The sequence below is a fragment of the Falco peregrinus genome, chromosome 7 (assembly GCF_023634155.1).
Source record: "Falco peregrinus isolate bFalPer1 chromosome 7, bFalPer1.pri, whole genome shotgun sequence".
In the NCBI taxonomy this organism is placed as follows: domain Eukaryota; kingdom Metazoa; phylum Chordata; class Aves; order Falconiformes; family Falconidae; genus Falco; species Falco peregrinus.
In genome coordinates, this window is record NC_073727.1 from 12,164,771 (window position 1) to 12,235,009 (window position 70,239).

Consider the following 70,239-nt stretch of genomic DNA (forward strand, 5'->3'; position numbering starts at 1 on the left):
CATTTCCAAATCTCCCACCTGTTAGAGCATGATTTTAGGTGTTTCTTTCACTAGACTGCTGAGCTGTAAACTGCAGCTCAGAGCTCAGTGTGTGAGTGATGCTTAGGATGTGCATCACTGTGTGCCTGGCAGAGGAATCTGGTGGAACTGAAGGACACCACTGCAGGAGAGTGAAGAGTACAAAATGTCAGAAGAATTTTAGTTGTAAAATTGATGTCGGAAACAAGTCTCAAGAGACTATACGTTGTTGGGGAAGTGGAGAGATTCAGTGTGTGTGTGTGATGTTTGTTTAGTTTTTGGTTGGTTTGGGTTTTTTACCATTTGAATATCCAGGTGCGTGGGTACAAGTACAGATAGCTTAACTTTTGGGTACTGTAGTGCTTGCTCCAGCACGTCTCTTCCCAGGCCTTGCTCTGACCAGTGTACTTCTAGTTCCTTGTCTCTGCCCTTTCTTCCTCCCTTTTCTTCTCCAGGGTGTCAGTGGAGAGGTGAGAGGTGCTTTCTTTTCTTTTCTGAAATGTGTTTGGTTTTGTGGATGCTAGATTTTGCTTGTTTGTTTTTCTGCCTGTATACCACTGGACAGTGTATGGAGTCCTCCAACAGCATGCAGCCCCCACCAGCGAATAATAGCATTTTGTCCCAGAACTCGCTGGCAGCATGGCTGGGGCTTCCTTTCATTGTCCTCCATCAACATAGAAATGGAACATTTTGTGGTCAGAAATTTTATTTGTGGCTGATGCTACCTTCTGCCTTTAATGAATAAATGGGTAACTTTAAAATTGGTACAAACACTTGGGAGCTGCCAGGCTTCATGCTTACAGCTATACCATTGGCTGTCTTGCATGAAAATTTGCAATTCACGGACTTAAAAAAAACATAAATCTGACTTGGAGCAAATTTCAGAAGCCAGAACAAGGGAGGCACTAATGGACGTAAACCCAACTGAACTGTGGCAAAGCAACTTGGAAGTGGGTTTATTTGCATTTTTCCATCTCTGCATATTTATAGTTAATTGCTTCTATGTATGAATACAGTATTTAGATGTTAGCTGGAATACATACAGTGTAATCGGATAAATACATGGATGCTATATCATGGCACTTGAAATCCTAGCGTTATCTAGTTGTGTTACTAGTCTTTTCCAACACCCCAGAAGGATCTGTCACGTTATCTACATCACCGATAGCAAGCCACTGGCATTAGTGGGTTTGGATTAGACATTTGGGCCACTCTGGATGACAATGAGCTACCGTGCTTTGTAGGATACATCTGGCATCATATACCAAAGAGGTCTGCAGATATTTTCTAAATGCCATCAGTGTTAAAGGCAAATCTGGAGGTTAGAAGTGGAAATCCTTGTTCCATTGAGAGGCTTTCCTTAGTACCAAGATTTCATTTCCAATTCCTCGCTTCCTAATTCAAGAGCCATCTAATAATCTCTCGTTCCAGTTCAATGTTTCAAACCTTTATGACTCTGTGAACAGTTGGATTGGACCACTGAAACCTTTTTATTCATGCGTACCAGCACATCCACCATTTATACTAGTACAGATTATTGCCATTAATACTAGTTTTTAAGAACATATGGTTTTGATATGTTAAAGTTTATATATCTGGGCTCTAACCGGTAATGTTCTTTTTCGATGTAAGGCTGTAATAGATGCCTCTCAGGTTAGAAAGTAACCCAAGGAACGGGTTTGTATTGAAATAGTTGGGCTTTTTTTTCCTAAAAAGTCAGAGATAATTCTGTCAAGCTATGAGAATTATCCATCACTGTTCATTAATGCTACCAAACTCTATTTTTAGCTTTTCCATAGAGTTAAGAAATGAATGTATCCATCTGGACTGCGGAAAGAAGAAACTTCCTCTAAATGTGTTTTTGCTTCCAAGGCAGAAAATCTTGTCTCAGTGGGACAAGTGAAGCTTGCCTGCGCTGTTGGCAGCGTTTTAAAGGAAAATGTTGCTGATGAAGACAGAAATCTCTGTGGATAGCTGAAACTTTCACTGTAGCATAAAAGGGAGTCTCTGTTGCAAGACTCTCCAAACTAAAAATTATAAAGTGACCTCTTAAAGAAGGAAGAGGCCCTTTGCTACACCTTTCTCTAGTAAATGCTGCTTGGGCTTATAAAACTATTTTTTTTAAGTCAGTGCCCTGCTGGCTACTACTTTGTCCCCACTGGATCAAAAAAGGGAGCTGGGGACAGAAAGGAGACAAAGTGGTGGGAATAAGGAAGAGAAGCTGGAGGAACAGTTTGAGTCGCCTCGTATGAAATAGATGAACAAGGATGAAACGTTGCAATGTTTTAAAAGCTTTCAGAAAGCTGTATTTCAGACACTACCTGCTTCATGTCCAGGCTAAACAGAGCACTCAACAAGATAGTAAAATTAGCTGATGAAGAAGAAGAAGGTGATGGGAAATGCATGTCGTTCCCCTCCCTCCCTATTCCCTGTGCTTGCACTAAGCCCTGTTCAGAGGGTTTGTCACTCTGCCAAGGAAAAGCATTGCCCTTGATTTCTCTTCAAAAACAGCTAAAAGGAAGGGCTTGTTCAGTGTTACATCCAGGACCGCCACATCTTCCTTCTGTGCTGTGGGGTCTTCTGGCTGATCTGTTCCATCACCGGTCAGTTTGAAAAAGGCTTTATTTATTACCTGTAAAGCAAAACATATAAGTAACTCTGATGGTTCCAGAGCATGATAGCAAAGAGACAAATGAGAGTTTGAGTAAACGATAAAGCACATGAAGTAATCAATAACTTAGATCAGCTGTAAGCAGCACGGGGTAGACTCCATGGATGTTTAAAAAGATGGAGTACTTGTTCCATAACAGGAAAAAGCTCTACAGCTGCTTGTACACTTGGGCTGTAGGAAATCCTGGTACCCTTGCAGCCTCTGACAGAACTTCCTAGTCCCTCGGTGATGGAGGGTTATCCTCAGCAGCCCAGTACCTGCAGCCTCTACTATACACTCCTGCTGTGGTGCCTGGAGGTGGTAACAAATGCAGCCTGATTTGTATGTGCAGCACACTCGGATCTCAAACCTCATCTCTGTGCACATGTTGTATTGGCTGCAGCGATGAAATTTGAAGAGTTTAAGGCAAACCTGTTGCTGCTGAAGGGTTAATCGAAGGAATATTTGCATCGTTCAGTCACCTTGGAAGTTCCCTACTGAGCATGTGTCCCACATGGCTCTGATGGGTTTGTTCTGGGTGAATTTGTACAGTTAAAGAGGCTGAAATTGAGCAGGAGGCATATTTTTAAATGCCAGTGATGTGTACTGTACCTTTCCAACTGTTAGATTGGCATCGCTTATTTTACTGAGATCTGCCCCCTTTCCCAGCAGTGTAGGCAGTTCCATATCTGCAAGAAGCTCCTGTAGATCAGAGCTGCCTTCTGTTGTTAACTCCGGCAGTGTTAATTTAATTTCTCTGCAGAAAAGAGAGAGAGAGAGAGGCAAGTGCATGCTCCCCGCTATGAAAGCATGGTATCTGGGCACTCCTGGGAAACGGGCATGTGAAAACAGCCACAAGAAGTGCTCAGTATGTGGGGCCAGACAGCTACCAAGGGCTGATGGGTGTCACGTTGTTGTTTCCAAGTGGGAAGTTGCCTTAAATCTGCCCTGGGCACACTTAAACCCCAGCTCATCCCAATTCATGGGTCCTGTGTTGTCAACTATGGAAAAGCACTTGCTCGTTTCCTTGAAACACCCCAGATAAAAAGCCAATCCCACTGAAGTCGAGCTCCCTCGCAGTGAGACCCCTAGGTTTGCAGGTGTTCCCCTTGGTGCTGGGTGTTAAACCCTCCCTGGCAGGATCCGACCCCGGTCAGTGAGCAGTCAGGCCTGTGTGGGGTACCTGTCTTGTTCATCCCTACCTTGGGGCCAGCTGCTGAAGCCAAGCTGAGGACTGCAACAGCTGCTCAGACTCCAGGTGTTCCAGCTCGCTGCCATTGATGGGCTGCAGCAGCACCAGCAGCGCAGTCTTGCTGATGGGGACTTCCACCACAGAAAAAGTCCCACTAGCATCAGTGTTGTACTTGAATGTCCCCGTCACTGACAACATAGGAACCAAGACCTTCGTGTTTGAATCCACCCAGAACTCCTGAGGCTCTTTGAGCTGGCAGGCTTGCTTAACGTTCACTGAAAAACAGGTTGAGAAAGAAGAAATTTATTCTTCACTTTCTTCACTCCTCCCCCCTGCCCCTTAGCCAGTATATACGTTCATTTAAAACCAACACACTGTGCATTAGACAAGGGTTGCAAGTATAAAATCATGTTTTGCTACTACAAGCATATGTATTTTGCCTTTACTACGCTTTCTGGTAGCGTCAGGCAGAGGCTGGTGCAGGCTGGCTGCACAGGGACGGCGACCATCAGGACTGCAGCCAAAGCCACAAGATTTCTACTGGCTTTGTGGCCTTTTCTGGGCACAGTAGTTCTGCTTGCTTGGTTGCCTGTTTCCTTGTTGGCCGATGGATTTCCTCTCCATCCCTTGAGTGGTGGTGGTGGTTTGGGAGCGCACCCATCAGAGCCAGCCCTTGGCTGCAGGAGCACCCGCAGGCAGCCAGGCGGATTCGGGATCGGGAAGGCAGCACAAGCTCTGGCTGAGGTCTCACCCTTGGCCATTGCATGAACCAAAGCAATGGGGAAGGTAGTAAGCGTAGCACCAAGTGTTGATTGAGCCAAGGAGGTTAAAAAGGACGTACCTGAATGCTTGCTAAACCTTAATATAGATTTCTTACCCAGTTCACAAGTATGGAAAGCCTTGCTCTCACCTCCCGCTGCTTCTGTGCAGCTTTGCATTTCAACAGGTTATCTGCTCACTGCCATAGATCAGTGCTGCTGCCCAGTTAGGCAGATAATCCTGTTGGCATTAAAGAAACTACTGCCATCAGCAAGAAGGGCAAAGATCAGAAATCTCAAAATTGCTGTTTGGGGGAATTAGGAAAACAGATGTACACGTTGGGGTAAAGAAAGGAGCTCCTTACATTTAAATAATTAATATGGTATAAAATAGGAGCTGGTCTGGCTGTACTGTTGATTAGTCTATTCTCCAATTAATCCAGATACATGCTGGACCCTAATATATTTAATATGTAGTAAGCGGCTTTGCATAGGAACACTTGCCTCTTAAATAAGTTGGATGAGTTTGTGTAAGAAGAGCATTTAGGCACTTTCACCTACTATAACTTCACCGAAAAAGAAGCGGCAGGTAGGAGATGTGAAAGGTGTAAGCAAAACAAAGAATAGGGAAGTAGAGTTGTTCACCTTTTTTTCTTATGAGATGCAAGCAGAAAGGAGCCACTTTCACGGGGTCTGTATAACCTGCAGAATTTATTCTCACAGGATAGCAAAAGTCAAGACTGCAACAGAGTTAAATAAAAAGGGAGAAAGAAGAATTGAGCATTCAGATAGCTAAATGTATGAAGGTGGGAGAGTAATTGGTTTAAAATAGTCTTGGGAAAGATACTGCAAAATTTCAAAGCTCTGCTACTGACTTTGGGGCTGTGTCCATTAATATTGTGCCAGTTGTGAACTGACAAACCAGCACCACTGTGTGAAACGACTCCCTGTGGCCTTCTGCTAGGTGAGGGTCTGGACGTCTGTGTCCTCAAATGTGTAACTAGCTGCTCCCCTGAAAGTGCTCCAAAAGATGTTCGTAGTCTTAATACGAGTATTTGTTTCTCACAGCATTTTTTCAGGACATGGGAGAGATGCATTTACTACAGAAACCCTGCTTTTTGCCTCACACACCCAGAACGTAATATAAGGAAAACTGAAGATGAACATCCTTGCTATAGGAAGTGATAGCTGACACATTGGAAGAAATGGTTTCTTACAGTGAGATCTTTTATCGGAACACTAAAGCTGTGGGATTGGGCAGCCTTCTGGCAGCCACATCAGAGCAGGGAAGAAACCTGTGTCTACAATACAGGCAAGATAGCTAAAATGAAAAAGGCTGTCAGTCATGAGTGAAGATTTAGCCCGCAAGAGTAAGAGTATGCTGCAGTACTGGCTTGGGAGTGCAGGAAAGAAATGTTGGACCTCTCTGCTTCAGGTGATGATCTCCATGTTCTGTGATACAGGCTTTACGCCAGCCTGGCAAGCTTAATGAGAGGATGACTTCCTGTGGAAAGCTATGACTTTTTACTTTTTTAAAAAATATGGCAAAAAGCATCCTGCCACATTTCAAGTTAACACTAAGTTGTTGGGGGTTGTCTGTTCAGAAGAGCGTTTAAAAGAGAGAAGGTAAGGGCGCTTAAGATTGTGCAATCCCATGATGCTATTTTCATTCCATAGTTTGTAATTATTTTGCAACTTCAAAAAAACCAAAAGAAGTCTCATGTCAGCAAAATTTGCACCTGATGTTATGTATTGGGTTCTAAATGGCAGCCTCTGCTCAGCAGCGAGTCTATAAATGTAAAAACAACTGTGTGCAAGCAAACAACAGTTGAGACCACTGGAAGATTTAGCTGTTGTTTGGTCTGGATTTCTGTCATGTAATCAATCCTATGGCTGTTGATAGGATCTCAGGAGCATATATAATGTGTTTCAGATCAAAAAAATATACTTTTTCCTTTCTGCAGCTATAGGGACAGACATGGAACATGACAGCATTAGCTGTCGTGGTTGCTCTCCACAACCAAATGGCAAAGCAACTGCTGAAGTCATCTCCTGTGTTTATTAGAAGAGACTTGCTTATCCAACTCGTTTGTTCTTGAGCCAATTTTCTCCATCCCACACGTGGAGACTACATCTCAAGTTCACCCTTCTGAGAGAGAGAAGGTAGTAGAGCTGACCCAGTGACTCAGACCCTCAAACGTGTTCCTAAGCTAATACAATTATATGTTTCCAATACAGAAGAAGAGGAAAAAACTGTTCTGCTAAAGGAAAACTCTTGTGACCATGCTGAAGTCTGTAACACGAGAATTATTTTTGCAGTATCATCTCTAGACCTTACACTGAAGAGAAGGCTGATGCTCTCAGCTGCCTGAAGAGCTGAGATCCATTATGACAGCACCCATGAAAGGCAAAGACAACCTGACATCCAGTTTTCAGGTGGGAAGGTGAAGGCACAAAAGCATTCCATGGGCACCAGAGCTCTGCCTTTAGCAGCAGAGGCCTGCTTAGAAACTTATGGCTCACTGCAAATTTTCTGAAATACTTGCCTGGTAGGCAAGCAACCCAAAAGTGTGCGGTCTCTGATACTGCATTCAGTCACGGGGATGTTGAAAAGCAGCTACGCTTGGAAGAGGAGGCTTAGCTACGGTGCAGGGGGAGTTCTGGGACAGCAGCATGGAACAACCCTAGGTAATTAAGACATCGCTTTAATTCTTCTAATTTTGTATATGCTCCCCACTTCCATAACTGGTAGCTTGTTTGATTCCTTCCTAGCCCAGAAGTTGCCTCCAGACTTCTGTGTTTAATAGCCACTGGAGGAGTCATGGCCATTACGTGTTTCAGCCTTTCTTGAATCTGTACCTCCAGCCTGTTACACCCAGCTCCCTGTGTTTCCACAGGTTCTGGGGACAGGTATTTCTTTGGCTTGCTTTAAAGCTACTCTCTGATCGTTTCTGCTGGAGGCCCCTCATGACTTGGTTCCTTTGCAGTCAGAAATGCTGCGCATACCTCTCTTATTCATCTTCCCACACCTTTCCTAATTCTTCACTTCCTAGACAAGGGAAATTTCTAGGAGGCCATCTCCCTCCACCTCCTCCCCGTTGCCCTTGCTGGCTCATGGCAGAGTGTAGGCAGGACCCCCAGCACAGCGGTGGGGAGCAGGGCACTGCACAGGGAGCAGTGGTCCAGCCTTTCATCATCTTTCCCAGGAGCAGAGGCACTGCCTGTCCGCCACCCAGCCTGCCCCTGAAACAAGCAGTGCTGCCTCATACCTGCCAAGTGGACGTCCACCACAAACAGCAGATCAGCAGATGGGTCGATGTCTGTCAGTAAGCACTTGCTTTGGCCCTTGCTTTTGGCCTCCACAAAGGCATTTATTTGCTTTGCTGCCTCGCTTGGTTTTGTAAAGTCAACAGCTCGGGCGTAGAGAGCATCAGCAGAAGGGAGCAAGTCCTGCACGAACAGCTGGGATAGAGGCACGCTGGGGGCGGAGAACAGGCAGAGCATCTTGGAAAATTGCAACTCCTCATCCCTGCTCTTGACAAGGCTTTCAATCATCCTCAGGCTGGAAAGGACTTTGTGTCCATCCACCTTGAAGGTGCAGTCAGGATCTCCGGAGCGGGGAACAAATCCCAGCAAACGCTGCAAATCAGCCGCTGTCTGGTTTGAGGCGCCCAGGTAGAGAGACACCAAGGAGCCATAAAGACTGGTTGGGGACAGGAGCACGTTTTGGCCCTGCCGCCGTTCCTGCAGCACACTGTAAAACCGTGCACCCAGGACATAGATTAAGTCCTTCAGGTACCTCATCTTCTGCCTCCTCCGGCCACTCGGGCTCAGGACTTCCAGCTTGTCCTGGTTCAGGTCGTCTTCATAGGCAGGTGTGGTTTGGGACTTGATGGAGACAGGGACAAAAGTTTTCTTTCCCTCCTGTACCAAGTTTTCCAGCTCCTCACAAGTACTCTTGTTGAAAGAAAACAAATTGAAAGGGTGGACGTAGACACGGTCACAAGTCAGTGTGGTGAGGCACGCCAACAAACAGAGAAGTTCTGCTATCAGGTTCATGTTGGGAAACTGCTTCCACGGCGTCTGCTGAAAGAAAAAGTGAGGAGGAAAGAAGACTGATTAGCCTGTTGTAAATACAATTCCTCTTACTCACAGGGTGAGGTGCTAGTGCTGCATTGGAATTAAAAAGGCAGGAATTTCAGTATTTAGTGCTAGCTGGTCTGAGTGTGCCCCCTGAAAAGTCCAGCATGAGATGGCCACTGGTTTCAATGGTGGCAGGTGGGGAAATGCTAAGCACAGATGTGACTCCGTTACCCACTGCAGCACCCTAATGATTTAGCATGGGAAGCAGTGCGGTTGTGCGCGCCAACCAGCTGGGCTTGCCAGCTAGAGCGTGCTAGTTCTGGCAGGGCATTGTAATAGTGCGACGATATTGCTTGTGGGACCTGGTCAGTTGTCTCTGCAAACTGCTGCATGAATCTGGCTGGTACACAGACAGGCTAAGCGAAGTGGGGTCGGGAACCAGGTCTCTTAAGGTCCCACCACTGAATGATTTCACTTTATATGTCCAGTCAGCATAATACTTGGCACTAGCAGAGCATTTTGTGTTTTCATAGCCCAGTGCAAACATTCATTCCAGCTTCTAGGCAAACACGCTGACGGCTTCCTTATACAAATGTGCTGACACTGAAACCGCTTTCATAGAACCTTCTTTATCTGAATACAGAGTTAGAGGGGGTAAGCTGAGTTTTACTCCAAAGTACAGGTAGTCTTCTCCTGTGGTAAAAGACTACCTGCTGCTCTTGTTTTTCCTGATAAGAAGTAGAGAGTTTGACTGGATATGGATGTCACTGATGTTTTGGCACAAAGGTTCTGCTGCATATTGGGAATGAGAAAGCCATTGGCACACATACACACGCATGCATACATACACACGTATGTGCAAATACACTGAAAATGTTTGCATTTTTGTAATTCTCACTTCTACTGTATCTGATTTTTTGTTAACTAATAGCTCTGCTGTACCTTCCCTGGATTTCTAGTATATAGCCTTGAATTTGTGTATTTGAGATCCAAATGCATTGGAAATTATGCAGCTATAACACTTACCATTGGCCAAAATGCTGTTATTTAGAGCTGTATTTTCATTCTACTAGTCATTTCTTATTTATTTTAGCTCTGTTCACTCTCTTTTCCCCTTTCCAAGCTCTGCAGACTCATTGGATGGGCAAACTGCTAACAGCCTCAGCAGTGACCAAACTCCACTCCCTGCCTTCTTTCTCTAAGATTTTTTGAGTCACACCAGCCTCTCAGGTACTGCAATTCCAGTAGCCTGAGCCTTTTGAGAGGACACAGTGCAATATCTGTCTCACCAACATTTTAATTTACACAGGGTAAAAGTGTTTGGGTTTAAATCCAGCCATTCAAGACCTGGCTCCTTTCCATCCTGATTTATTGTGTGTAATCATATTCATTTCATTGAGGGACCCCCAAGTGTTTCATGCCTAATAATACTCCTGTTTGCAGTATCGCCACTCTCTTGCAAATGCAAAAAACTGAGATGTGCAGATGCTTGGTAATTAGACATACCTTGTTAAGTAGATGTGCTTGCTAACATACACATCTAAATTCCCAGGCTGTAGGCTCCTGTCTAACAGCTTGGTTTGCAAATGGCATTTCTGCTGTTGGTGATGGTCCCTTGGAATTTCTGAACATCTTCCTAGTGAGTCAGGCCTGAAAATATTTGCTCCCCAGAAGCACGCAAGGGAGGGCCTGCTGCATATCTCCAGCGCTGTGCCTTCATCCAAGGATTGCTATTGCCTGTTAACTCCCATCCCATCCTCTAAATTATCGTGCAGGCAGCGCAGCCAGCGCTGCTGTCCTCTCTGCTCCCTGCCCTGTCTTTGCCTCCCCAGCCCCGCCGGCAGCAGGTGACGCGCATCACAGAGCTTCTTCGTTGCTTATGACCAGTTGAGAAATTATCTTGGGACCTGCCTTCCCAACTTCATCTTCACTGCTAGCCCAGCCACTGTGCATTTCCAGACTACTCACTGCATTATCCTGACTGAGACAGCTCAGGAAAACAGACCAAAAAGCCACAAATTAGAGGCACTGCTCTTCCCACCCTGTTGTCTCCATCATGCAACTCCTTGGAAGCATTTCTTAATCTTTCCCGTAGGAGCATGGAGGATGTCTCTGTGCCGCCCAGTCAGGCTGTGCCATTAGGTATCACTGGTGCCTGGTGGTTACTTCTCAAGGCTGCCAGAGCCACCATGTCAGCTCATTTCTCCTGAGCAGAAGCGAGAGGAGCAGCTCTCACCCCAGCACTTGCACTAAGCCCCACCTGCAGAAAGCCCTAAAGAAGTCAGCCCTGAGCCTTTCAGAAAAGCACGGAATCCCGAGTTGAAAAACTGGCATTCCAAGTGAATCTAGGTGTGCTTACTTGCCTCCGTCCTGGCGCGTGCCCTCTTCCCCCTGGAGCGGGCGGCGTGATTGCGGGTGGATTTATGCCCTTTCCACAGGATGGCCCTTTCGACACGTCTGCAGTGGCGTTACACAAAGCTACTTTACATCACAGGCTGGGGGGGCCAAAAGAAGTTAGCTTAGGCCAGACAGGACCCGATGAAACCAGAGCATGGCTCAACACCGGCCACACAGAAAGTTTCAGGGATAGATACACAACCTTTAACCAGACCCAGCACGTCTGTGTAGCCTGCAGTTACACATTTACTAAGACAGACACAGGCGTTTTTCTGTGCAGAAGAACAAATTACAGGAGCTGAAAATAACTCAGCTTGTTTTGTGCCAGACTGAAAGGAATGCAGATTTCTTTGTACCTGTATTTGTTGTACAGTCGGACCAGATTTTTTTCTTCTCAGACAAATTGCCTTTAATCTCTACCTTGCAGCCTGGGTACCCATCAGTGAGTGGGACATGTATGCTACTGCAGAATAAAAGGATTAAGCTCTCAATTTTTACCCTTTCTTTCCCTCTTGATCTACCCAGAAGATCAAAAGTTTGTTCTTTTTCCTTTTCAAAGTGAAATGTGTTGAAAAGAAGAGGATGCAAGCCAAACGGATGAGGTTGCCAGAGCTGGATCACAGAGACTTCATGCCTCCCAGTCTCAGCTTCCCAAGTCCTATTTGGCAAAAGGGATGGGATTTGGAGATATTTCTGCTGCTTTTGAAATGGTCCTCCAGTTTTGGTGTGCCCCTTCTTCCTCTTTAATCAAGTAAACACTGAATCAAACCAGGGATGATGCAGCTGGGTTAGACTGGGTCTTGCACGGTGCCCCTGTTACAGTTCGTAATTAAAATCCCATGGCTATAATGGGATTAGGGCTGTTTTAACATCCATGCCCTGATTTTGGAGGGCCAGTCAGGCATGGTTTGTACTGCTGTGCCCAGTTAGATGTTGGGTTCAAGGAGAGAGCCGAGAGAGAGGGATGTTTTCAGTGCACCAGGGCAGTCGGAGCTGTTGGAGCTGGAGGAGGAGACAGGGGCAGCCGAGTCCTGCCAGCCCAAGCGCTGTGTGCCAGGCATGTAACACCAAAGGGATTGGGAATTTCTGTCTCTGCAGCCCTGCTTTTCATTTAAACAGTCTGATGACCTTAAGTCTAATGAAGTCTGAAAGTAGTTCTGAGCCCAGGCCCATATGACATGCTATCATGCACACAAGGCTTAAACAAATAGTTTGAAATATTCACGGTGTTTTGTCCTTTTGCTGCATGGACATCTCAGCTGAGGAAGCACCTGGCAACAGAACAGTCCCTGAGCATTTGTACCATCTCCAGACAGCTACAAAATGCATGCAGCCCAGCCACAGATACAGGCAATGGGAGAAGTTTCTCCATCAAAAATGCATTTTGTTTGGCTAAATGCTACGAGAACGAGCTAGGTTTTGGGTTGCCATTCCCCTTGTTTCCCCTTTTCCCCAGAGAGTCCTTCCCACAGGCATGCTGGAGGAGAAAGCTGGTCCCTCAGAGGCCAGTGGAGGTGCGGGTGGGACGTGTGACAGCACAGCCCAAACCTGTGTCTCCTGCCCCACCACACACACAGACCCACATGAGGCACTAGGCACCAGCGGTGTGCAGGAGCGGCCAGATCATGCTGTGCCTGTGAGCTGTAGCTGCTCTGCTACATCCCCCTAGGCGAAGCTCGAACACAGGGAAAAAGCAAACCCAGCCTGATAATCTCAGTATCGGGGACAAAGAAACCTAGGCTCTTTCAGTGGCGGGCGCCTTGTGTTCTGCAACACTCTGAAAAGTATCCTTATTAACGAGAATTATTGACTTTGGCTAATAAGCTCTAAGTGATGCTAGTAACATATACTACAGCTGCCAGATTTATGTTTGCTGTGGACAAGAAACACTAGAAGGGGAAATCATATAATCTGAAGCTACTGTATTATTATTTTTTTCCTTGAATCATGTGCCTCTGTGCTGTAGCACCTGGAGGGCGGTGTTTGGGTATCTCCTGCTCCCAACTCCCCTGCAAGCCATGACTGAGTCACACTGCAGCTGGTGGTCTCCTTTTGCTATAGGTACCAGCCCCAAGTCAGGCATCCGTGGCTGCAGGGGATGCTGCCCCACAAAAGAGGAGGAGCAAGAGGCACCTGAATGATAACTCCAATCTGGCTCCGTCACATGAATAAAGATCAGTTGTTAGTTTAAAGTTCTCAGGGTTTTCACCCTAGTTGACCTTTGGGGCTCTTTTGGTGTCTGTGCACCGAGTTCTATTGTTTTCTGTCAACAAAAAATGCTGTCAATATCTTTGAGGAGTGCAGGAGACTCCCCCCACCCACCCCCAATCAATCAAGTCATAGAATTAAAATACCCAGCTTTCTTCAGAAAAAAACTTTCACCAGAAAATGTTCAATGACCCACTTTCACCAGTGCTCCTCCTCCTTCAGACTACTGGGAATGTGGCTGGCCTCAGTAATGAGGGAGATCCTTTGATTTCACCTTATGTTCATGTCCTACTACAAAGTCCCTGTACACAACAGCCCCCTAATTTGACCATCACTTATACTCACCCAATTAATATTCCCCTAATTAAGATGCATCACACACTAGCACACTTCTTAGATCTTTGTCTTTTATCTTCTCACGGTTGCTACTAAAGGAGGTTTCAGACTATGAAGAACATAGACTGCTACTCTTGGAACATACTTCACAGACTGTGGAGAACATAGACTGCTACTCTTGGAATGTATTTCATCCTAGTAAGATTTAATTACAGTTAGTCTTTCATTTCACTTCTGAGCCATTTTTAAGCAGGAGTCCACAAGCATTATTCCAATTACTATACGTGGACCCTGTTGTCCGGCTTTTTTTGTTGGCTTGCCATGTTTTAGGACAAGCGTGTGCTTAAAAATAGAGCTTCAGCTTCGGAAAGAAGAGAGTCTCTGTCCTGCCCTTCGGCTCCGGGGTTGGAGGATTTGGCTCCCTGAAGAGAGCTGTACCAGAAAACCTGCATGGGGCCAAACCTGGGCAAAAAAAAAGCTTTCCAGCAACTAGGAATGGAGAAAGGTGAAAGCAAGGCTGGGAAGCATACAGGCATCCCCTGTGCAAAGCAAGCCCAGGGCCCACGCACTTTTGCTAACAAATGCCTCCCTGCGACACTGGCAGTAAAGGTACAAAGAGCCACAGACCTCTCAAACCTGCTCTTCAGCGAAGAGGTCCGCGCTCTCCTCTTGCCCCACGCTTCCCTACCTTGCAGAGGCGCTTGGCTCCCCCTTTTATACCCGCCCTTGCATAAGCGGGGCCGGCCCTCCCTCCTCCCCTCTGCTGCCCTCATTTCTCTTCAAAACCTGCCTCTGTTTTTCCTGCTTGTTATTCATGGTGGCTGCTGAGAGGGAGCAAAGAGGGGTGGATCTCTTGGGCAGCCTTGCTCTTCTGGAGTGCTGATGGGGAAGCGCTCCTCTGCCCCACGGGAATGTCAGAATGCCTTGGTGACGGTGCTGCTGGCCCTTCTCCGTGTAAATACTGTCATATAGGCTTTAGGCATTTTAACCCTGGCACAGGAACACTGACCCTACAGCCAGCAGCGTGTAATTAGCTGTAGAATGGGAAAATGATATTGTCTGAGCTAGAATTGCGATTGACCAGCCAGGCAGCTATTCTTTCACTGAAGAACATCATGTCTCCACTCTGTCAAAGAGTGTTTTCATTGATCCAGATTGTTCTGGGAAAAGCTGTATAAAAGTCAGCACTTTGTGCAGAGACAATAGTAAATATTTTTTTCTCTTCTGTTCAGTTTGTTTTCCAGCTTTCCCAAATTTTGCCCTGAGATCTGAACTCAAAACAACCATATGTACTCCTGTGATGATGTTCTTGTCTCCCCATGAGGTTATGGTGGGAGTTGTGGAGGAGGGATAATAAATCACCCTGTTTACAACCTCAGACCACAGACTTTTCCATGGACTTTTCCTGGGTTGGGTTGGTATATCTGACCTATATAGATTATGAATTAACATATGGCTAACTCAGACGTAACAGCACGTGCATGGTCATACAGCATTCATTACTAAATCTGAGGGTTTCTTTTTTTAAGACTAAAAGTGCCTTGAGTGAGAAGTAGGCCACAAACAGATTGTTTATACAGCCTGTGGGTTGATGTTGGTAATTGTAGACATCTACATCCCATCAACATCCATAACGTTCCCTCCCTCTTCTGCTTGGGTAAGGGAAGGCAGTGCGGGGTCTGGACAAGGCATCAACGGAGAGGGCAAACAGACACTGGGAAAAGGACAGGAAGGAAAGGAAAATGAGGATGCTCATGCAGAAGGATCCAACAAAAGGAAAATAGGGAATATCACTTCATCAGTGGGTGCGGTGGTTGCCCCAGGTGTGGCAGCCAGTCATGACAGTGGAAGGACCACCATTTGTGAGACACCCAAGAAAAAAATTTGTAGAGCAGTCAAGTGCCTACAGACACCAAGATGCTTCAGTTTGGAAGAGTAACCACTGGTGCAGGGAGTATAAATGGCAAGTGATGAAGGTGAACAGCAAGTCCTGAATCATTGTTTAGTAACGATGCCACAATCAGCACGTTCCCAATAAAAGCATCAGGCAGCAAATGTAAATGAAAGGAAGGGCCCTTTCGCATACGTAAGGTGCAGGAGGCATTACCATAGGATGCTGTGGAGTCTTAGCTGGTACAAAAAGAGATTAAATGAAATCACAGAGGGTGTGGGCACCGGAGGATGCAGAACGTGATGGCCCAGGTGCGACTGCTAACTCAGGAAATCCCCAGACAGCTGGCTGGAATGGATTTCAGCTTGATCCATAGAACAGCTCTCGCGCTCCCCTCCAAGGGCTTGTCTTCAACTTGCGATGGAAATAGAGACGTCTGAGCTGAGGCCAGCTTATGCTGGCTCATTCTGCAGCACAGACTGGAAATACTCTTTCAGCAGAGCTCTGCCAGGGAAACTGCACACCCAGCCAACCTGACCCTAAGCCTTGGTGTTGCTGGGCTGTGCTCCTGCGCACAGCGCATTCAGGAACCTGCTGCTATCTCTCCAGAATCAACATAAGCCCTAGAAAATATGAACAATTTTCAAAAACCGTAGGTAGGCTCTTAACATTAGTTAGCTACTTTTCAAGTTTTGTTTCTCTTAATCACGGTACGTGTACTAACTGCACTGGGGTCTGAAATGTGTCTCTTGTCTCCTGCTGGACCTTTGGGCTCCATTCTCACTTCAGCTGCACACTTTTTCCAGAGTAAATAAGCAGGGGGAAAGGAGTACGGCTCTGATGATGGGTCAGGCAGGTTTCTATACATCAGCAAACCGATTTTCCCCCTGTTCTGTGAGAGCTGTGCCAAGCTGCCATGGACCTGATTTTATTTGTTTATTTTTGCTCTTCCTGGTGGAGAAAGGCTGTGTAAAGCAATTTTTTTAAACTGTTTTAATAAAACTTTGACAAGGAATAGGTTTGCATGTGATTTTTCCGATGTTTTCTCTGTACACCTGACCTCTGCCCTTGTTGGCTGGAACCATTTTTCTGTGAAGGCAGCTGGTGAGCGTGGGGGATGTACTCAGCTTGCCCAATTTTTTGTGTAAAGAGGATTGCAAAAATGCTTTTCAATAATAGCATTCAAAGTACAGATGATGAAAGAGAAGATTATCCTGCTTCTGCCACGCGTTCTCACAGCAAGGAGCAATGGAAAAATTGGTAACACGGCTGCTACAAACCCCAAGGACTAGGTGTTCTACCCCTGTGCTGGGGTGGAGGGACGCATCGTGCCAGCTTGGATGATGCCCAAATGTATGGTGGTGAGTGGGCAGCTGGAGAGCTGACTCAGGTAGCTGGGGCCACCCCGAAAGGACACGTGTGGCATGGCGCTGCCTCCTCACAGGAGGAGACGTGTCCTGGCTGTGCCAGCTGCCCTGGCAGCCACTGCCCTGGCCATGCTGCAAACCCTCCATGGTGGAGGAGGGAGCATCACCATCTTTGCATCTCTTTCTGTCCCCTTGAGGGAGGTCTGTGCTCTGATCACCCCCTGTCTGTGGAGCTCTTTGAGTTATTTAATACCCAAATGAACTTACAGTAACACTAGCACACGTTGTTCCAGCTTATAATTGCATTCGGTTTGTTATGGCTTCTGTTTGTAGGCCCTGAGTGTAGAGTTTGCTTTGAACTTTTGTAACCCTATTTTTTGCCTCTCCCAGTGGAAGACACACTTTTTAATAGCATTTTCAGAATGATCTATGCACAGCCTGCCCATGCAGAATTTCCTACCCTGAGGATCTCAAAATACTTTGCAGTCTAACAGTTACATTGGCGATCTATAATTGATTTTGTGTCCTTCCCTGTGGCAGGTGCTGTGCCTGTGAGAAGCAAAGAGACAATCCTGGACTGAAGCAGTCAGGGCAGGGTGAGCCTCTGTCCCAAGAGGGAAAGCAGACACGAAGAGGTGACAGGATTCACCTTCAGTCACGCAGCGGGTTGGCAACATCTCAAGCGCAAGCAGCCAGGTTTCTTGACTCCCAGCCCAGTGTGTTACCTATTTGATCACGCTGTGCCTTCATCCCTTGGGTGAGAGCTGCAAGGCAGAGGAGCAGGGATGGCAGTGCCTGCACAGAGAGATGCTTTGTCAAAGAGCTGAGGCCAGCTTTGTCATCAGAATTGATACACTTTTTCTGATTACTCTCCTGACAGATGCCCTTGTGTCAGGGAGAGATTTTGCCTTGTCCTAACATTTCCCAGCTGGGTCAGCCACTGAAGCCTTCTAGCTGTTCCCCAAGGTAAGCAAGGGAAGCAGCCAGGTGACCACTGTCTAGGAGGTGTCACAATATTCAGCTCCAAAAGGTTCCACCACCAAACATCCCGCTCCTCTCAGTATTGCAATAATACTTTGCAATAGTTGCTGCATAAAGTTCAATGACGATTTACTTCCTGGGGATCTTCTGAGACCTTGGAAGGCTAATCCTTGCTGGCACTACTGAGACCTTGAAAATCTCATTGCACCTTTTGGTCCTGACCTGAACTGTCCCCAGGGCACCATGCATAATAGTTGTTGTCTCCCAGCCTGGAAATTCAAAGCATAGCCATAGAAAGACCTTTGGAAACTGGGATAATCCTATTCCCTGTGCAAACTCAGGTTCTCCTTCATCTCCCCAGCCTCCCTCAGGCCACCTCCACCCCTCCTCCTGCTCCTCTGCCTGCAGCTTCTTGCCCTGGGTGGGCAAGCAGCAGGGCTCCACTATTTTGGCTGCTACTCAGTGTTCTTCCGAGAACACTGTCTGTGGTGGTCTTCTGCCTCACTCGAGGAGTGGTTTTAATCACATACGGTTTATGCAGTTCATTAGTGAGAAACAGACTGGCTTCTGCCCCACTGTGGGCATTAGGGGACTCCTCCATTTTCTGGAGTTGTAGCCACTGAAAGGCAGCTCCCACACAGCCAGCCTCTTGGGCAGGGAGCAGCAATTTTCACTGCTCCAAATACAATCTATATATGGAAAAGAACAGATTCATTTGTGAGCTGAGAGAAGGGTATGGCTTTCAGTTTTGCTTTAATTTGAGGGGTGCACAACTGACGGTAGCAAAATTGTTGGCCACATTGGACTCCCTCCCATTTTCAGATCCTGGTAGAAAGGTGGCGAGGGAGAAAGCAGAGACAGATTGAGCCAGGCAGCACTATGTTAAGGCTGCCCAGGTTGCTAGAGCCTCACAGGATCTCTCTCTTCGAGACTGCTGTGCTGACCCATCACCTCCTTCAGGAGCAGCTCCCGCCATGGCACGCAGAAGCGGGAATTAACTTCCCACGCCGGCACCGACGTGCAGCTATTCACAGGCTGAAATTTTGCAAAAGAAGGTCAACGGGGTGAAGGCAGGCACTAATCCAGCCGGTTGCGGAGCTGCGGGGATGGTGGCAGATCCCTCTCTCCTTAGCCGAAGCTGCCTCCGTGCGGAGCGCCACCGCATCGCTGCTCCCGGCGCGGGGGGGGCTGGCTGCGCACCCGCACTCACCGCTGCGGTGCCAGTAACGTTGGGAAATGTGACTACCTTACTGCACGTTGTTAAACCCGTAATTCTGACAGCAAGAGGAGGGAAAAGTTAAATTTGTACCCAGTGGTGGTTTTTTACAAGAAATAATGGAGGAGCTTGTAATTGAAGTTTCTGGGGTTTCATAAGTGGCAAAAATCAGTCTTCTTGCAGATCAGAATTTCCTGCTCTTTTGTTTTTACTGGATGGTTTTTAAGCAAAAGCTTAAATGTTCACTGCAATTTTGGGTTCATTTCATTTTTACTTTGCTTTCTTTTTCCACCTTTTCAATGTTAACTGTAAAAACATGCAGTAATATTTTAGTTTACTGTTTAAGGGATAAAGCTGAGGGACGGTAAATTCAGCCCAGGATATTCCTAGTGAGAAAAGAATTCAGATTGCCTCCTGGTCAGGATGCTGAAGCAGACCCTGACAAATGCCTCTGAAAACTATAAGCTTCCCCAAAAAAGGATCAGTGGGTGCTCTTACAGCTATTCTCCCAGGAAAAGCTGAACTCCCATAGGGATTGCCTCTGGCTTAGGGGGTTGAAGGCATGCTGCAGCTTGGCTCCTCTCCCACGCTGCCACTCGGTGTTTCACAGTCTAAAGAATAAAAATAATCTTAAAAGCCGCCTTTTGTTTGTGAAACGGCCACTCCTCCAAAGTAATGTATTAATGCAGCAGCGCGTGCTTAGCTCTGACAAAAGCCTGGAACAACAACTCAGAAAGCCATGCCTGTTTGGCTGGCTAAATCACTTAGATGGCTGTCTAACAATGATATTTCAGCTGCCAGCACAGATAATGTTGTCATTACTTACCAAAGCACATATGAAGATGTGTTTCATACTTCTTTCTGGGTGTGCAAAAGCCGGGGGGTAGCCCATCAAGGATGCTGAGCAGAAAGAGGACAGGCAGAGCAGAGCTGCCTCCCAGCCCTGGGTGCTGTAAGCATCAGGGTAACCTGGGCAAGGTGGGCTACGGTGGGGAAGTTGCCCCACGGGGTCACCCTCAGTCAGGGCAACAGCTCAGCATCCACCTCCCCTCGGTTTTGCAGGATGTCTCCCCCAGGTCCGCATTTCATAACCAGGCATGGCAGTGGGCACTGATGGTGAATCTGTAGGTGGTGTGAGCACAGCTTAGTCCTAAAACCACAATTGGGATTGATGCTTCTTTAGGAGAAGGACCTTTTGCCATTATGCACGACAGTGAAATCAGCCAGGCTGTGCCCCCTGGCCTCTCACCACTATGCAAAATGATAATGAACATTCACTGTAATTTTAGGATCCTCCTTTGAATGAGATTTTGATATCTTGCAATTCCTCTAAGATATTTTTTTCTTTAATCAACTCAGGGCAGGATTTTCAAAGGGCAGTTCTTAAAACCCCTTCCCTTGATTTCTGGTGCCCTTTTTCTCATTGCTCTCCAGCATTTTTCACTAGGCTCTCCACAACATTTTGTAGGGCTGTCCAGTCCTCAGGCCTGGATTGCAGTCCCTTTACAATCCCTAAAGCCCTGCATGGCCTTTCCCCCATCCCTTCCCTCCACATCACTTCTGCCTCTGGAAATGAAGGAGAGAAGAATGCTCCAGCCCCTCTGTAGGGAGCCCTGGCAATGCCAGAGAAAGCATATGTATTACCTTATTGCTGGAAGCCTGAAAGCCAAAGGAAAAAATCTTAAAAAAAACAGCCCCAAGCTGGGCTCAATTTCTTCTGGCCTCAGCTGCTGCTAAAGCAATATAACATGTCCCCAGTTAGCAAAGATGCATGCAGGAGCATGTGCGACGCCTGCCAGGCTGCAAGCCGCCGGGCAAGAGTCCATGCACTGCATTGAGCCTAAGTAATGGAAAGTGTAAGAAACAGCCTGGTTTCATGTGACCCTGGCTGTGGCGTTTGGATTCAAATCAATGCAAGGTTCAGAGGGCGCCAAGCAGTATGAAATTAGACTAATCTCAGAGGCAGAACAAAGATGGTTTATATAACTCCATACAAATTCAGAGGAGAAAGGAAGGAAGGAGTGCTGCAGAGCTTCACAGACGGTACCTCAGTCCATATAACAACACCTACCTTTATATCTTTGCAAATATAAGGAGAGCTGTAAAGGGACCAAGACAAAACCAGTCATGTCTCTCAAACCCCTGGAGAAAGAACACAAAATGAAGTAACCTAGCCTAAACCAGCCCCTTAGAGAAGGTCAGATGACACTGAAGGGGCTTAGCCAGCAGGCAACAAACACTAGAGAACGTGGGATCAGTCAGGTCAAAGGCTATGGATAAACCCTCCAATGTTAAACTGATGACAGGGCATGAGGTTTAATGACAACAAGGTTATGAAAGACTTAATCAGGTGTCTGTCATTTGAATAACCAGCTTTAAATCCTGAATGACCAGGGTCCACCTGATGTTAATAGGGAAGGACTTACATAAGCGTGACTCAGAAAAGCACATGCTAGATGTGGAACAGCATGGGGTGGAAGTCAAAGCTGTAGTAAGGAGGCCAAGGAGAAGTGGAAATCATAGTTTCCTACATCAGGCCTTTTGGGTCCCCTATATGTCATCTTCTACTTCATCAACTATAACTACTGAGAGAAAGAATAAGTCTCTCTTAGATAAAAAGCAGGTTAAGCAGCTTAAACCACACACACACACACAAAAAAAACCAAACAAAAAAACAACAAAACAAACATACAAAAAAAACCCAAATTGGACTTTCTGCCTTCCTGCTGAAAACAAGAAGATCCAAGGAAGTCTGACCTGACAGCAGGCAGAAATGACTCCACTCCTGTTCCTATCACCCATGCTCTTGGCAGAGGATGTTCACCCTCCATCAGAGTCACTGCTTCAGTGCAGCACATACCCGGCCCCCTCTGCGGATGGCGTGGGATGAGCAGCGTGGCTAGGCAGGAGGGTGATGCCTGTGGGCAGCTGGAATTGGACTGGTGTTCACGCTCTCTCTGTGCTTTGGAGCCATGGCTGAAGGTAACAGATACAAATCCTGGTGTTTCAGACACAGGCATTTAATCATGGTGCCTGGAAGAAAACAGTGTTCAGCTTTAACATATGTTGCCAGCCTGTGTGTCACTTGTGCTGCTATGCTGTCACCTTGAAATCTTGCCTGGTGATGTGGCTCGTAGAGAGACGTCTGCAGACCGCAGGAGCCTGATGATGTCCAGACGTGGCCTCTTGGGAATTAATTGCATTCAGTCTGGCATCTCTCTCAGTCAGGGTGCCTTCACATGCTGGCAGGCACTTAATTTGCAGACCAAGGACAGACCTGGCCTATCACCCCTGCTGGGAGAGGGCCGGTGGGCTGGAAACCTCCTGTCCATGAGACAGTGTAATCATGAAGGAAGGACTTTATTACTCAGGGCTGTCTTGTATTGCTTTAATGTCACAATATGCCTGCTGTAACAGCGTGCCAAATGAAAATGTACACCACCTGGTGTCACAGCCTTTTATCGTCCATGTTCACCTACTGTTCCGGGGAGTGTTAAAATCTGTCCTGCTTTTACTCAGTTGACCAGCACGTCTAAGGAGAAAAGCTGTTCTAGGTCAGTGGTACAAATCCTGCTCACAACTCTCCTGAGCTAGTTGCACCATGGTCCTGGTGTCTGACTATAAGAGTATCTATCACAGGACCTGTGTTTCACTTTCCTCCCACCCATAACAGTCCCTGAGAATCTGCAGAGAGCAGAGAGCTGCAAGTGGCAGCAATAACAAGAGTCATCTTAGGGGAGAAATGCACTTCTCACTGCTTTCAAAAGGTAATTTCATGGTAAAAGAGCAAAACTTCTTGAAGTCCCTTTCCTTGTAAAACACTCGCATGGGGTAAGTACGTAAGAAGTCCTACATACATTTGTATATTTCTGCCCTTCCAGACCAGAAAGCTTCAGCGATGAGCCCGCGATTCTTAACGTGTGACTGGCAAAGTGTTATATTTTAATGAGAACTGAGACATTTTATTAGTGTTTTCTGCTCATTCCTTTTTTTCCACCTGCTCTCCCCAAGCACCATCTCTCCTGAGCACTTTCTGTGTCTTGACACTGCGGCTGAGCTCTCAGGGGTGTGAAGTTTCCCTGCAGCGTCATGACATGAAGCAGCAGGGCGAGGAGAGGGAAAGGCTGTCCCTGCCCTCTGGGAGAAAGATTGCAGCGTGAAAGCATCACACACCAGAGCGCTCACACAGGAGAGAAACCACATTAATTCTCCTGCAGCAGAATGAGCACCCATAGAGCTCAGCCCACACATTTTTGTATGCAACTGAACTCTGAAAAGCAGAAATTCCCCGAAGCGATATACGGTTACTCTCCTTGGGCTGTAACAGGTGTGGAGCCTGCATGTCTAGGATGCTGAACACCTCCTTCCCCAGTCAGCACGTTAGTCTGGCATACGAGGACATGCCTTGGCCCGCACAGAGGTGTTCTGGATAAAGTTCCTGGTTTTGCCACTGGCTGAATGTGGGATGTTTGATACATCACATCCCTGGGCTTGTGTTGGCACTGAAATGCCTTTCACCTGCCTTAGCCCCTTGGCTGGGATCTCTTTCACTTGACTATACACACTTAATAGCTGGGCACCTACCCTAAGGTAGGGCATGAGGGTCTGTCTACAGGCAAATGAAAGACACAGTCATCTCCAGCAGGATTTTATGGCGGAGTGTGGTGGACACAAGTAGAGATGGACTCAAAAACACTATATCAGCATGGCTGGATTCAGGCAAAAGGGCCAAAATGGCACTTTATTGTTCTTACATATTGCTTATATATCTTAGATAGTATATGTCAGACGCTGATAGGCTTTGTCTTCTTCTTGCTTGCTGTTTGCTGTTGCTGTATGTGGCCCTATGCTGCTGGTTTAAGTTCTGGGTTTTCACATCCTGTTTACACGCTTGACATTTTTGTGGCTGTATTAAAGGTACACGACTAAGTCTTCAAAGTCAACTAACTCACCTGCAGACCTGCTGCAGACCCCGACAGAGGAGTACACAGTAAATCACTTTCTGGAGGTGGATCTTCTGCACTGACTGTAGAAAAAGCTGAGGTGAATAGCTTGGAATCTATTCTGCAGACCTAATGTTTGGACAAACGAAAGCCATGTTTGGAGCACCAGGCCTGCCTCTTCTCGTGTGTTTGGACAGCATCCATACATTTGGACAATGGGAACTCGGTCTCGGCAGGGAGCCTGCAGGCATCAACAATGGATGCAATTATGGGGTATAAACATGGGAATATATGCTCTGGAAAAGAAAGCTTTCCTTACAGCACTGCTGTGAAAAATAGCAGGACAGAAAGGAACTAAATCTGTTTCACCTAATTGCTCTCCATAAATCACCTCCTGGCAGCAAGCTCGACTGGTTCACCAAAGGGCCAATTAAAGCCAAGGGGGGCCGAGTGCTGTTTGTACTCAAGGTCTGTGTTTTGTATTACAGGAGCTGTAATTTGTTACAAGAGGGTGGCATCTCTTCCCTTTCCAAGGAAAATATCCACGCCCACCTGGCTAGGACTTGCCACTATTCCTTCATAGCATCCACGGCACATTGACGGCATCCTCTCCAGTGTTTTACTGTCCAGTGTGAGGTACGATGCCGGAGGTAAAAGCCGGGTAGTGGAAGAAAAAGTACACATGTACTTACGTGTGTACTTACAGCCACAAGTAGACACATATTTATTTTTAAAATCGCATGTTACAATGCACACAGAACTCCTTCAATGCGTGGTCTATTAAAATCCCTCCCTGGGGTAACATTTTCTGACACTTGCCCTGGTTTTGCCCTGGTACTCGGCACACGTCCTGCTCTGAGCCCCACAACGAGCCACCCCCCAGCTCCTGCACACCCCCAGCCCTTGCCCTGCGGCCGGACCCCAGCCGGCAGAGCAGCGCTGGCCATGGCTACCTCTCGGCCCTGCTGTCCCTACTGCACATCATCCAGCGGGAACAACACCTGCCCGCCACGGTGGCCCTGCCGCCAGTAGTGCCAGGCTGCTGTCCCGCCTGTGAGAAACAGGCAAACTGGCCCAGCGGCTACAGCCCGCCACGTGGCTCTGGTTTTTCTCCCAGGGCTCACCGCGCAATTGAAGGGCTCTGGCTGGGTGTTGCATAGCTCAAAGTCATCCCTGGCCCAGTGGCCACCTCCCGCCCAGCCCGTGGCCGCTGGGGAGCGGTGCCAGGCCCCACGCACGCCCTTCCCTGCCGGGCGGGCACAGCGGTTCGGCCCCAGGGGGGACAGGGCACCAGCGGGCCGCTCCCCGCCTGGCCGGGGCCGCCGCTTTCCTGCCCTGTTTGCTTTCAGGGCGTTTGCCTTGGCTGCTGTTGGAGCAGTGGGAGGTCAGTCTCACACTGTGTTTCAAGGAGGTGCGACAGAGGAGGGTTGGAGGACATTGCCGGATCCCCTGCAGCACGCTCCTTTCCTCCCCCTTTTCCTTTGCAAGGCACTACAGGTATTTTTGCTCCCTCCTCTTTTCCTTCCTGTTCCCACCTTCTTCTGCCCCCATGCCTGCTGAGCCTCGGCTCCCGGGTTGTGTCTCTGGCAGGTGTGAGGGAGCCATGCCCTACGTGTACCAGGACTCGAAGCCAAGGCCACCGGCACTGCCCGGGGCTGCACGCACCACCCACAGCTCGGGGAAGACCTACGAGGAGCTGAAGCAGGAGTGCCTGCACAGGGGCGTCCTCTTTGAGGACCCCGACTTCCCCGCCTGCAACTCCTCTCTCTTCTTCAGCGAAAGGACACCTGTCCCCTTCATCTGGAAAAGGCCCGGGGTGAGTATGCCGCTGCATTCTCTCCTTCCATCCTACCAAAAGCCAGACACCGCTGCGCTTTGGGATCACATCAAACGCATGGCGTGTTCATGGAGACAGAGACCAAGCGCAGGAGGAGACCCTTCCCATCACCCACAAAGAGCTCAAGCTGTGGGACAAAAAGGGTTGGAAGGCTTCACCCCATTTTTCGGATGTAGCTTGTTGTATAGGCACACTTCATGCATATGTATTTATGTACATGCATAAACAACCTGTAATCAGCCTTCTCTGTTATGTTATTGCCAAACAAAAGCAACGCTAAGATGAAAGTAAGAGCACATGCGAGGAATTAAGGATCAAATGCATTACAATGATGTTCTAGCTATGTAAGAGTCAAGTGTTGTTGAATGTACAAAATTAATAATTAAGGTTAAACTTAAAAAAAATCAAACCTTTTAACTTCTAGAGTCTGAGACTCTTATACTTGCTTGCTTCCATGGTGAAACACTGAGAGATTACAAATACATGCCATGGTTATTGAGCTATTCAGCAGTAGCCAAGGGCTTGATGAGTATCTCTTAATGCATCTTGCATAACAATCATTAATAACACAGCAAGAGCCTGAAGCTTCACTAGTCACATGCTCTCAGATCACAAACCCAACATCGCTCCAGGTTCCTTCTCCTCACTTAACTCTGTAACTACTAGCCAAAGAAAACTTGTGTCTACATTTATTTCTTTGCCAGTGACTGATGTTTATTCTCTTTTTCTTCATAGTCTGAAAGCTTCTCCCTTAGTAGAGCACTTTCCTTTGGTGACACTGATACCAAGGAAGAAAAAGAACAAAATAAGCTTTTGGCTTAACTTAATCCACATTGATAGGCATTCAAATGCCTCAGCGTCTGATAATTAACATAGTGCCACTACAGAGCAGAATTAAATCTACTACTCTTGGACAAGTTTCAGCTATGAAAAAATAAGAGATCCCTACACGTGGTATGTGCAGCCCCCATAGGCAGCGTTGCCTGCCTTGCCTACCTGTGCCCCAAAAGCCGGGTGGGCTGTGGGGCTGCCCCCCAGCACAGCATGGAGCTCTGGGGCTGAGATGCTTTTGGTGTGGCGGGGCATGAAAAATGCAAGTGCCTGTGACACTAAATCAGAAAGAATGGTTTTCCTTTGGCAGCCGTTAGGTGCTAGTCTGTCTTGTTTTCCATTTGGGGCTTCACAATAGTTAAACTTCACTGCAAAATGTGACCAGGAGCAGCTGAGAGCTTGTGTGTGGTACCCAGGGACAGCGGAGAGCAGTTCTGTCTGTCATAGTTGTCACAGTCTTCTTCAGGAACTTTGTACACTGAACTGGAAGCATTTCCAGGATGAGTAAGTTACCTGAAATAGTATCTGCTTTTCTTTACACTCCAGTTCCCACCATGCAAGAAGGTGAACTATTGTGAGCTGCAGAATGAGAAATAAAGCTCAGGGGAGGCTGAGAGGGTGTGTAAGGACAGGGGTTTAGTTATGCTTTTCTCTGGCTCCTCAGCACTTAAGCTAAATCAGTTTCATCTCTGTCACCCATCAGGAACAGCAGCAAAACAGAGGCACTGTAACACCATTTCAAGTGAACATTTTACTTTGCAAGTGGGATACAGGCCTGGAGTGTGTGCCAGGTTAGCTGCTGTGGCTCAGCTGGCAAAGTCGTGGTGCCAGAGAGGGCGAGCCCAAGAGCACAGCCTCTGTGTAGGGTACCTGTGTTCAAAGCGCTTTTCACGGTGACTGGCTTTTACTGTCTCTATTTTACAATAGCTTGGATGTAGTGTAGCACAATACATGCAGGGCCAAATAATATTAGTCTTCAGATTTACACTCTGTTAGAGTTTTACCTTTATTCATGAGAGCAGAGAAGGCTTTCTCGTTATTTTGACATGCATATACCTGCAATGTATACACGTTTGCATGCAGTGTGAATGAGACCCTCAGCTAGCCCTAACCTGTAAATTTCCCACTGCAACGTGAGCTACGTGGATCCACACCAGATGAGTAGCTCTTCCTACATAAATCTTAAGTGCTCTAAGATTCAAAAAAGATATTTAGTGATTTTGTCTAGCCATTCCTTTCATTACAAATTAAACCTTTGGAACTGTACCTTATTAAAATTTTAGAATAATCTGAAGACCCTTTTGTCATTGTATTTCCCCTTTTGCCTTCCCTTCTTAATTTATATCTAAATTCAGCTCCTGGGATAAATTTAACAACTCAATATCTGGGAAAGTTAGACATATAAGTTGAAGAATGAAAGAAAAAAAGAAAAAAGAGGAAAGACAAATGTGTTTTACCAATGCCAAATGAGTCTATGGTCTACAGAAGGAGGTAAGAAGGAAATTCTCTTAATATGGACAACCACTGGCAACTGGTATGACAGGTACTGTATGCTGGAACCAGACAGAGAAATGTAATCACAGGAATGAGGCCATCTGAACAGCCTCAGCCTGCCTTAGGTCTCCACGTACCCCCTCTACCAATATGAGAGGCACAGGGGAAGCAATTTGTTTTCTTTTGAGACTAAAGAAACACAGCTTTGATGTAGCATCAGGAGAATCATCTCTCTGAGGGCTGCGCATCCTTAATTCTAAGTAATATCCTTGTGCAGGCAAATCCTTGAATTACTGAATGCTGTGTGTGTATGCAAGATCCACCTCTGGGGTTTGTCTTTTAATATGATGAAAGCCCTGATACACATTATCATACCATCCAGTCTGAAAATTCCTTTAAAATTAATATTTTTCTAACATCCACTTAAAAACTGCAGAACAGTTTTCTTACGTGTAGCAGGGAATATGGCACAGGTCCACTCAAAATCCTTTCAATCCTTTTCATTGATTTTTCTAAAATTATTATTTGTTTTCTTTACACATAGGAGATTGAAGATGTTTTTCCATATGTCAGTTGTAGAGCTGTGCAATAAGCAATGAGCCATGAATCTAATGTTCAGGCCCACATCAGTGGAAAGGTTTTTTTATCTTGTCCCTTGCTAACACACAGAGTTTCTTGGAAACAGCTAAATACAGTCCTTGCCACAAGAATTCTGTTTCCCAGGAGCAATGGTGCTAAAAAAAGGCATATTATTAAAGATCAGCTACTTTATCAGCTGTTGTTATATTAATGTCTAAAGGCAATGATCTGTGTTTTTTATTGTTCACGTCCAGTCCCTACAAGACTGAGTGTATTTAACAAGCAGGAGGAGCTGCTGTTTGATTTCCCTTTGCTCCACGAACCAGGGGCACACAGTGCTGCAGTACCTCCTCCCCAGGGCACCTGTGGCTAAGGCACAACGTGGCCACTGCCTCCTCCCCAGCAAAGGCAAACAAAAAATAGGCAAACCAGCTTCCTCCTGATTATTGCCTCTGCAGGGTGAGCTTTGCAGGAGCAGAGCTGGTTCTTTACAGAGAGTGTCCTGGCTCCAGCAGTGGCCAGCAGCAGATGCTTCAGCAGTAAGTGCAAGAAGCCGGCCACCACTATCAATATCCTTCCCTGATGGCCTCACAAAATGCGGTGATATGAACCAAAAGCAACTCCGTTTCCTTCTAAGCAGACGCAGGGGTTAAATGACTAAATGTGTTATTCTATTTCCCTCTCCACCCCACTTTAGGTTTGGGGTTTTTTTAATTTTTTTCCAAGTTTCTACTGCTTAGGCAGAAGGGTCTGCTTCATGCCATAGGACCTGCACTAACTACCAGGTCAGGCTGATCAACTACAGGCGTATACCTCTAGTGATATGTTAGATACCCTCCTCCTTTTTCTATTCAGTTCAAACAGTTAAATTCAATCTACAGTTCACAGGAAAGGGGAGAAAAGAGAGAGGAATTCCTGCCACATTTATTGGCTTACCACTGTAATTTTTCTATCCAGCTGTGGTGTTAGTAATTGAACTAAAACATGCAAATGGATGCTTGAGGATTGTTTTAATGCCACCACGAGCACCAGTCCCTCCAGCCTCTGAGAACACAAGGGTGGGTACTGTTACCTCCTCTTAGAAATTAACTGTAAAACAAACAAGGCTGGAGTCTACCTTTGTTGTTTGCTTATTTGAGGAGGAAATGGTCCTATGATTGTCAGACATGATATGCTGCAAGTATTATGGTACAGGTAAATAAAAGGCTTAATAATGCATTTAAAGGTAAATTGCCAATTTTAGTTTTTCTAATAATTTCAGGAAAACAAACAAACAAAAATAATAAAAAAGAATTAACCAGGGTTGTAATCTAACATTGAGATTTTGGACCAGGTTGTGCCATGATATTTTAACAATTGCCTACAGATGAATAAAGAATGCCAGCCTTTCATTAACAGCTAACTAATTAAAAAAAAATGAGTAGAGTTGATTTTATAATTGCTCTACAACCGTAACTAATTAGCAAGGATTCCCCACCTAGTGTTTTTGTGGTGGCTACACTGTTGCAGGATAATATAGCTAATGTAGCACACACTGTGCTGCAAGTCTGGGCTCAGAGTGATGGTGGTATTTTTCTGGCACATTCTAAACCGTTTCTGCATGTCTCCTACTCTCACAGGACATTGTCAAAGACCCCAAGTTTATCCTTGGAGGAGCCACAAGAACTGACATTTGCCAAGGGGATCTTGGTGAGTGATTCCCCCGGGTGGATGCATTAATGCCCATACCCTGTGAGGAGCAGCAGGAATATCCTCATACGAGGGGATGTTGCCCCTCCTGAACTGGTGGGAGCAGTGAAGCTGGATGTACCGCCAGCCCTCACTTCTTTGGTAGCATCCTCCCACCTGTGCCAGGGACCATCCTGGTGCCGTGGGATTCAAGATCAGGGAAGGATCTCCACTTGAAGGTACTGTGAGCCCAAGGGAGCCTTTTGTCTACCAGTACCTCCAAACTGCAGCACAGTCTGCTCTGGCCAGGAAAGGGACATGCTTCCTGGGGGCACAGGAGCTGCCTTGGATTTCAAAACGGGTGGCAGCTAACTGCCATAACAACTCCTCTGCCCCCTACACCACCACCTTCTCCTCCTGAAGAAAAGAAAATGAGGGATTTTTCCCCCTTCTCAATTCACAGGTGACTGCTGGCTATTGGCAGCCATAGCTTCTCTCACGCTGAATGAAAAAACACTAGCAAGAGTGGTGCCACTGGATCAAGATTTTGGGCCAGATTATGCCGGAATATTTCACTTCCAGGTAAGATAAACTTCTGGAACAACATGAGCATATTTCTGTCATTACATGTCACGGACTATTTTTCAGTGGGGTTGCCAGTCCTTGCAGAGGAGACATTGGAAAAACAGGGATTACCGAGTTTACACTGTTGTTTCTGTTTTGAGAAGCAACCTAGAGGGTTATGTCAGCCTTCCACAGGCATGCACATAGCCACTTCTGCTCTGTGAAGAGATATATGGATTTATAACTAATTTCTAATTTTCCTGGGCACACAAGCCTCACTTAGGATATAAAGCCTTAAAGGAGTCGGACTAGGATCTGAATGTGTGTATCTTAAAGGTGTCTTGAATCATGTGGTGACTGCTTGTGTGGATATATGAGAGATGTTATCCAGACAAGGAGCTACAGTACAGCTCTACACTTTAAGCCTTAGTCTTTCTTAAGATAAGAAAAGACTTTTTCTTCTTCCCTTCCTTCGGAGCAGCCTAGCATTGTATAGTGGGAACAGATGATTTACATATGACTTCTAATCTGGCCTATGATTGTCACTAATTTAGGATTAGAAGTGCTGGGACACCAGAGTCTTATGCCTAGGAAATGACATGCTGTCAGCAAATTCACGCCCCATCCTTTCTAAATAGTTTTGGCAGCACAACGAGTGGCTGGATGTCGTGATCGATGACCGATTACCCACCTTCAAAGGCCGGTTGGTTTTCCTGCACTCAGCTGAACGCAACGAATTTTGGAGTGCCTTACTAGAGAAAGCCTATGCCAAGTAAGTCACACTGCGCATACATAATTTGCTATTTGTACATACAGTATTCACAACTCGAGTGAACGGCTGTTATCCAGTATTTTTTCTTGGTGGTGGTGGGGTTTTTTTGCATTTGCTGCTGCCCTAATCTAAAGATGTTACATCTATCTCTGGTCCGACTTCCAGCACATCATTAGATACAAGCCCAGCTAATAGCAACAGAGTTGGATCAAAGCCTGAATCCTGCCATTTTTCTGTTGAGACTTCAATTGATAGTTTTGGCTAACTGTATTTTTAAATCATTTTTTAATTATTTGGCAGGTAGCAAATCACTGACAGTGATACTCGGTCCTTGCCAGCCTGACAACTGGCACTAAAGAAAAAAAAGCCTCAGGCTTTAAGGATATGGAGAAATGAATGAATTAAAAATTCAGTTAACAAGGAAAGCAGAGTAATCCCAATGGTCCTCCCATATATCCTGGGTACATTCTGGGGTACTTCTTTTGATTTCAGTGCCGTTGCTGCAATTTTACACCCATGTGAGAAAGCTCTCAAGCATGGGTGCCTTCAAAGTTTTGAAAGCACATCTCACATCAGCATGTCTTTTCCAGGCTGAACGGCAGCTACGAGGCTCTGAAAGGAGGCAGTACAATAGAAGCCATGGAAGATTTCACTGGGGGTGTAGGAGAAATGTACGAGGTCAAAAAGGCTCCTGACAACTTCTATGAAATCCTAGAGAAAGCTCTGAAAAGGTGCTCAATGGTGGGCTGCTCTATTGACGTAAGTAAGAACTGGGGTCTGGATTTCTCAGTTTAGTTTTGTGGTTTCTGCATTTTAAAAAAGCTGCTTTTAAAGACTGATTAAATTAATAACGAGTAAATGGATATGCTCTTAACTCTGCAAATAATAGCTATGAACTGATAAATACGTAATATTAACGTAGTCCTTCATACCGTTCTTAAAAAGAAAAATATTCATCACTTTTCAGCAGTTGACAGCCATTGTATTTAAGGCAATGATGATATGAGTATGAGCACTCAGTGAGTGAGCTGTATTTCCTGACTTATTTGGTCACTTAGCATTAAAAATGGCCATAGCTTCTTCAGGACTTACTGGTTCCAGAGACTATAAAATTGTTGTTTTTCAGCCCTGAATTCTGTAACAATACCTGTGGGGACTTGGGGGACTCAAGACAGTTTTCAGGATCAACACATTTATTTGTAGACAGGGGCTAGGGATTAAGGTATGTCAGGTTTATCCCTCCAGAGACTAAAACCTTCAGCTTTCCCAGACAAAATGTTGCTGGTGGGGAGCACCTGCATAGGTTACTTAAACTGCTCTGCCAGTGTGTCTGACCCAGGGTAAAAGGAGCCATCTTTGGCTTTCTGGTGAAAAACACCTGAGCTGCTCAACAGCAAGAGCGAAAGCCCTGCTGCTGTTCCTTGGTGACTGTGCTCAGCGGGAAAGGCAGTTCAGAATCAAAAGCGTGCCAGGTTTCTCCACCAGAATGAGCAGCTGCAGAAAAAGGCTTCAGAGCAAATGAAAACTCCCACCAAGCACAAAATGTTTAATTTCCCTTTCAGGCACTTGTAACAAAGGCAAAGGAAGTGCCCAAGCTGGGGTCTGCTCAAGACCCCCATCATCGAACATTTGGCCAGGCTGAGGGAGACCTCTCGTCTCAAACCAATTGCTTGCTTGTCTGAAAGCAAAGCTTTTCCATGAACTCTTTTACTCAAGACTGTGCCCTCAGCTTTGGGGTTCAGTGTTTTTGTTTCCTGATTTGAGTTTCCCTTTCTCTCCTGATGAGCTTCTGCTGCTTGCAAAAACTAATTAAATATTTCTTGAACTATAGAGGGAGTATGATACTCAGCTGGCTGATGGGACCCCTTACTGCCATCATTGCTCCATCAGTGTCTTCTTAAAAGAAACGAGACCATATCAACACTTGATCTCAGTCTGAGAGCACCTTTTCCCACTTCTTAGCTGACATGAACTACATTTGCATGGGAGTTAAGACTGAGATCCCAGAAACGTAGATGAAGTTGATACCTTCTCTGCCCCTGTGATGTTGTATTTCAGTCTGAAACTATATTATTTTCCCTCTAAGTGGACAATGTTTAAAAAAAAAATAATAAATCCTGTTCTGTCCTCAAAGGACATCACATTGCCCCATCACTGTATTGAGCAGACAGACAAGTTCCCTTTTCATAGTACTGGTTAGCCACTGACCTCCCACCTGATGCTTGGAAGGGACCAGGTGGCACCACTTGCTGTCTCACTCAGATTCACACTTTTTTTCCCATTTTCAGACCAGCAGTGCTGCAGAGTCAGAAGCCAAAACCCCCTTTGGCCTTATAAAGGGCCACGCTTACTCTGTGACTGGCATCAGTGAGGTATGTTCAGCAGTGTGGGGCAAGGAGAGACCTGGGGAAAAGATAAGGGAGTGCCCCCCACCCTCAGGTGACATGGGGTGTTAATCTACTGGAATTATCCAAATTCCCATCCATCCTTCCCTCCCACATCTCCTGTAGCAGTCTGCACCTTTTGCCCAGCTGTTAACACTAGCTGGTCCAGCCTCTGCAGACTGAGAAGTCCTGCTCCCTAGCTATTGACATTTGGTATTTTCTTTATTTTGTTTTTCCCCAGGTGAGCTATCGGGGCCGGCAAGTGCAGCTCATAAGGATAAGGAACCCCTGGGGAAATGTGGAGTGGAATGGCCCTTGGAGTGACAAGTGCGTGTGCTGTCCCATACACACTGGCCTTGTGAAGGCCAAATCCCAGCTGCTGCTGCACAGCTAGCTTTCTGTAGCCCCAGCTATTTCACAGAAAATTAAATCAAGGGTTTGCACATATCTAGCAGTATTACTACCATACTAACATGGCACTCTCGGTATTTTCAAAGCTGCTCAACTATGGGGACATTGCAAATTTAGCCCCCAAAATCTGGCAGTAGCAGAAATTTTGCATTAATATAAATGGGATAAGTTTTAGACAAGTTTAGATAAGTTTTTAGGAGAAATTAGACATTTGGGATGATTATTTGTTTATTTTTTTGCAAGCCTGTTGCTGTAGTGCTTGTAACAACATTCATACTACACCTACTGCAGATAAGCTGGAAACTGATATTGTATTACCCCCTGTAAGTAGTTTATGAGCCTCTAGTTGCATTTATTGTTCTGGGTTACTAAACATGTCAGGAATAGGCAGAAACCTTACAGGTTATATATGAACATTAAATGAGACCCTCTTCATGTGGTACCCACTAAAGTTGTGGAAGGACCCAAAACCACAACAGGGTTGGTCTGAAAACCAGTCTGGTTTTACTACTGAAGGTAAACAAAGAACAAATAATACAAAAGAAAAAGAAATTACATAGTAAAAAACAACACTGCATTCCCTTCCCCCCCTCCCCCTACACTTCTCAATATATTTTTGCAGATATTCAGGGCTTCATTTTTGTTTCACTTTCTTCTACTAAGTTAGGGTTTTTTTTAATTCACACAGATGTAGAAGAGAGGAGCTGTAACCGGCCTGTCCCTTTAAAACTGTTGAGACACAGCCATCTGTAGGACTGCTATGAGTCCCCATCCTTAACATGACTCAGGAATAAATGAAATATTTCCACATCAGCTATAATCTTTTGTTATCTTGAAAAAGAAAATAGGGATAATTGGCATATATAATGAGTGATTAAATCTAAAAAAAAATTGAGAGGTTGAGATCAGGACAGGCATGTGTCAATTTGTGCTGTTCATTGGGAAGGCTGTCGCTGCAAAGCAGAGCTCCGATTCTGCACCTGGGAGGTTTCCTGGAACTCAAGATGCAGAGGGGCTCACAGGTCAACACAGGAATCTGTTGCCGTTTCACAATGGTTCCTGTAATTACAAAGCTCAACACAAGGTGCCTGCTACTCCCAGTTTATGTCAAATTGGAAATACAGTAGGGCATTTCTAGCTGTTCCAAAAAGCTGTATCAGACTTTTGTTTGGTTTTGATCTGCTACCTCTGGAGTTGTAGGGGTTAATGACAGGAGGCAAAGACTTTACCTGGAACCCCAGTTACTCCAGTAAATCTCTCTGTACAGGGGAAAGAGTCTATTTGGTTCCCATTGACTCGATTTTGAAGGAACATCTGGCCATAAATTACTGACAAACATAAAAAGGGAGATGGTGCTACAGATGGAGAACAGATTTAAGGAGGGATGTGACCTACCAAAATCTTGAGGTTTACCAATAACCCTATTATGCCCAGTCCCAACAACTGACAACAGTCCCAGCTCCGAACGCAGGCAATAACTCACACAGGACTACAGAGCAGCTTTGGGATCTTTGGCCTGGTCCTGCTTCCAGCTACGTTAGTTGGGTGTCTGTGACCATGAGTGATAGCAGGATTCACAAAACCTCTTAAACACATCTGTGTTTGTGTGAGCCACTCAAATAAACCACAACTGGAAGGAGAACAGCCTGTTGCTGTGCCCAGCCAGTCATTCTGAGCCAGAGAAAATTAATCACCACATACCTGTAGTAAAACCTGGTTTTGTTTTCTTGCAGCTCTCCAGAGTGGCATTCAGTCAGCCTGTCAGAGCAGAGACGCCTATCTCAGACAGCACTGGATGATGGAGAGTTCTGGTAAGCCACAGGTTTTTAAAGTGTGTGGCTTTAGTCAGAAATCAAGGTGCAGGTGGCCAAAACGAGCAATAAGGAAGAAGTCTGTGTGAGGAAATGCTCTGTTTCTGCTCAGGAGAGATCAGGTAGAACGCTCATTTGGTTTTCTATGTGTTTCATTTGTGCCCATGTCTATTTTAATAACAAAAGGTATTTTAAAAGTCAGCTTAGTTAATGGAATTAACATATTTCAAATACTGTGTGTCTGCCATGAAGGTAACACCCTTTAAATCCTTGCCATGAACCAAGGGAGGCTCTACAGAAGGGAGTGATGTATCTTCTGTATCACCTATGAAATGCCTTCAAGGTTGATGCTAGGCATACAATGGAAGGGAAGGACATCCCGAGAAGCAGTGGTACTTGTTATGGAAAGTAAAAGAACACCAGGATCTGTGTGAAATGATGGAAAATTTCAAGAAAAAATGAAATTAAATGGGAAAAAGAAAATGTGGTGGAAATTGCTTTAGAAGTGTGAAGTGTTCTTCATGCCAAATTCACAATCTCAGACAGAGCAGATGGCTGACTTGCACATGATTCCCCCCCGTATCAATGGTGCTGTGCACTACTGACAATGTGTCTAGTCACATTTTCTAGGGCCAGATGCTCATCTCTTTTACACAGAGGTAAATCTAGAGACTTATGCAGTGGAGCTATTCTAGATTTTTCCCAGAAGTTAAACCAAAGTTCAGCTTTAGGCCTGAAATGTGATTTGAGATAGACAATGCAGCACATTGCTCCATAAAATGATTTACCCTAAACTTTGATAACTTTGGAGGGAAGTATATCCAATAGCTGATCTATTTCTTAAGTATTTTTACATAGGATATTTTGAGTTATTTTCCTACTGACATTGCAAATGCAGTAGGGCATTTCCAGTTTTTCCAAAAAGCTTTTTTGGTTTGGTTTTTTGGTTGGTTTGTTTGTTTGTTTGTTTTTTGGTTTTGTCTGGTTTTGACCTGGCTACAGCTGGAGCTTGTGGGGTGAATGAAAAGGAGGCAAAGACTTTACCTGAAACCCAAGTAACTCCATTAAGTCTCTCAATACCAGGGCATGACTTAAATCCTGACTGTGTAATGGAGGTACAAGTGTGCAACTAGGCATCAAAGGAGCAGTGAAATTGATTAAAAAGTCATCTGTCCAACAGAGCTGAGCTGACAAGTAAGTCCTTGGAAGGCCAATAAAAATTAATGAAGTTGGGAATATCCAGACAAATGTTGGCTTTCCTCATCCAGCATCTCAGCCATTCAGAGCAGAAACAAAAGCCATTGGGACTGAAATTTCTGCTGAAGGGGTTAAGTGGACAAAAATCATATGCATAAGGAAAGAAATGCTTCCAAAACCAGCCAGGCAAGTTTGATACCAGCTAAACCCTCCACCCAGTCCATCAGACTTATTTTTCCTAACACCTTTTGACTTCTGTGTATTTCTCTAAGGAGTGTTTGCCTCTTTGCCCCCTTGTAAGCCACACCTTGATGGTTTCCCCATCAGGCTTCACATACAGACTTTACATGTGCAATAATGTGATGTATCCCTAAAGACATTAAAAAGGTCAGATGAGGAAAAAGATGAACACAGCTGCTTCTCTCCAGCTTTCAGTTTGCTCCTACTGTGGTTCTTGCTGATGCAATTTAGCTGAGGAGATGGCAAATGAGGTATATTCCTGCTTCTGCAGCTGAGGACCTTCGGCTGGTCTATTCAGCACTTGGCTTGCCTCCCTGGAAAGCTTGGGTAATCTTTATGAGGTGCTTTGAATTCTGCTGCTAGAAATAGTGAGCAGCAAAGTAATTAGGTCTTCAAGGGTTCAAAACATGATCTCAATGACATGCATTATTATCTTTGGGATTAGCAAATAACATAAGGTCCAATGGGGCTCCTCTCCTTGTTGAACACAACCAGTTTTTACTGAAGTAGACTTCAGTTTTACAGTCACCGAGCCCTTTGGGCTGTCTGGAAGCTGAAAGACAGCCTAAGAAACCTACTATGCACTCATGAACAACTTCTTTAACTGTGCTGCAGGTGTTGGACCCAGCTCATTCCATGTGCTGACTGCACACAAAGCAATGGTCATTTCTCCTACACAGGCTCATTTCTGTTAAACGAAAGAGAAGAAAGTAGACATATACCTGTTTGTTCTCGTGTATTGTGTTAGACTTCATCAGCAAGGGAAATCAGATCAAAAACTATGAAACATTTAAAGCAAAACAGGTGTCATAACATCAGAGTGTCTTCAGTCAATGCAAAAAGGCAACACAACTGTAGAGGACAACATGGGATAAGGCAGCCAAGGTCAGAAACGTCATCTAATAAGACCTTTTGTCCCTTTTGCTCTTTGAATTTCTGAGAACTGAAGAAAATCTTCATGACGATATGCTGAAGGCTGGTTGACCTCATTAATTACACCAAAGATATGTTGGCTACATATTAGTCGTTCAGTCTGGTCCAGATGCTTCTACTCAATGTGAAGAAGTCATGCTGCTATTGGCTAAGAAACCAGCTTCTCACTCACTCTAGTCCCTTCCCTCCCAAAATCAGAGGGTCACAGTCTTCTCTTCCCTTCACCAGTACAAATCCAGTACAGTCCTAGGGAAGTCAGACCAGGTGTTTTACCTCTTAGGAGCCAAATCTGATCTATAAAGTGCAACTCCTTCATCAGCTTGGCAGTATGTTTCCAAAGAGCCCAAAATTGCATAGTGTGGCCAGGAAACCAAGCCACTTGGAGATAGATTTTGCTGTGCTGCACCTGCTCTAGTGTACTGAGCATCAAAGTGAGAATCAGCCGTGCCTAGGGTTAGCAGCATGTGGGAATAGCCAACAAGAAAGAGGATAGGGCTCAGGAAATCAAACCCTGCTGTTTCTTCCCACACTGAGAACAAGTTGTAAAATGGCTCATAGCAAGTGTAAATTAAGACCACCACAGACATCTATTATTTATGCAGCAGAAAAATGGAGCTAGCTGTGTTTAGTTAACTACCCTGAGGACTAGCTGGGTCCTATCTGCTGCCACTGCCACAGATAAATGTGTGGTCTTGGAGAGATTTTGCTCTCCTGCTACTCCATTTTGTTGCTAAGCATCAGACACTGGAGGAAAAGGATAGTTATAGAAGTTAGTGTTAGGGAGGAGATCCATTTCTGTACATTTTTTCTATGGTCCGTGGAGAGAGAGGGGCTCTTACAGATAGTGATTGAGAGCAGAGGACACACCTGGGTGCTAGATCGCCCTCAGGAAGGTCTAATACCTCTACTCTTTTACAGAGGGAAGTTCTGCCTATGAAGGCTACCCTCAGTCTTAGAGCATACGGGCCTCCCGTCCTTGCAGCGCCCACCTTGCAAGCTGCTTTCTCTTAGAGAGCTTCCCTGCTCTGTTTCTTTTGCCCAAGGCTGCACACCATGCCCAGTGGTGCCTGGCTGTGACTGTCCCTTCGCTTGGCTGTTTGCTCAGTCCTGAACACCAGGCTCCTTGGCTAGCAGGGCTGTTGGTATCTCTTTGCCCTTTTACTTGCTGGACAAAATCACATTGCTTATCTGCTTCTTGGCACGCTGAGCAAGCTAATTTCAACCAGCCCAGCCTAGCAGCTCAAAACCACCCATATTGTGGCATTTGCTTCCTCCTTCCCATGGCCATGTATATGTATCCACCTTGGATATAAAATATATATAGCGCAATCTATGTGACACAGTAGCAGGCCGAAGTTTCTATACCACCTTCAAGGGCAGGTTGGAGCCACCACTCAAGTTGGAACACAATTTTTAGCTCTTGTGTTTGGTGTATGTTTTTGCTAGGACGAGGTTCCAGGCACCCATGAAGGAGGGGAGGGTGAGCAATTTGAGCCTAGGCACCTTAGCAGAGGCCCAAATGGGACTTTAACTGCAGTGTGGACAGGTTAACCATGCCATGGCTTGGCTAATCCATCACCATATGTCCCCTGTACTGCTGGCATGCGGCTGGCATGGAACACACTGCTGATTTGTAAGCAGACTTAGCTCCTGCACAGATGTCTGCCATCCTTTGGTGGCTCTTCAGCAATATAGATGCAGCCATTAAGGCCAGGATGGTGTTGGTGAAGTAACTCTTTTCACCATAGGCTTTGTGCCAGTGTCGCTTCTTTCCATCTTATACTCAACCGAGATTGAATAAAATCAACAGTTATAGTATAAAAAGAAAGGTGTAAAAGATATCAGAAGGAGACCCAGACAATAAGGTTGCTTGTGTTTTACACCACAGTGAGCAAGAGCTAGCTTCTCCCCTGGTACGCTTTGGCACTTGTCCATGGTCACTGAAACTATTCAGACCCACGTGAGCTGGTGATCTGGCCCTAGGACTCTGGGGAGTAAAGACTTCTGCTGGACAACCTTCACTGGAGTGAATGACTGCTTGTTCCTTCCCACGTCTTTTCACTCAGGATGAAATTTGAAGACTTCAAAGTGCATTTTGATAAAGTTGAGATCTGCAACCTGACTCCGGATGCCCTGGAAGACAGCACTGCCCACAAGTGGGAGGTGACCATCCACCAAGGGAGCTGGGTCCGGGGATCCACTGCAGGAGGATGTAGAAATTTTCTAGGTAAAGACACGCTGCTTTGAAAATGAGAAGCAGGCACTGAAGTCTTTACCCACCCTCAGCCACCTCTCCTGTTACCCCATAGCCAGAATTGTGGGTGCAGGCCAGGCCAGCTGAGTCTCAGCTAGCAGGAACCAGCCAAAAGGAAAAACGTTCATATGGTCCGACTTGAGGCTTTGCGGTAAAAAAGCTGCTTTCTTTGCTCTCAAGTTTGTTGGATCTGATTTGCCTCTCATTTACATTTGCATGATCAGGACTAGCTCCAAATAACTCACTGAAACTGCAGCAGTAAGTGTAAAATGAGACAAAAATCCAGTTCAGCCAGCATGTTTATGTGGCTCCGAAGTAGTGACATGGATCTGAACTGTGTTACTCCGGTCTGGCACCAGCACTATGAGATCATTGTAGCTATGTACTTTTAACAAAATCCCATCTGACAACTTTATTTAAACCATGGTAACTTAATAAAGTATCAGCCCTAAAATCTTTTCTACACCTAGTTCCATGAAGGACTTTGGGATTTGGCTTGTTTTCTGCACAGCTTAGTGGAAAGAAGCATGACAGCTAATGGAAAAACTAAATTTGAGCAAAACCTCAGCTCAATTGTCCTTTTTGTCTTCTTTTTTTTTTTTTTTTATTATTAGTAGTGGTGGTGGTATTATTATTCTGAGGAAATAAACTCTCTGGTGTTCTTTACATTGGCAGAGACTTTCTGGACAAATCCACAAATCAAGCTACATTTGACAGAGAAAGACGATGGACAAGATGACTGCACATTCATAGCAGCACTGATGCAAAAGGATCGCCGTAAACTCAAGAAGCTTGGTGCTGAAATGCTAACCATTGGCTACTCTATTTATGAGGTACTTTATTACTTTTACAGTGCAGTAGCCACACTATCAGTATTAGCATCTTTCTCTGAGTTTGTACCCCTGTCAGTCATCATGTGGTTTTAGAGCCCTTGCTCTTAAAATAATCTCAGTTGCATTGAGCTCCATGGAGAATTTTGATGTGGTCAGCATGGAGCCCTCTCAGAGGAGGATTTAGGAGTCCCTACAGGGCCATGGGTTATCAGGACAGACTCCTCAGTCCCATGGTTCTGTCATCCATTGCCTGGCTCCCCGAGAGGGGGTGTTGCTCCTTATGAGCCTCTTGGGGTGCATCACACACAGGAGTGCCTGACCCTGAGCGAGGCTGGGATTGGCAAATCTGTTGTCACTGCTCTGTGACACCCTGTCTGAGACGGTGATATATAATGGTGAGGAATGTTTAAGCAGCAAGACAATGTTCTAGCGTCCTCTTAGACTGCCTTATGGGCAGGAAAGGACCACCAGCAATAGGTCCTTGCCATAAGGTGGGAGCTAGGTTGCTGTGAGCACCTGGGTGAAGGGATCAGAGTCAGGGTCACAGCCAGGGGAGAGGTTTGTGCCAGGCAGACTTTGGCTCTGTGACTGGGAAAGGGGCAAGCATGGCCCCCAGCACACCCCAGACAGTGCAATGCTGCCTTTGTTTCCACTCTTAGAACCCTGGCAGAGACGGACACTTGGGCAAAGACTTCTTCAGGTACCACCCCTCCAAGGCCAGGAGCAAAACCTACATTAACTTAAGGGAAGTATCTAACCGATTCAAGCTGCCGCCAGGAGATTACATTCTTGTTCCGACCACATTTGAGCCACACCAGGAGGCAGATTTCTGCCTGAGGATTTTCTCTGAGAAGAAGGCCATCACCGAGTAAGTCAGCAGTGAGCCCTGGTACTCACCTATGCATGGGGCTGTGGCTGCTGCGGACAGTTTGGCTGCTGGGCACCCATCCCTACAGCAGAGCCCTGGCAGGGAAAGCTCCTGATGGCTTGCTTTTGCATTTGCCCATTTTTGCTAAACCTGAGGAAACAGGGCTTGCCATGGTGAATCTGGTGGAAGCTTGACAAGGAAAAGTTGCTAGCTGCCTGGTACTGTTCAGGAATCTGTGAATGCGGCAGTGTTTGTTTCCTCCCAAAGTTTATCCAAATGACAAATTTATCTTAAAAAAGGGTATTGAGGAAAAAGTGAGTTCACAATGAATAAAGAATGAAATTAATTCCTGAGCAGACAGCATGCACAGCTATGCCCTCCCTGAGTCCTGCTTAAAGACTGCTTTAAGGGCTTATACCAAAATTTAAACAGTGCAAATATCTGATTGTCTGATGAATTTTATCTAAACTTAAACTGTTCAGTAAAAAATGCAGTTTTATCATTCACCTCTGGAAAATGTAATAAGCAAACTTTCACCCTAGGCAGATGTTGTATATCTTCAGATACCGAATAAGGTTTTGTTTTCTCCAGGGATCTAGATGAAAACGTTGCCATTGATCTCCCTGAGGTAAGTCCACAGAGTTAAAATAGCAAGAAAATAGCTCAGCAGAAGCCAGCACACACTGCTTTTACTGTCTTTGGCTAAAACACGTTCATTTCACAGGAATGTTACACAATTGCCAGCTTTGTGTATGTGACTGAAGCAGTCAGTTCTGCTGAATATGGTAAAAGAGCTGTATCAAAATCATAATTGCTATGCTTCTGCACTTGCTTCAAGGCAGTCGGCATCAGCCAGCACCAGAGGTGGCTATCAGCCACCATGGGTGGGCTGAAAGCCCAGCCGTTAGCACCTGGGAGGCACACGGCCATTCATACCTTTTAGAATTTTATTTATTATGAAAAAATAAGAGGCAAAAGAATGTCCACAGACCTACATTCGTTTTGCATACAAATATCCTTATTTTGCTTAGCAGTATCCTCAGGGCTTAGGAAGGAATGCTTGATACATATGTGTGCCTACTGAAATGATTAAATTCTTTTTGTTTCTGAATGTCCTGGTCTGCCTGCTGAGCAGTAATTGCAGCTGAATCTGAGTCAGCTCCTGTTTAAGTGTATCCCTGCAAATAAGCCATTAATTGTGGTGTGCCTTCCCATGGAAACAAGTTAAGCCAGGTTCTCATGTGTCCCTCTTTACCGAAAGCTCTCCTCCGAGGACCAGCTAACAAGTGCATCTCCATTCCTGGGATCCCAGGGCCATGTTCAGTAGCAAGGTAAATCTGTTCCCCTGTCCCAGTACCATCAAGGGACTGCATCCAAACTTGTGCAGAAGGAAGTGAGGAACATATATACGGCCAAAAAAAAGTGTGAGTGGCCAAGCAGTGTCACCAGTGCCACTTTGGTGACAGTGCACTAAATAGCACCCATGTTGGCTCTTCTGTGGGTAGAGAAAACGAAGCTCAATTCTCTGCTTCCTGTGCTGTGCTGTTGCCTTCTTTTCCCCCATTTTTTTGGCCCAAGAGCTGCTCTCTGTTCACATGGTCATCCTAACTATAGCAGTGGCTCTACACCGTTGCATCTCTCTGCTCATCAGTGTAGACTGAAGCCTGGACTCTACACCCTTGTGAGGGCACTGAGGCACTGAGCTGGCAGCCAGCCAAAAGTGCATCCAGGCTCAGGATGGCGCTGAGTGATGTGCCAATGTGCACCCACCTCTGGCTGGTGCTCTCAAGAAGGGAGAGAGGTCCCTGGATGATGCCACTAGAATGAGCTCTGTAGAGCTGTGGTTGTGCATGGCCTGGGGAAGCAGAGTGGTGCAGGGGTGGGATGAGAGCAGTGGTGTTTTCCAGGATGGGTGCTCTTGGTTTTGACATAGCCAGGACAATGGCACACTACACAATCCCATGGGTGAAGGAAATGAGGAGGTGAGGCTCCCCTCAGACAGCTAGATGGTTGGGAGGCCTCAGGTCTAGCAGTGTTCGAGAGCATGTGTATCCTTATTTTAAGAGGTACTGTAGTCCCCTGATGCACTCAGGGGCTATGTGCAGGAGAAATGTCATGTTTTACAATTCTTACAATGACTTACGTGTTGATATTGCAGCCTCTAAACCCAAGCCCAAGCCCACAAGAAACGGAAGAAGAAAAGCTGTTCCAGGCACTGTTTGAGCAGATTTCAGGAAAGGTGAGTGAAAAACCCTTGTGGGCCACAGCAAGGTATAGAAAGAGGGGACACACTTCTGCTCCCACCCAGGGCCAGGTGAAATGAAAATGACGCGTTTGGGGAGGAGAATGCGTAGTTGTAGTGTGTTCTTTGGGCACCAGATGTCACCACGCCTTGTGTCTAGATGCAGAAGAGGGCAGTCCCCGGTGAGCAAGCAGGTGGACCAAAGCTAGAGCTCAGGCTCTAGGGAAGCCTACCTGGTTCGGTGTCCAGCTGCAGTTTACTTTTCCTTGAATCAATGGTTACTGTTTAAGTTCTCCTTCAGACAGTCTTACGCACAGCAGCACTTTTGTATTTCGCCAGCCCTTTAGTGTTTAGCCTTTTTGGGGGTTTTGTATGGTTCTCTTTTCCTGAGTTGCAATAAAGTACAGATGGGTGATGTTTGTGCTTTCTGTGGTTTTTCTTATGTCTGATTACAGAAGCATTCAAGTAACAGATGCTGCGGGGTTTTTTTTTTGGTTGTTTTTTTTTTTTTACTTTAGGACATGGAGATAGCTGCGGAAGAACTCAAATATGTTCTGAATGCTGTATTACAAAAAAGTAAGTGCTCTAAGTTAAGGGCGGTAAAGAACTTTATAAAAGCTGCCATTAAATTCGCTTACAGGTGGAAAAATAAAAGCTGTGTTATGACTCCTGCCTGGTGTCCTCCAGCCAGCCAGTGCAGATCCAGGAAAGCGTCCATGATCTAACCACGAGCTTGCCCTGCCTCCAGCATGACCCATGCCAGCTCAGTGAGACCAGCTCTCCATTGCACTGCTGCTCTGCTGTGGAAAGACAGGTGCTGGGCTGAGACTTGTAAGACCTGAATGTGGTTCATCACCCTGCTACAGACCCTTTGTATAATGGGAAACCTGGTGTCCTCTGAACCTCATCTCCTCATACACAAAACAAGGACAGTATTTCCTGTCAGATCTTCAGTAAATACTTCTTTTATTTACTTTTCAGTAAATACTTCAGTCCACAATCTGGACTGTGACTTCTCTATAGTAAGGGCTGTCTTCATCTTCCACCATACAGGTCCTCCTACGAGGAATAAGAGCCAGCTATCTCTGCTTATGAAAACCAGTTTTCTACTTTCAGTTTATAAAAGGCAGATTTACCCAATGACTTCTTATTATTGTCTTTTTTTCAGCAAAGAACATCAAATTCAAGAACTTAAGTCTCATTTCATGCCGAAATATCATTTCTCTTATGGATGTATCCTTTCAAATACGTGCTCGTGAGGCTAAGTGAATAGTGAATGTAATTGTCCATAGCATTGGAACCTGTCATAGCAACCACCAGAGTTGAATGTGGTAATGTCGTGCCAAAACATTACCCAAAGAAAAAGATTATACGGAAGTTGTATCATGATTTTCATTCTAGAAATTTAGGGTTAGGAGCTTCAAGACAGACCTTTTTCTGCTGCAGACTTAAAGGTAGATGCTTTAATGCTGACCACTTTTAAAAGTAATTCTCAGATTACTTCTGTATAGAACAGTGCATTTTTCAAGCTGTGCTTTATTTGAAAAAGGTCTAGAAGAGATAGGGCAAGAAAGGTCTGTTGTCTGGAGGGTTAAATTCACCAGACAGGGTCAGAAATTAAGGTTCAGCAGAGTGTTGAAAATTACTGATATCAAAGCTGTGGTTATTTTGACAAGCAGACTAAAAGCTGGAAAATCTGGTCTTTCAGCTAGATCCTGGAACTCCAGGAAGCAGACAGGTGGGCGAGAGTTGTCTGTCCAAATTTAGGCATTTGTGGTGTAGGTGTCTACATCTAATCTGGCTTTCTAGACTTCCTTTGTAGATAGTGAAAAGGGTGGTATAATTATCATCCTGGATGCACCTAACTGTGAGGGATGCTAAATGGCTGCTCAGACATTAGGTGAGATGAATCACAGCCCTGGGTACTCCTCCACCAGATTCATCCTTTGCAATGTTCTGGTGCCTGTTGAGTTTGCTTAGCATGGCTTCTGCTCAGGTAGAGCTATTTTTTACGGTGTGCTTTCCTGATAGACAATTTTGTTACACGTGAGACATAACAGATACAGTCCTAACAAGGCAAGTATCTAATATTTGGTTTACATCTTGCTTGTTCAGCTTAGAAGCTCTTATCTTTTGCTTTTGTTGTTCCAGCCCATGACAGAGGTAACATCCTCTCAAACATTTCTAACAGAAAACCAAACCAGACAAAACTGTACCCTGTTAAAGCTATGTCCATAGCATTAAAATTCAGTGCAGATCAGTCACCATGCATATGCAATAAGAAACAGAGGACCAGTCCTAAATTTCCTCCCTTAAATACCAAGCTTCAGGAGGGAGCTGGTCCATGTTCTCGTCTCATCCTTACATGGTATTGGGACAGAGCCAGGGTGTGCACTTGACCCAGGAGCATGGCAGCAGTCCTAGGTTTACTATTTAGGATATAACTAAATAGTCTCCATGATTTGCAATGCTTCCAAGCAAATCTCTGCATAGTTTTGAATAAATGGGGAGACATCTCTTCCTCTGCTTTGGAAGCACAAGGAATGCAAACACAACCATCTCACTCTGGACATGGTCTTTGGAGCACAATGGAGGAGCAAAATGACATGAATGCAAACCCAGGTCAACACTGGCAGAGTCCCTGCCGTGTCACATGCCACTGAATTCCCTGGCTACAGTCACCATGCAGTGGCATGGAGCGAGGGCAAAGTTCTACATGACCCCAGGAAGAAGAATCTGGCTGGGTAAAAAGACAAACTTTTTGCAGCATGGGATCTGTGGGTGCCCTCCAAATGCCAACAGTGTAGGTGCTTCAGTAATGGCAGGCATTAGCTAGACCCCACTTGGCATGTTTTGACCTTTGTGAATGCTGACGGAGCTAGCGTCCATCTGAGCACAAGCTTTGTCCTGGCAAGGGAGATGGAAAGGTGAAGGCAAATGGGCCCATTCCTTGCTCAGCGTTCCAGAGCAAGTGCCCCGTCCTGCAAGTGAGCTGTGCTTGGGTGACATCAGTAACTCAGTAAAACAGGTATGAAGACCCTCACACTTCAGGGCAGGCCAGGCAAATCTAGTCGCTGCCTCTCAGACCCGCTATACAGACCTTTTTTTCAGGCCATGAAGACCAGACTTTGCCAACCCCACCCCACCACTCCCATTAATTTTTGATAGAGCCATTGCAACAAAGCATGGTCTCTAGATAAAAATACTGAATAGCACACTGGTTGACTAACTCCTTCGAGTACAGTAGCAATTTGTTTGAATTAGGTAATTTAATTCTCTGAATCATTTATATCCCATTTACAACCAAAGCTCTTCTTGCCTTAGAACAATTTGTCTTTCTCCTGTGGAGCCTGTATTGCTCAGCTGTGTTTTTATATCACATAATGTTCCCCAAGTAGCACAGCCACAGCCATGACTGCACCTTATGAGCCATCCCAGTATTGGTTTCAGTGGCACCATAGGCTTTCCAGGCAACTTCACATTTTCTGCTTAAAGGAACAGTGCTGAGTAATTCAGACAGAATTTGGACTCTCATATAACAAATCCTTTTCCTTGATTCAGATTACCAGACTAGTGGCAACGGGAAACTGGAATTTAATGAGTTCAAAATTTTCTGGGAAAAAATGAAGAAATGGATAGTAGGTGACATTATTCATTGTATTTGTTTCTCCATTTCATTAGCTATTTCCTGCATAGTTTACTCTGTATGCGCAGACAAAAATGGAGACAGGAGTGTTTATAAGCCATGAGTTCTAACTCAAAACAACTGTTTTAAAAGTGTGGGGGCTTGTTTTGGATAGTCAAAGACATTCTTAGCTTTCCGTGATGCTAAACCATAATGGTTTTCTGGAAATAACAGAGATTTTTGTAAGCAAATCAACTACGTTTGGGATAAAAAATGTAATGGGCACTAATAAGCAAGCCAATCAAAATAAAACTTAAAGGAGTTTCCATTACTGCTGTTGTACGGAAGAAGAAACTGATGATTCATGACTAGTAGGAAACAATCATTTCCTAAGTCATTGCATTTCCATTATTGATTTCTCAGGAGTCCACTGTACTGAAGCCTGGGAAAGTGTTGATTCTAATTTTAAACACATTTCCATGGCAGTAAGAATAAGTAAGCTTGTAGAATCAGGCCACAGACTGAATAGTCAAATAAAGACATCATAATTGTTTCCTCATGGTCATTAATAGTTTCTTCTGAATCGATGCTTTCTCCAAGCATTCAAAATACACAGTTCTCTGTTTCATGTCTAGTCCACCAGAAATGGCAAACACTTTTTCTGGGTAATAATGTCACATCGCTTTTAACAAAGGACACACTGTTTTTTAACAAGGGGGGCTTGAGAGATCCTTGTATCCTGTAGGAAGCTTTGCATGTATATTTGCTGGAAAATTTGAAGCTGGATGTGATGACAGCTCTAAATCACTCATATTCCAAGGGAGGCTTGTGTTTGTTGTCTCATTAAAATGATGGAATTTAACTCCGGTTTAATAATTACTTAATAATTAGGTCAAAATTCAAACCATTTGTACCAGTTCTTTTGGTTGTATCATGAATGTTGCTGTTTAGATCTTTTATACCTAGAAGAAAATGAGTAAGTGACAATCTTAACTTCTTGTTAAACGATTTGTCTCTAGTCTTCAGAATTATACAGATAAACAGAAAAAGAGATTAAGAGAACGTGTCAGTTAAGAGCTAAAAGACAAAGAACAATACATCCTTCCCAGATAAAATCACTTTTTAAGAAATCACGGAACATTTTATGAAAACCAACTCATTATTTTTTAATGCTTGGGTTTGGCAGTACGTTTAAGTTTCACAACAACCTATTCATATGACAAAGAGAATTGGGACCCAGATTTGCTCCTCGAGTTATACAATCAGACTGTATCTAGACTAAAGTCTTGCCAGCTTTCTTAAATGCTTACGTTACACAGAGATAAACCCCTTGCCTTTCTATGCCATATCTGCGCTCCCTTTTGTATGCAAATACTGAGCTTTCCATGTGCTCCTTTCGTAACAGAATATCTTTCTTCAATTTGACTTTGATAAATCTGGCTCCATGTCCTCCTATGAGCTTCGCAGCGCTCTTAAAGCTGCAGGTAAGACAAGCATCGCATTTTATCTGGGAAAGCTTTTGGGCAGATCGTCTGTGGGTGAAGGCGGCTGCAACCAATTATGCAGGCCAGGTACCCCTGAAAAGAGGGGAGTTCTAAACCCCAGAGAGGACTTGGGCACCTAGAGAGGACGTTAAGTGGACCAATTTTGCCCCAGATATCCCCAGCACTGCAGGGCAGTCAGAGAATGTTTACATTTTTATTGAACTCTGTTACAACAGGGCTGCACATGTGCAGGTTTAGACCCTGAAACAAACCACTTCGGAGTCTGTCTCTACTCAAGGGTCAGAGGAACAGTGAGCGAGCTGTTTGTTATACAGAGCAGTCAGTGCATTTGTATTTCATCACAAATTCTTTTCATTAAAGCTCCCAGTTTTGCAGAAATCCCTCCAAATTTCAAGGATACAGAATGGTCCCTCATACACCAAAAAGTGCATGGGCTAGACACTGCAGTGACTGCAAAATTTCTTGTTCAGAGTTTTTTATTCATTGCAAGCTTAAAGAACTTTGTGGCCAGATTGTTTTCTGGATGGGTGTGTGCCACAGAGTATCCTCCCATTAACTGGTTTTCAAGACTAGTTGGTAGAGGTCTGCAGATTCTTCCCCGGCCTACAAGGTTGCTCACTTTTCCTTTGTGCCTGTGTCATTGGGAAGGATACCAGCTCAACAACTACCTGCTGCAACTGGTTGTCCTCCGATACTCTGACGAACAGCTCCAGATTGAATTTGATGATTTTCTGAACTGCTTAATTCGCTTAGAGAATGCAAGTCGTGAGTATCTTCTTCCTCTGGAATTTCTTCTCCTTTGAAAAAAAAAAATGTTTCACTTTCGGCTACTGTTGAGCATATTGCACAATATCTGAGGTCAAGTGTGTACATGGCTAACAGAAAGGAGCTGCATTTAGCATTTGCTTTTAGGGTGGCTTTTCTCCTGTAAAGTGAAAAATGTTCTGCTGCTAATGGAAAATTTCCCCATGTGAAAAGAGCCTGCTTCATAAACTCTGCAGCAACATAGAAGGCATGTGAAGAATGCTGGCAAAGTCCGTGTTATGTTAGTTTCTTGTGGCTCACCCATGAGCTTAATTTGGGATCACAGAAGTTCAAGGTTCAAATATTGCTTGTGCCTAATGCAAAGGGATAATTGGCATACACGTGAACAGTTATCTCCTGTACATTTTACATAACTTTGCTTTTGGCTGAAGATATGGTGCCCTATAGCTCAAGGCACCCTAGGTGTCAGTTCATTTGTGCGCAGGTTCACTCTCGTTCCAGAGCAGCAGTAGTAGAGATAAGTAATATGGCTGGATAAAAGCTGAAGGGTTCATTAGTGTGGCTCCAAATTCTAATCAAATGCAACTCTATGAGAAGCAAAAGCAACTTTCTTCGCTGATTTTTTGGTTTGTTTTGTTCTTCTCTTCACTTTCTGGTTTGATCTGTGACAACAGAAGTAGTAAACTACCGAGAGGGAAAAGTTAAACAAGATATATAAAGAAAGGCAAATTGCTTGGCTTCATTTTGGAGTATCATCCGAATCCTACTGTTCAGCACACCCAGGGCACCCTCTTCCAGCCGAGTCCTGAAGTGAGACTTGCAGAAAAGCCTTAAGTCAGCCAGACATTGCCTCTTGCAAGGACTTTGCTTTGTCAGAGCAGCTACCACCACCGAGCAATCCAAGTGATCCGCCTTTGCACCAGGCCCTCCCTCTCCTTGGCACGGCCACCCACTGTGGGATGGGGAGCTCATGTATGAATATGAATGAGGTGTATTTATAGCACTGGTGTCCTGTTTTTCATTTCAGGAGTATTCCAAGCACTGAGTGTGAAAAACAAGGAGTTCATTAACCTGAATATAGGCGAGGTATGAGCACAGCTTCAGAAACACTGACAAAATGATGGGGCTTCTCTAGAGCTTTGTCCGCTTGTAAGAACTGGAGTATTTCTGCATGACACTTCAGGTGACATCTATGGCCGTGAGAGTGGAGGGGGCACCTGCAGGATTCAGCAGGGCTGGGATTTTACAGTGCATGCACTGATTGCCTCTCCTCCATGCTATTTCCTTCCTTCCTTGCCCTCTGGTGTATTGACAACTTCCCATCCCCCTTTCTAGATTCTCTGTTTTTTCCTTCCTCAGGTGCCTGCTCTTGATGGGGGAAAGGGGAACCAGCAGCGATTCACTGTCCCTGATTTGTCCCCCAGGGATCAAATCAGCCTCTCCTGTGTATGTCCATCATCTGCTTCTCACACTGCTCAGCACAGGCTTCTTATTTTCTTGTGCTCTCTTTGTCTCCTTGTTGCATATGTGGGTTGTCTCTCATTTTGCACTAACCCAAAGCTTCCTGGGGCAAGGCAGAATGAATTCCCTGGCAGAGTGTATGTGGGAGCCTGTGTGGACTGCTGGGATGCAGATAAAATCACTGCTGTTATCAGCATCTAGTGTTTGGAGAGCTCTGCCTCCTTCCCTCCAAGCACAAAAGCAAATGCTGGCTCAGGTCTCTCCTAAGGCAGGACACAAAAGTCAAGTAAGCAGTGGGGGGTTCAGAGTGAAGGCACTGCTTTTGAACATCTCTCTTCCATTAGGAGAAAGGGAGAGGAAGGGAGAAAGGCCTGCAATAATTTATTGTAAATTTGATCTTTCTTCCTGTATTAGTTTATCAACCTGGCAATGAACATCTGAAGAAGTCTGCCTTGGATTCTGGGAGCTTCTTGCAACATTGCTGCCGAGACTTCTGCCCCAGCAGCTGAGGTCCGCTTTGCATGCAAACATTACCAGGAGATTTCATGCAGAGAAATATACATGCTGCCCGTCCTTTCTGGTCTCCAGCCTTGTTGATGAGTTCAACAGTCAGATCACACTTTTGTTTTGGTTTTGGATCAGGCACACATGCCTCTCAAGCAGACTGAAACTGATGTCCCTGAGTGACCACAGGTTTTTATGAAATAGGATTGTATTTAATTTCAGCACAGCACGGACTACAGTGATTAGAAGTCTCTCCTGCTGCTTGGCTACAGATTACTGTAAGATGCTTTTGAAAATATAAGGTTGCATAAAACTTTGTTCAGTTTGGAATTTATTTCCAAGCATGCTGTTGGCTACATAACAAGTCCCCTTAGAACCATATGAATTGCAGTCTGGTGGACTGCAAACGAAGGAAGACTAGGGAATGTACGGATTAAAATTCATCCTTGAATATTTATGACAGAGGTCCCTGGTCCAGGTTTCCAAAGAAGGATGCTTAAGCTAAGGTTTGATATTCATCAGAAATTTAACTTAGGGAAAACTGTTGCATCTCACCTTTCCTTAGTCCTTCCTCTGCTACCCACAAAGTTCTTCTGCTACACACTTCGCTCTGTGGCCAGAGTGTGTCTCACAAGCCAATCTCTGCGATTTTGCATCTGTGACTTATATAGTATTATTCATGTGATGTAGGTAGCCAGTGATGACTTAAAAAATAACAGTAATAGCAGCCAGGTACTTAAGAGGTCTTCATAGGATTTGTTTCCATCATTATCTTCATAATTTATGTCTATTTTATAATGAATCCACTGTCTGGATTTGTTTTCTAAAAACTTTCTTGCAGTGAAACAGATGGCCCTAGAATAGCCTTGCATTCCCGACTGTCCGGAATCACTGAGACAGCCAGGGGGTTGTTTTCTCTAGATTTAGACCTAATGAGCAATTAAGGAAGGAAAATCAAGCTGCAGTAAAGGTGAAGCTCAAACAATGAAAAAACATAGGGATTGTGATGTTTAAAACACCCACTTTCTTTTTTTCTAACAATTATAATCTTGTAACTATGCAGAGAATGCTCTGAAGCTAACTAGAAGCTGAGCAAAAGCTAATGGTTGCGGTATTTGATTAACTGAGTTACTAAGCCCCATGAGGTGTATTGATTTTCAGATGTGCTGATTGTATGCCCTTTTGACAGCACGGGAGGCAGCTGTCTAAATTTGTGAAAGTTTGGATTAAAATCTAGACTGTCCTATAAACATTCGGCCACATATTTGAAATGAAAGATCATGGGTCCTTAATTGGTTCATTGTGCAAGCTTAGATGTGGATACAAATTTGTTGTAACACAGCATCGTCCACAAGCTATGCAGAAGAAAGGAGATGTCTCCATGCCTGGCACTGCCAGTGTAGCTTTCTGTTCCTCTACATAGAGCTGGGAATGTCTTGGCAGAGTCAGGACTGATATAAGAAAGTGGTGTATGTTGAGGTGGGAGCAATGGGGCACAGGCAAAAATCCTCACTGCATTTAAATCCATGCATTTAAGAAAAAAAAAAACGCTCTGAGGTGTGTTCTGCCCACTCGGAGCAGTTGCTGGCTGGCTGTATCACAAGGAATTTGAAAACTAACATCTGAGTCCCCTCTCCTGGGCAGCCAGCTCACTGCAGAGCCAAGGCCCCATCCTACCTTGGGGTCTACACAGCAGAGGCGTGTGTAAGGGGAGTTAAGCGGAAGAAAACCCGTACATACAACCAAACTGGCCCACGGCCACCCAGAGGCTGTTGCGGCACAGTCCCTATCTCACCACTTTGGCTATAAGGATATTTTGGGTGCCTGTGCTGAAAGCCTTGCTAAAATCAAGGGGAAGAACAGCAGCTGCTCCTCCTTGTCCTATGCACCAGACCATTTTCTTTCTGCATTGGAGTAAGGCCTACCTTAAAAAGGGAGAAGTGACTTCAGAAGTAAGTGCATGTGAGGATGGAGGATTAGATAAACCCTGGTAAGGTTTCTTTTTGGTCTGTTATTATGCTGCTCGTGTGAGTGACCAAGTGGGTGAGTGAGAGATGTTTGACTTCACGGCCCCATCCAAAAATGATAGTCCTTCTCAGCACAGCACCCGCCCAGTGTTTGAGCAGGAGGGCAGCTCGGTGCCCAGAAGCAGGGGTTTGGGCTTACTGGTCTTCTTTTCTTTTAGTCAAGGATCTTGAAGTTAAAGCTAGATCTTGCTGCCTTCTCTGAATAAGATGTAGGTATGTTTGGCTCTGCACCATTACAGGAGCCATGACAAATCACTTAGAATGATCTGAAATGCGTGTGCGTGGTGCACTCCCTAATGTGGTACACACAGACCTCCTTAGCAAGACCTGGCTCACGCTGGGACTCCTGCCTGTCTGCTAATAGCAGCATTAATGGGGAACATAAGAAGGATTTTTCATAGTTGTATTACTGGAAAAAAACTAAAAATTACTTAGCTACAGCGTTGCAATCTGACCACGCTCTCCTACTCCATCACAGAACCAAAAATCTTTCTCTAAAACCGGCTGCTAAAGCCTCAGGCCAGATGTCAGTGGTGGCTGGCTGCTGCCCTGGGACTGGGTATGTCTTCTGCTCCCCAGTGCCCTCTCAGCAGCCTCAGCTCCCCAAGATTTTGGGCAGTGCTCAGAGACATGGCAATTTAAAGGAACAACATCAACTCAAGGCATAAGCTCGTTGAGGGGGGGTCATTTGGCATTTGTCCCAAGCTCAGCCAGCCCCACCACCCTTACCGCCCTGACGGTAGATTTGTCAATGGCATTTTCCTGTCTTGAAGAAGGTTTCCTGCCCGACCTGTTGACGAGGCCAGGAGGGATATAGTTAGTGAAAACTACCACGAAGAACTGCTGTAAGAATGTAAAGAAGCAGAAAAATAGTGAAATTGCATTCTGCCATGTCTCTGTGCAAACAGAGACAGAAACTGTCAATACACATTATGGCCACAATTTTGGTCAGAAGTATCCCGTGCTTCTTCAAAAAGCTCCCAAGGAGTGGCTCGGCATTGCTGAGTCTTCAACAGCAAGACTTGTCTCAGGAATGTATATTTTTTTCACTGGTTTATTTTAATCTCTGCTAGGTTTGGGGGGGGCAAACTCTTGTGTGAGCACAGGGAGTGCATGAGGCATTGTAGGTGTGGTGAGGGGAGAAAAGGGAAAAAGTGAAGTTCAGCTGTCCCACTGCTGGCCAACCCTCCATATTGTGGTGCTGTGGCATCAGGCAGGAGAGATGCTAGAAGTGATACGGTAGTTTACCCCGTTTATAACAGTTGTGGTTACTTCCAGTCATGAAAATTAAATATTTGTGATTAGATACCGAGTTACCTAAATAATGTTAATTTCAGCCACATCATCACTCCCACTCCTCCCCCGTCTCGCCCCTGAAATATTTGATTTATTGTGCTTTTTGACTCGTGGCAGCATATGTTTTGGAAGCACATCAGAGTGCTGAGGGCAGTTTATAACGTTCCCAGTAAGGCTGGAACTTCAACATTTTTTAAATTAATTACAAATACTTGCTGATTGAGGTAAACACACAAGCTGTCAGCAATTGCCAACAGCTATCTTTTGCACGTCAGCTACTTATAAAAGCAAGTGTGTTATAAACTGCTCTCCTGAAAACTAATTAATTTTTATCCTTTGCCCTTTGCATGGCCCTTCAAGGGAAGTCAGCTCCACTGAGCAGGGTTTGGCCTCCTGAGTAGCTTGGATGCCTCTGTATTATCTGTAGAGACAGAGTCATCAAACAGGGGCAAGGACAGCAGCAGGCATTAGTCACATGCCTGTTCTTCTGGCCGAAAGAACAGATGTCGTTTTCTTTGGTTTTATTTAAAATGCCTTGAACCAAAGTAAGATGGTGCATTCATCCCCATCTCCCCCTAATACACGGTCAGGAGTAGTGAATGTTTTCATTTCCAGGTGCTTCGTGAGAATACTCCAAGTGTACTTTTTTTCTTGGTTTTTCAGAGAGAAAAAAACGTTTATCCACCCAGATCTAACGACACATCCTAAGCAAGAGTGTCCATGTTTCACCTGCCCCCAGGGTGCCGCCTGCTCTGCGGGCAGCCGGCGGGGAAGCTGCCTGCATGCCCTGCCTGCAGAGCGGTGTTGGCCATGCCTGAGGGCCAAATTCCCTCACACCTTTGGGACAGCCCACTGGCGGGGACAGGGACAGGGAATGGGGTCCCCCCACGAGTGCCACATGGCCACCTCTCCTGGCAGACAGCCCCCCTGAGGGACACAGCCCAGCCCCTGCCCTGGCAAGGAGGGCGCTGCCAGCATTTTGTGACAATTTTATCCAGTTGCTAAGCAGCTGGGTCCCAGGGACACAAATAACAGCGAAAACAAACCGCCCCAGGGGAAAACGCCTGTGCTGTTCTGGGAGGGCACTTCCCGCTTTGGACCCATGGTCTCCCATGTCGCAGGGTCTCACGGGCTGTGGCAGGGTCTGTCCCAGGAGCTGAGCGAGGGTGATGGCATGTGCAGGGCTTTGGAAGGGGCGCTGGCAGCCAGGGTCCAAGCTGAGCTGCCTTCTCTGCTCGAGGGGGGTGGCAGCGGAAGGCTGAGGGCACAGAGCTGGCTCTTGCAGCCCCTGCCAGCTGCAGCCGTGTCTGTGCAGGGCAGCAGTAAGCATTGCTGGGGCCAGAGAGCAAAGCTGTGTCCAACTCTCCAGCCCAGCACTCAGGGCACCCGCTGCGATTTCTGCTCCTCTCAATGGTTAAGTGTTTGCAGCAAAATCATATTTTTAGATACCTGTACACTCCCTCGGCCATCCGTGACATCTCAAAGGACCGCTTTGTTTCAGTGCAAAGTATCTCCAGCGTAGGGAGCTGAGAAGACCCCTACCACCACACCACAGTGACTCATAACCCAGTGGTTAGAGCAGGAACAGGAGATCTGAGCTCAAAACTTGAGCAGCTCAGATAACATTTACCTTTCTCCAGTCTCCTCCAGTCACTCAGCCTTTCTGCATCGGTTTAAGACCCAAATCAAAGGCTGCCAGCCATCCAGGAATTAATCTGTGGGACCTTTAGACAGATGCATCCTTTCCATACAGGATGTAGGAGTGGAATGTGCCATACCACTTCAGGGCATTTTAGGACACAATACTGTGTCGCAAAACACATTTATTGTACAAGGGGGCACCAACACAAGTATTCAGGGATGCAGCCACATTGCACTACAACCCCCTTGGCCATCCGGCAGCAAGCTGGCAGGACGGGCATCTCAGCATCCACTCCAGCTTGAAAACAGATTATCTGGTGTCACAGAGAATGGATTTATCATGACTGATCCCGTTCATTTCCTAGAGGACAAAACAAATGACTGGAATAGAAATGGGGTCAGCAATTAATAGGGCAGCTCTCGGTCACTGTCACCATATGTTGATATGATGATGGCTGGTTTACATATTTACCTGATAAATAGCTTACTGAAAGTTCTAGCAGGACACAGGCCAAGGAGAGTGGAAGCAAAACTCGAGGGGCCATTGTACAGAAACCACCATCCCCACAGATTTCTTCTCCAGCGTGAAGGCATGCATAAATACTTCTCCCATTTCAGGGAGGGTTTCTTCACGTCACTGGGCAAAGGGGAGTGGGTGGCCTGAGATCAGCTGCAGCCTCAGCTCAGCTTTCTGCCCCACCAGGCTCAGCTGAAGAGTGTCTAAATTTATTCCTCACAAGGATGTCATGTATGCTGTATTTTCTTGAACTGGGTAAGCAAACATTTGGGCACAAGAAACAGATGTTGAGAAGTGTCTTTAGGAAGGTGCCACAATGGCAGTGACCCCAGCTGTGCCCTACGCTGGAGCCAGGAACTCTGGGACATCTTTAGTACTGCTGCCCCAAGGGCTGTTTCAGTTCCCGACCCTTTTCCTAAGTCCAGCTTTCTCTGCAGCTCATGGGTAACACCTCTCCAACAGAACCCATGGCACTCTGAAAGAGATGTTATCCCCTCCCAGGGCAGGAAATTTCAAGCTTGTCAAAGCACTTTTCTGAGCCAACAAGAGCTACAGTAGAAAAACGTTGATTGAAAGCGGGTGCATGGCTGGCTGGCCTGGCTGGAAAAGAGTTGCGGTGCGGTTTGCACAACCCCTGGGGGAAAGGCACGCACTCAGTGCAAGGAAAAGAAAATGAGCGCTGGGCTGAGCGTGCCATGGGCAGCCTGCAAGGAGCCAGGGAGTGACAGCTCCCTCAGCAGCTCACCCTGTGGTCCACAAGCATTTCATTGCAAGTGGACTGAATCCAGTTTGCCCAACCCACTAGGGAGCAAATGTGCTGCTCCCTTCCGCCAGTGCGATGGAAGCGTGCAAGCCATAAACAGCTGCAATGGTCATGGGTTTAAGCCTTGGGAACCAGAAGCAAAAAGTCCATCCCCACCCTGAAGGGCCTGAGAAGAGACCTGTTTGTCAGGGGCACTGAGGGTCCCACAGAGCCCAGTGCTGTTGAGGAACAATGGATGAGGCAAGCCTTTCTGGGAAAAGGAGATCATCTGTATGCACTTTCTGGGGATGGGATATTTGTGTTCATTATTTTAGCCTATAAAGACCTCCACAAAAACCATTTAAACTTATTAGTCAGACACCTATGGAAAGCACTGTAAAGAGACTTTCCCAATGGTGTATAATTTTTGCGTTAGAGCTGACCTCATGCTCTTCCAGGCATATCCTAGAGGGCAGCCATCTAACTTCGGCGTTGTCTAAAAACAGATGCCTGTTTGGGAGTAAAAAAACCTTCTCATGGTGTCAAAGCCCATTTGAAGATCTGCGTGCACAGAGCAGCTTTGCTGCTGGGATGCGGCCACTTTGCACCCCAAATGCCCCATGGATGACGTGAGAGGCTGGGTAGGCAGCAGCTGGACCCCTCTGCTGTGGGCAGATGCAGGGATGCGCCCCCAGCACCCAAGGCATAGGGAGAAAACCTCTGTGTAAGGCAAACGTGGCTCCATCCTTATTTCCCTCCATAGATCACAGCAGATTTCTCCAGCAAGGTACCACTACCATGCAACACCTGGGACCTCAGATGGCCCAGGAGGCACAAGACAAGGTGCATGTGCCCTGGTTACAGCAGAAAGACATGGACTGTGGTTTAAGCTCGCTGAAAAGATGGTCTGTGCCTCATGTGGGGTGGAAATCACTCCACTCCTGCTCAGAATTGCAGTCTGCATTAGAAAGGCACCTTCCTTGCTGGCAGCCTGCTCAGTCAGCGTCACAGAATTTCAGCTTCTTCAGAAACCTCTGAGAAAGTGAGAATTGCCAGCTTTTTTACTGGAAGTTTCAGCTTTTATGATTACGGAGAATATCTAGAAAATGTCTTTTGAGCAGGCCTTAAAGGTTCAGAAACCAGAATACAAATAAAGATCAACCCCCACTTATTATTTTTTGAAGTCTAAATCCTGTTGATAATTTTAGTGGCCCTAACTCATGGCTTGTGAATGCTTTGATGTGTTGTTACTGCTTCTGACATGAAATAACTCTACGCTGGCTTTGTTTACAGGCAGGGATTTCCTTCCCTAACAAATGATTGGAAGTGGTCAGACAATTAAGTCTCTATAGTTGTTAATTTGGTAGTTTCCCTATTCACTAACAACCAGCTCTTGGAAAACATTAACACAAAACTACCACATGACTGGGAATTAATGTTTTAAAGACCTTCGGAGACCTAGCATTAGTTTTCTAACGCTGCATTTTTTAACTAAGCTGTATTCCTTTCTCTCCATAATCTCTCTGCCCTTGGGCACCTCTCAGATGCACAAACAAGGGAGGGAGACATGGAAAACCACTGCTTCAGAGGCATATTAATATATATATATATATACACTTTATATAAAATATAATGAATATATATATATTTATATGTGCACACATGTATTTTATATATATGTAGGCCAGTTTGTGTACAAGGCTTCAGTAACAACCCCCAGCAGTGAGGCAGTCGGTCCCCTAAAGGTACTGGCAGCCAGCTTTGGATTCACCATGCATGGATTATCCGGTTTCACAATTAACTGGGAAGGGGTACCAAAGCTCCAGGCCTGCTCTGCACAGACAATTGCCTGTAGCCACGGACCCACCTCTGTCCCCAGGAGAATATTCAGTTTCTTCAGTTACTCATTAACATGTCAGGCTTGAAAAGCCAACAAAAATATCCAGTGGGTTTCATGGAGCCCTGAAGGGGAAGACGTAGGCATGCGTGTTTGTGCCCATGTAGGGAACCTGGATGTGGTGCCTGGAAGGAAGAGCCCATGGGAAGCAGCAAAACCGCTGTTGTGGGTGCTCTCCATCAACAAACCCTGTCACACCAAAGGCCCTATCAAACTTGCATCACTTTTTTGCCTCTGAATGGGAGCCAGCCTTCAAAACTCCAAATACTGGCCAAGTGGTTGGGCCAAGCAGGCAATAGTGAATGCAGAACTCGAAGCAAAATGCCTTTTTTTTTCCCCAGTTTGTCCCTTTGCTGTGTAGGTTGATGAAGCTTCTTCAATGTCATTGGTCTTCTTGAAACAAGAAACCAGCTGTCCCTGGTGTCCATCTATAGACCTGAAGGTTGCTCTGCACCCTGCAGGTATTTGCTGCTTACGTCCATGCTTCTAGCTTTCATTCTGGATATATATTGCACACATAGATCTATTCCCAGTCCAATCTGCGTTAGACAGCAAAACAGAAATATCCCAGGCATTTTTGCCTCTTCTTGGTGTCTCTTCTAATACCCAGTCCCTGCAAGCTCAGATGCCCTGGGTCACCGCTGAAGGCAGACAACTTCAGTTTCCGTCAAAATTATGTTTAAAATTCAGGGCTAAACCTTTCCTATCTGAGAGCCAGCTTTAGGCCAGGCAGCCTTGATTTAGATGATTTACCAAGGATGCTGCAACTCCAGAGGGCTTTTAGTGCTCCTGAGGTTAATATTAGATGTGCCAGCTACGTTTCAGCACCGACAGCGCACGGTGCCCTCCTCTGCTCCAGCTGTCCCTGCTGGCTGTCGCACTGGGGCAAGATGCTTGGCAGTGAGGTGACTCCCAGAGCCCGGGGGTCCCCCTCTGATCCAAGGGGGTCTGCTCTGCAGGTCGCCTGGAAAGCCACAAAACTGACCTTCAGCGGGACATCGTCAGTGGAGAGGCGTCATGTCGTGTTTGGGCACAGGGCAGGATATTCAGCTGTGTTTGCAAAGGAGGTTAAAAATAAATTTTAAAAGCTATAGATCCACGAGTAGAATGTGCATCCAAAGGCAGCTCCAAGGTTGGCCCTGGGTGCACACCCAGGCGTTTTGGAGGTGCTGCCTCTCTTTCTGACAATTGTCAGCACGAGCACGGGTGAAACGCCAGGTCTGCCTTCCCTTGCAGGCACAATGAGCCGCTGCTTCCCAAGCACAGGATTTTGGGGCAGCAGCCGCCTGCCAGAAACAGAGAAACACCAGGGAGAGAGGGTCCATGCTGGCACCCTTGCTGCGAGCCAGGAAGCCCTTCCCTAGGAAGGGTCACCACGTGTGCACAGCAGGATGTGTCCTGTCCCCCGTCGAGCCCATTCCCACTATGCCTGAGTGCTCAGAAACACTCACGGGCTATAGAAGCTCCTTTTCAGGTGTGTCTGCCAGCTGCGAAGTCTTTGCTGTTCGTTAGTGTGTTCTGGATTTAAGTTTCTCCATCAATTGTACTGAAAATTACTTGCTCCAGCAAATATCTGCTTTTATTACATCCCGGTGGGGGCCACCTCTGCAGGACACCTCAGTGTGAGAAATGTTTTCAGGTTGCTGGTGATAAACTGGCTGGCCATGATTTTGTACCGCAGCAGTGTCTCTGCACAGTCCCCAGCATGAAGCCCATCAAAGCGTGGGGATGTTTGCTCCACCACCAGCCCATGCCTTCGGTCAGTGTTCACAACAACGTCTTTGCCAGCATCTCAAGTGACTTTGGAAGGCTTATTTCTTGCACTTCCCACCATGAGGCTCCTTCCAAGTGACTTCAGTTGATGTTTTTTGCAGCTTTTCAGGAGGTTAAAATGATGCTTTGAGGTGCATGCCAGCATTCAGCTGAGGTAAGCCTCACCATTCGATATCAGCATCAGAGCCTCCTGCTTTGTCCGCTGGAAGTCTCGGAACCGCAGTCCCAATGTACCTTCCATTTCCAAAAGAACATCTGGAGGATTTCAATGCAGAAAAGGTCTTTGGAATGCCTTCAACACCAGAACAAAATGGTAATAACAAAATTGACGAGTTCATTCGTTGGGCTACAGCTCATACAGTCAACAGAGAGGAGGGCATCCTCTGGCTCTTCATAGTGAACTGCGGGCTGTGAGGAGTTTGGGAAGGGAAATGTTGCTGTCACTAGTCTCACCGAGGCTGAGACAGGCCATGAGAGGCATTACCATGGTTATTAGCAACTGCTTTTGCCAGGAAGCTTTCATATTCTATTTTCATTTTCTATTTCACATGTAAAAAATCTAATTTGCAGGCCCCCATGGTCTTTATCTAGCTGGTCCTCAAGAGATGGCAACAAACATCAACGTTACTGTCCTTAGGCTGGTATGTGCTTTACACACACGTGACAGCATCTCCGCAGGACAACCTGTAAGGGCACCTTGGGGTGAAGTGAGCAATCTGAAGTCACGTCAAGTCTGTCGGCAAAGACTAGAGCAGAGGTGTCCCGCAGCAGTGCCCTGGTCACTGCAGCCTGGCTGTCCGTGGCTCCCATCCCAGGTCACCCCTTGGGCACCGGAGCAAAGGAGGAGGCGCTTCGGGGTGGAAGCCCAGCCCGGCTGCCAAAAGGGACAGTGGAGAGCTGTGCCGTGCTGCAGTCTGCTCTGGAAATGGTGTGACAGATGGAGCTGGCCCCAGTCCTCAGAGTTTTGCTGAAAGGGGAAATGCTGGCAGATTTTCAGTGTTTTGATTGCTGCTATCAAAAGCGAGCATTTCTAAGCCCTGACTTCTTGAATTTAAAAATATACATATATATTTGTTTGCATCCTATTGACACTTGGTGTCCTTCAGGACCGTGAACACCCCATCCCTACAACCATGGCTGGTTCTGAGTCCTGCTGTCTCCTGCAAAGACCGGGCACGGGAAGAAAACGTGTATTACACAAAACCAGGTCAGTTGTAGGCAAGGGCTTTCAAACTGAGCACGTTTTGCAGGTAGCTGGGTGCAAGTGCTGAGGCAGTTGAACTCAAAAGTGATTTTTAAACATGACAGAAGTAACCCAAAGCCTATGAATTTTTAAACTGCAGAGCTCTAGATCAATTAAACGTCTTTCATTGCACCTCTCCCTTAACAACTTGTTTATGTGCCATGTGCATTTCCTCCCTCTTTATTTGGGTTATAATCACTGTGTGTACAATGCTCTGTGTGGTGAAGGCACTTGCACATCTTGCCCCTTCTTCTTGGGTCAATCTGGCAGCTGGGGTCTGGCTCTCCCCCATCTCAGGAAAGCTGCTGCCCTCACCCGGGCTGGTTTGCAGCCCTGCATGGGTGGCTCAGCTGGGTGAGCAGAGCAGTGAACTGAGCCGCATCACCTGTGTGCCAGATGCTGGAGCCATTGGGTTCTACCTTGGTTTTGCTGCCATTTTTTAATTTAAATTTTAAATTTAATTTAATTTAATAAAGTAAAATACATTTAATTTAAACTGTGAAATATCTCGGCCCCATCTTGGGACAGTGGGAAGCTCTGAAATGCTGGAGTTTCCCTTTTCATGGGGCAGGAACCTGGTTTGCTCCCCCACCAGTTGCAGTGCCCAATCCTCATCTCTCCAGGGTGGATGAGGGGGTCCACAGCGAGGGTACAGTGCTGGTCTGGAGGCTGAGACAGCACCGGTGCCGGCAAACACTTCTCCCGGCCTCGTGGGAGCCACTGGCAAACGCAGCTCCCCAGAGCCCGTGTTCTTCGGTGGAGTGGTGGCCAGGCTGGGCTGCGTGTCCTAGGGGTACCCGGAGAGCCAGAGCTCGGGTCCATCGTGGTCCCCAGGCTGGTGGTGGTACAGAGAGGGGGAAGCCGCAGAGGGAACAGAATGGATGTGCACCGCTGGCTGTGTGTGGCAGCACGGCTGAGCGGCTGCTCCAGTCTCCCTGTGATGGACTTAACAGGGAGACCACTTCTGGGTGCAACGCGTCCTACAAAAACAATTTTTTTGTTGGAAGTTTAATAATTTCTTCCCAAAGTATTTCTGTTGCCTGGCCAAAAGTGGTGTCTAAAATTAGCTTCCCCAGATAACAACATTTTTGTCATATTTGGTACATTCCTATCCAAACACTGAAAGCCAGCTGTTTGGGCTGGGTTACGGAGACAAATCTGTTTGCAACTATACTGATCTGGCATTGTAGGTCCTGGAATTAATAGGTTTTTTATCTGTCTATATCCTATACTCATTTTTTCCATACTAAGAGAGTGCCAGAGGAAATGTTATAAGGGCTATATAATTAAAACCAGAAGTGACTCCCAGTGAACTTAGCAGTAGATGTTGACGGCATTTCTAGCAAAAGTAATGCCCTGGGGGATTCATTTCAAAGGAACTAAGGACTCGATGCTGTTGTTTTTATGGATTTTAACTGCATCTGTACAGTTGAAAGGAGTCAGGATTTGGATTTTTTTCATGTCAGTTTAAGTCCTCTGTAACCGTGGTCACCAACTGCTGGGTAAAACCTGTGAGACCAGATTCAGAAGCCACCCCTGATTCTGTTGATCATCATGTAACTTCCCTTACCAGGACATTACCATCACGACCCAGTTTTTCCATCTACGTTTCTGGCGCTACACTGGTGAAAGTCATTGGACTTCAGGGAGCGGTGCTGGGGTGAGAAAAGAGCGGGGCCGTGGTGCGAGGGAAGGGCAGTGGGAGGCTGCTGACCTTGGGGTCCCCGATGCCCACCTCGGAGCTGATCCCAACAGAGGGACCAAGGGCTGGCTCCACACATCTCAGGGCTCCGCACCCTTTAGGGCAGGAAAAAAAGATGTTGAGACAAAAATAACACATTTAAAGAATGCCCACAAAAATCCAGCGGTCTGGTAATGGCCGTGCTTTGCAAATAACCTCTGAGCCTGATTTTCCAGACATGTGTGAGAAGTTTGTGCAGGGACTGAGTGTTTTAGGAGACTTTGCTGTAACCGGTGAAGCCTTCCTATGTCCTGGCCACTGAGGTGCTTGCTGCCGGGTGGGGGCTTTGGCAGGAAGGCAGAAAATTGGGGTGCAGGTAGCGGCTCAGGATGGAATGCTTTTGTGCGCTGAGGGTCATGAGGCTCTCCGCGGTGGGCTGCAGATTGGGCTCTGGTGCCTGGCTTAGTGCTGCTGACAGCTAGATGCCTCCAAGGGAAAGCGTCCCATCCTGGCACGGGGCCTTTCGCTAAGCTGCTCTGTAATAACAAACCGGGCTGCTGGGGAACGAGCCCGGAGCCTGGGAGGGGAAACCTCCCTTTTAAAGGGCAAGCCCAGTGCTGGAGCAGGCTGGGCTGGAGGTGGGTGAGCTAGTGCCCACCCTGCCAGCTTCCAGTTCCTGCTCCATCCGTCAACACCAAACCGCCCCTAGAGCTCTGGAGAGCCCCGATAACACAAAATGGACAGCTGTCTGCTTGGAGTGACCTAGAGCAGTGGGCAGGGAGAGGTCTCAGTCGCTGCAGCATGGCTGTAGGCCTGAGGGACCTGGCTTGGTGCTTGGGCAAGTCCCTGCCATGCTGGAAATCAGGGGAGCAAACCTCATTCCTGGCAGAGAGGTGCCAGTGACGAGGGACTGCATGGGGCTGCAGGGGAGAAGTTGATCCAGCTGAGTCGTACAGGCTTTGCTTGCTCCCAGCCAGGACTGGTTTTGAACCAGCTGGTGGAAAGACCATTCAGGAGCATACTTTGCTCTTTGCTAAACCTGTTCTTGGTCATCTGTGATCCTGTAATGTTACTGATGAAATCTTAGTGATGAGAAGCTTCCCTGGGGCTGCTGCAGGATTGCCACAGACCCAACTGAGTTGGTACCAAAACTGGTGGGTTGACCCAAAGCTTGGGTCGAGGCTGGTGGTAGTGATATAATACAACTTGACCAAAGATTGGACACTCAAAATTATTTGATCTGGGATTTTTTGCCCCTTTCTCAACTCGTTTTAGTGGTTTCTGAAGGAAATATAGCCAAGATCTACACAAAATTTAATATGCCAGGTGTGCTCCAGTGAAAGCAAGTACCAGCACCTAGCTACATTATTAAAAAGTTTTGCAACCTTACACCTTCTTGCTAATAAGACACTGCATGACTTTCAGTGACAGCAAGACCATTTGCCTCGTGAGATGAGAGGCAGAGAGGACAAAACAGAGGACAAGCAAGAAGCAGTACTCCTGTGCTGGCAGGGCCGTGGGCCAAGAAACTCTCATCTGTTGGTACTTTTGCTGTGACTTTGGCCAGACTCAGTTGCTGGAGCCAGCTCAGGGTGTCTCAGACTGCAGGTCATGGGCTTTGCTGAAGGGCTCGGAGGCAGCACCGCAGGAGGCAGCCCCTCCTGCCCTCACCAGTTGCTACCCGTGCTGGTGCCAGCCTGCGGGGAGCTCCTAGGTGCTCTGAATCACTGGCAACAGCTTGGTTTCTGCGGGATGGAGACGTGAAAAAAAAGCTGTAATTACTGGCCACAAGCATGTGCAGCATTCTGTGCTCTGGAGGAACTGAGCTGCAGCCAAACTGGGGTGGAAGCCAAAGGGTTCGGTACAACGCACGGACTGGAGCAGGGTTCCTTAAACATAAGCTTATAGGCACTCACCAGAAGTTTCCTTCTTGGCAAATGTCAGCTCTGAAAAATGTGGCAAGGAGAGCAGGATGTTCAGTCAATCCTTTAATAACAAACAGCTGTAATAAAGTCCGGGCTTCCTGCAAGTCAAAATAAATTTTGCCACCAAGCTAACCAGAGCCAGCACATCAGCTCATGTCGCTGGGAAATGTCAGGGTGGAGAGGACCCACATGGCGAAATTTTCTGCTCCTATTTGAACTTTTTTCCTTCTTCCATCACCTTTCTTTCTTCTCCCGTCTCCATTGCGATGCTGCATGCCACTGCATCTTTTCACAGCAGCCAGCATTTCACAGCAACAAAAACAACCCTTGTGACATACTTCGTAGTGAGCCGCAAGGAGGAAATTTTCAAAGGCTGCCTTCACTCTGGTTATTGGACCTCAGAGGAGAAGCCCAGGAGTCAAAGAGGCAGCTGAACTTCGGGGTCACCAGCACTCTTGCCACTTTTGGTAAGAAGCGAAGCTAAGGCTGAGGTCAGGCCCTTGTGTAAACCTCTGGCTGGTCACTGAAATAGCTGAACCATCCAAAAAACACAGAAGACTCTTCCCATCCCCCGCCTTTTTTTTTTTTTTTTTCATTCCCTCATTCATTTTGGAGACAAGTATTATAGGAAAACTGCAGTAAGCTATTTTCAGAGAAGCTACATGTTTTTTTCACTTCTTGTCATCCCACTAAAATCCTGACCTGCCAAGGGCATTTAGCCCTGAATCTTGGTCTTGTATGAGGTCCAAGTTTTGCAGCCATTAAGCAGCAGAACTGATAAATGCTGTCATTTAGAGGTTGCCTAATGGAATCTTTTGCCCCAGAAGACATTCAGAGTAAAATCCACAGCGATGCTTACAGAGAAATGGTAAGCTCTAAAAGTAACCTGTTGGGCTGAAGTTGAGACACAGACCAAGCCTGGCTCGGGGCAGCAGCGGCTGCCTGCCCTAGCAGCTGCCCTAAGAGAAGGTATCTTTACTGTGCCGAATGCGTGTACTTGCCCTGGCAAGAAAACCTGGTGAGGAGCCGGATGAGCATCCCTGGGCATCTTCACCATGAACAGCAGGGAGAGCAGGGAGCAGCAATGCCTCTGGGAACAGGATCTCAGGGGACAGAGGGTCCGCTGAAGGAGAAGGATGTGAAACCGTGAGATTTCCTTCTCTGCTCCATTAGGACGGAATAAACTTGGTCTCAGATCAGCATCCTTTGGGTGCAGATCAGTACTGCTGGGGAACTGCTTGCTGGATTAGGGATGTGAACAAGTCTTGTGATCATCTCCCACCTCACATCCATCGCCCTCAGAGGGTGCTGTCAAAGCTCCCCAGATGGTAGGAGGTCAGGTGTAGATCCTCATTGTGAACTACTTGGTTGTATTTTGTGTTGAGGTGTAAAGCCCACCTGTGAAAAGGGGACAATAACATTTTCAATAGAAAAGCGACCTGTTGAGAAGAATCAGGTGTGCCCGCCTTACCTGCCCTCTGAGGGCTTTCACTGGCATTAACTCATTAACTCACAAATGTAGGACAGCCAAATTACGGCTTTGTCCTCGTAAGAACAAGAACATATTTATTCAAGTGGGTCACAGGCAAACTTGGACAGCAAAGCCTGTGGGCCTGTCTGTGAATAATGCCGGCAAAGTCGAGTTTGTATCTCGGGGATGTGACTTGTGAGCTCTTTGGGAGATGCTGTCACTGAGCAATCGACAGGACTTTGCCTGCTGGGTACCACTCCAGCACCCACAGCCGCGACCTCAGACAGGTCTGTGCTGCCTGAACCTCAGCAACCATGGCTGAAGTCACCAATAAATAAATCAGTCACTATCCTTTGGAAGGCAGCCACGGTGTGTTTTCTACTTTACAAGTCTTCACTCAGTCATGAGACCCGATGACTCCACACACCAAGACAGATGCTGTGGATTTGCCTTTATTAGAAAGGACTTTTTTAATAAGACGGAACTTAAACAAGACTGAAGCAAACTACGTGTAGGACAGATCCTAAATATCGTTGAAATACCACCCATTAATTGGCTGTTGAGTCTCTCCAAAGCAAATTCTTCTTCAAATTCTTGTTTAGTTGTTGGTAGAAATTCAGCTCAAGTATAAACCAAATTGAGTTGTTTTGCATTTCTGGAAGTGGGTGTGGGCACACAGAAGAAAAACTATCCTTGTAGCTGCATGCTTGATTATTTCATGCTTTGAGAACTTGCTGCATAAGACAGAAGGCAGAATGAGAGACGACCCAGCGGCCTCTGCTAGCATCTTCGTTTTTGTGATGTGCTTTTAAGACCCATACTTAACCATCAACCGGCAGGAAAACTGCCTGGAAGTTTGTCATTGCCAGTTCCGATTTGCACTGTACAGTGAGCCTGTCGATGGGAAGCAGTGAATGAATTCCTTATTTTGCTTTGATTGTCTGTGTGGCTTTTGCTTTACCTATTAAAATGTCTTTATCTCAACCCATGAGTTTTTGCACTTTTACCCTTCTGGTTCTCCCCTCCATCCTGCTCAGGGGGAGCGAGCAAGCAGCTGCATGGTGCCTAGTTGCCAGCTGGGGCTAAACCATGACATAATGGTTTTCAAATTGCCTCTGCAGCATTGATCCTGATACTGCTTTGGATCACCTGAAGATGGGGGGCAGGGGCAGCGTGTATTGTGTTTAAGTCTGCTACAGTGAAGTGAA

General features: G+C 46.1%; 2 protein-coding genes across 5 annotated transcripts; one reads left to right on the forward strand and one right to left on the reverse strand.

The window, feature by feature from the left end:
- Window positions 1-948: 948 nt before the first annotated feature.
- AGT (angiotensinogen) lies at window positions 949-14,359 on the reverse strand. 2 transcript variants are annotated; one of them, XM_005239113.4, is made up of 5 exons: window positions 14,270-14,359; window positions 7,888-8,701; window positions 3,871-4,135; window positions 3,281-3,425; window positions 949-2,650 (listed from the first exon to the last, which is right to left on the reverse strand). In XM_005239113.4, the coding sequence occupies exons 2-5, from the start codon at window positions 8,675-8,677 to the stop codon at window positions 2,459-2,461; spliced, it is 1,392 nt and encodes a 463-aa protein (XP_005239170.1). In that variant the 5' UTR covers window positions 8,678-8,701; window positions 14,270-14,359; the 3' UTR covers window positions 949-2,458. The 2 variants fall into 2 exon arrangements, with proteins under 2 accessions (XP_005239170.1, XP_027644895.1); XM_027789094.2 differs by having other exon boundaries at window positions 7,888-8,704.
- An 11,283-nt stretch (window positions 14,360-25,642) lies between these two features.
- Window positions 25,643-53,048, forward strand: CAPN9 (calpain 9). 3 transcript variants are annotated; one of them, XM_055810541.1, is made up of 20 exons: window positions 25,643-25,856; window positions 30,401-30,470; window positions 30,913-31,031; window positions 31,652-31,785; window positions 32,376-32,544; window positions 34,074-34,157; window positions 34,411-34,496; window positions 36,314-36,391; window positions 40,828-40,988; window positions 41,691-41,848; window positions 42,508-42,716; window positions 43,308-43,344; window positions 44,875-44,955; window positions 45,477-45,534; window positions 46,127-46,191; window positions 48,528-48,596; window positions 49,989-50,067; window positions 50,737-50,853; window positions 51,881-51,939; window positions 52,729-53,048. In XM_055810541.1, the coding sequence occupies exons 1-20, from the start codon at window positions 25,644-25,646 to the stop codon at window positions 52,753-52,755; spliced, it is 2,073 nt and encodes a 690-aa protein (XP_055666516.1). In that variant the 5' UTR covers window position 25,643; the 3' UTR covers window positions 52,756-53,048. The 3 variants fall into 3 exon arrangements, with proteins under 3 accessions (XP_055666516.1, XP_055666517.1, XP_055666518.1); XM_055810542.1 differs by lacking the exon at window positions 36,314-36,391; XM_055810543.1 differs by lacking the exons at window positions 30,401-30,470; window positions 30,913-31,031.
- The last annotated feature ends 17,191 nt before the right edge of the window (window positions 53,049-70,239 follow it).

Coding starts and splice junctions, on each gene's coding strand:
- AGT (XM_005239113.4), bottom strand. CDS start 8,677: ATGAACCTGATAGCAGAACTTCTCTGTTTGTTGGCGTGCCTCACCACA. Junction 3,426..3,870: donor CTTCAGCAGCTGGCCCCAAG/GTAGGGATGAAC, acceptor TCTTTTCTGCAG/AGAAATTAAATTAACACTGC. Junction 2,651..3,280: donor CCAATCTAACAGTTGGAAAG/GTACAGTACACA, acceptor TTTGCTTTACAG/GTAATAAATAAAGCCTTTTT.
- CAPN9 (XM_055810541.1), top strand. CDS start 25,644: ATGCCCTACGTGTACCAGGACTCGAAGCCAAGGCCACCGGCACTGCCC. Junction 32,545..34,073: donor TGGTGGGCTGCTCTATTGAC/GTAAGTAAGAAC, acceptor TCCCATTTTCAG/ACCAGCAGTGCTGCAGAGTC. Junction 42,717..43,307: donor GAGAAGAAGGCCATCACCGA/GTAAGTCAGCAG, acceptor TGTTTTCTCCAG/GGATCTAGATGAAAACGTTG.